This window comes from Elephas maximus, chromosome 18 (assembly GCF_024166365.1).
Source record: "Elephas maximus indicus isolate mEleMax1 chromosome 18, mEleMax1 primary haplotype, whole genome shotgun sequence".
Taxonomy (NCBI): domain Eukaryota; kingdom Metazoa; phylum Chordata; class Mammalia; order Proboscidea; family Elephantidae; genus Elephas; species Elephas maximus.
The window spans coordinates 72,869,511-72,941,599 of NC_064836.1; the positions used below are offsets into that span (position 1 = coordinate 72,869,511).

Consider the following 72,089-nt stretch of genomic DNA (forward strand, 5'->3'; position numbering starts at 1 on the left):
AAACCACCGAAGTTTAGGTTAGTAGTCGACTGCAAACCATTTATGCCACCCAGGGACCTATACTGATTAAACTGTGCTTGAGTTGGCCTGAAAGGGCATATGAGAAATGTATGTACCATAGCTTGCTTTCTTTTGGTTCTCCCTTTTGATTTCTGTCATGGCGTATCTCTGTGGTGAGTCTAGTCTCTTTGACTAAACTCTGCAAGAAGGGTACAGTGGCTCCTGGAAGGCATGCAGAAGTAGCAGACAAATGACAAAGAAAGTGTATTAAGTTGAATTCGCTCAGGGAGGTGATTTATGGCCCTGTGATAAAATGTACGGATGTTAATTGCTCTTCCTCTCTACCTGCCTCCACCCCTTCCTTGTATGTGGAGGCCAAGAGCACATGACGTTACAGATAGGAGGTGCAGAAAGGGTGTAGTGTGAGAACAAAAGAGCTAGGAGTGGGCGGGTGACAGCTTAGAAGAAGAGCAGGTGGCAAGCCTGGGCAGAAAAAAGGAGCGATGTTCAGGCTAGGAGGGCAGGCGACTAAGACACTGAGAGTATCACAAAGCCCCAAAAGCAAGGGTCTGAATTTGGTATGGGATTGTCTTCCACCTTCCACGTGAAGAAATCATTTTACCTATTATGAAGTCTCAAATATTCAACCTGAAAGAAAAAAGCCAGAATCCTCCCCTACTCTCTAACTTATTTGTTCATGGCAATTTCCATCATGAAGCAACATGTCAGAGTTGGCACAGGTTGAATGGATCACCTGTAGAGAGAGAACAGATGGAGAAGAATGCCTCCAATCTAGTCCTGAGACATCCAGAGAAGATGAGGAGCCTACAAGGAGAAAACGCAAGGAGATTGGAGAAAAACCAGGGAAGAGTAGTCTTCCCAAAGCCAAAAGAGGAAAATTTTAAGGAGTGAACTGTGGACAAATTGGGGAAATAGAATAACTTGTATAGAGAGATGGTCTATTACATTTGAAAGCATGGAGCATCTTCATTGGCATGATGGGGAAGGAAGTCAGATTAGAATGCCTTTGCTCATTAGTTATTTTATTCATACACCTCTTTTGAGTACCTAACAGCTAGTATGTACATGAAGATGGCGCAGGATTGGGCAGTGGTTCACTCTGTCATATGTAAGGTTGCCGTGAATCTGAGCCAACTCAATGGCAACCAACAACAAAAACATGCACCAGATATTATTCTCTGTGTTGGGAATTCATTGATGAACGGACAATCCCTATGTTCACTGAGCCTGGTTGGCACAATGTGTGGTATGATTAGTAGATTCTACACTCATGTGTTAAATCCTGCACCTCCCTTGCTGTGATTCTTTTGGTATGAAGCAATAGGAGGAATGCTGGGTCTAAGCATCAAATTCTCTCTAAGTCCTCAGATAATAATGCTGCCTGGGGCCCTGCAAATAGGAGAGACTAACCTTACCTGGAATATTTACAATAAAAAGAACAAAAAACAAAAGCCAGTTGTCATGGAGTTGATTCTGACTCAGGGTGACCCCATGTGTGTCAGAGTAGAACTGTGCTGCATAGGGTTTTCAATGGCTGATTTTTTGGAAGTAGATTGCCAGCCTCTCTTCTGAGGTACTTCTGAATGGTCTTGAACCATTCTGATAGAAACATGACAGATATTCCCTGGAGTTTCTGGGTAGCACAAGGAGTTAACATGTGAGATGAGAAGGCAGAGGGGGACAGGACCTGGTTGAATGGACGTATGGACATATGGAATACAGGGTAGAAAATAGGAGTATGCTATCTCATTAAAGGGAGAGCAGCTAGGAGTACATAGCAAGGTGTGTAGAAGTTTTTGTATGAGAGACTGACTTGATTTGTAAACTTTCACTTACCAAAAAAAACCAAGCCCATTGCCATTGAGTCGATTTCAACTCATAGCGACCCTATGGGACAAAGTAGAACTGCCCCATAGAGTTTTCAAGGAGCACCTGGTGGATTCGAACTGCCGACCTTTGGGTTAGCAGCCGTAGCACTTAACCACTACACCACCAGGGTTTCCGTTAAACTTTCACTTAAAGCACAATAAATGTAAAAACAAAACTTAGTGACTTAAAATTTTTTTTTATTTTGCTCATGATTTCTTGGTTCGGGGACTCAGGAAGGACTCAGCTGGGCAATATGCCTCTGATCTATATGGCATCAGCAGGAGTGTCTGTGCCTAGACAATTTACTTCCAAGGTGGCTTCTTCACTCAAATGTCTGGTGTCTTAATGTACTTTGGCCTCTTGCTCTCTCTGCATATCACATTCTTCGAAGTTTGTCTACATGTCTTGGTTTTCTAACCACAATGGAAGCTCAAGGTAGTCTGGCTTCTTATATGGCAGCTGATTTCTCTCAAGCAAGAGTCCCAAGAGAAAGCTTTCCTAGAGGCTCAGGTGGCATTTGCAAGTCTTCTTACAACCTAGCCTTGAAAGTTTCAGAATATCTATATTTCTATTGGTCAAACAAGTCACCAAGGCCCAGATGGAATTCAGGTGAAATGAAGAACAGGTGCTATGTCTTAATGAGGGAATGGCATGTACGTACAGGGAGGCAAGGAACTGATGGTGGCCAGATTGGCCTATTATGTATAGCACTTCTTCATCTTGATGGGACGTGCGAAATGCAATAAGCTGTCCTTTACTTTGAAGGGAAAGTCCTGATGTGCTGTAGACCACTAAACCCCTAAAAACTGACCTGTTGTGACAGGCCCCTGAATATTTGTAGGATTTGTCTCCTACCTGCTGATGTTTTGAGGAAAGCCCCCTTGGTCCAGGTAAATGTATGCTGTTGATATATAGTGTTGCCTATTCTAAATGAATGTAAATTGTTTCTGAGTCTCTTTTTTTGATAGGATTGGAAAATAATGCATTTGTTAGATCAATTGTTGCGACAACATTTATCAAGCATTCCATCATTATGTTACTTATTAAAAGTGTCCCTCATAGCAGTCTGATTGGGAATTTCTCTTCTGATCTGCTGATATATCTGCCTGTTTGGGGGCCAGGGTCACGGTTCTTTAATTTCTGTAGTGTTAAATTATGCTTTGATACCTGGTAAAGCATGTTTCTTCACACCGTTTGTTTTCTTTTCTTTTCTTTGGCAAATTTACACTTCCACAGACACTTTGAAGTTAGTTTGTGAAGTCCCTTTAAAAAAATGTGCAAGAACTCACCAGCTTGGTAATTTTTCTCTGACAGGAACAGTGTTCTTCATGAGCTATGGAGTACATCATTTGCCTATATATGTTTTTTTCATTCTGTAACTGATATTTCACAATTAAGATAGGAGACCCAGAAACAAAGTGTGTGGTGGACACTGTGATGAGTTGCTGAAATTCCCCTTCAAGAGGAGAGCTGTTAGGAGTTTCTGGGAGTGCTGCCAGCAAACAGCCTTAGCTGTCAGCCCACTCTGGGGATTGCCTCAGCTGAAGAGTCACCTCTTCCAGAACCTACTGCCTCCCCAGGGAAGCCCACATCCAAGTATGAAAACATATGACTACCCCAACTTGGGACATCCTAGCCTCAGAGCTCCCCATGGTTGGCTGAGACTTTCACTGAGACTTTACGGTAGTAAAACATACATACAGAAAATAGATAAATGACCTAACACACACACACACACACACACACACACACACACACACACACACACACACACACACACAAAACCCCCAAAACAAAAAACACTCTGGTAGCTTTACCAGTCGCTGTAAGCCCACCTCATGTCCTCTTTCCAATAATATTCCCTCCCTCTTCTTCAAAATTAACCACCACCCTGACTTCTAACACCAAGGATTTATATGAAGTATGATTTTCATACAGTGAAATGTACAGTTCTTAATTTGACAAATGCATACACCTATATAACCCACTATGTAGCAAGGCTCCAGGAATTGACAGAATAGCAGTTGAGATGTTTCAACAAACACATGCAACTCTGAAAGCACGCACTCATCTGTGCCAAGGAATTTGGAAGACAGCTACCTGGCCAACAGACTGGAAGAGTTCCATATTTGTGCTCATTCCTAAGATAGGTGATCCAATGGAATGAGGATATTATCAAACAATATCATTAATATCACATGCAAGTAAAATTTTGCTGGAGATAAATAAGAAACAGTTGCGGCAGTACATCCACAGGAGTCTTCATTATCTACTGCTGCTATAACAGAAACACCACAAGTAGACGACTTTAACAAACAGAAATTTATTCTTTCACAGTTTAGGAGTCTAGAAGTCCAAATTCAGGGTGCTGGCTCCAGGGGAAGGCTTTTTCTCTCTTGGCTCTGGGGAAAAGTCTTTGTGATCAATATTCCCCTGGTCTAGGAGCATCTCAGCTCAGGGACCTGGGATCCAAAGGATGCGCTCCACTCCCAGCTCTTCTTTCTTGGTGGTAGGAGGTCCTTCTCCTGTCTGCTTGGTTCTCTCTCTCTCTCTTTTTTTTATCTCAAACTATATGGGTCATAACAAATTATGGATAACATTGAGAAGAAAGGGAATTCCAGAACAGTTAATTGTGCTCATGTGGAACCTATACATAGACCAAGAGGCAATCATTCGAACAGAACAAGGGGATACTGTATAGTTTAAAATCAGGAAAGGTGTGCATCAGGGTTGTATCCTTTTGCCATACTTATTCAGTATGCATGCTGAGCAAATAATCTGAGAAGCTAGAATATATGAAGAAGAATGTGACATCAGGATTGGAGGAAGACTCATTAACAACCTGTAATATACAGATGACACAACCTTGCCTGCTGAGAGTGAAGAGGACTTGAAGCAGTTGCTGATGAAGGTCAAAGACTGCAGCCTTCGGTATGGATTACACCTCAACATAGAACAAAAATCCTCACAACTGGACCAATAAGCAACATCGTGATAAACAGAGAAAAGACTGAAGTTGTCAAGGATTTCATTTTACTTGAATCCACAATCAATGCCCATGGAAGCAGCAGTCAAGAAATCAAAAGACACATTGCATTGGGCAAATCTGCTGCAAAAGACCTCTTTAAAGTATTAAAAAGCAAAGATGTCACTTTAGAGACTAAGGTGTGCCTGAGCCATGGTGTTTTCAATTGCCTCATGTGCATGTGAAAGCTGGACAATGAATAAGGAAGACCAAAGAGGAGTTGATGCATTCCAATTATGATGTTGACGAAGAATATTGAATATACCATGGCCCGCCAAAAGAATGAAAAAATCTGTTTTGGAAGATGTGCAGTCGGAATGCTCCTTAGAAGCTAGGATGGCGAGACTTCGTCTTACATACTTTGGACATGTAATCAGGAGGGATCAGCCCCTGGACAAGGACAGCATGCTTGGTAAACTAGGGGGTCAACAAAAAAGAGGAAGACCCTCAACAAATGGATTGACGCAGTGGCTGCAACAATGGGCTCAAGCATAACGACTGTGAGGATGGCGCAGGGCTGGGCAGCGTTACGTTCTGCTATCAGTTGGAACCGACTCAACAACAGTGGGAACTGGAGATGCTGAAGGACCTGCTGCTGCTTCTCCATGCCTGTAAGAAGCACCAGCAGATCAGTGACAACGTGCATGAGCTGCTCTACATCGACTTTCAGGGTGTAATGACTGCTGCTTTACTTCTGTTATTTAAATCTTGCTCAAATTTCTCTTGTGGGTAACCCTAATTTGGAACCACACAGGAAAAGGAATTCTGGGAAACATTTCTTGCTTAGCTGAGTCAACATAGTACAAATCAACACAAGGTCTCAAAGTCTCCAATTATGATTGTAGATTTGTCTATTCTTTTAGTTCGGTCAAGTTTTGCTTCACATATTTGGCTGCTTTGTTATTAGGATGTGGACATATTTAACATCATTATGTCTTCTTAATGAATTGACCATTTTATTTTTATAAAATATTCTTCTTCACCTCTGGTACTACTCTTTATTTCGAAGTCTTCTTTGTCTGACGTTAATATTAGACACAAACACGCCAGCTTTGTTGTTTAGTGTTTGTATTTCTTTTCCATCCTTGTATTTTCAACCTGTCTCTTTATTTTTAAAGTTTGCTCTTTTAAACAGCTTATAGTTCTGTTTTATAATTTTGCCCATTCTGACATCCCTCCTTTTTAATTAGGGTTTTTAGTCTGTTTACTGTCAGAAGCACTATGGACATGTTGGCTTTAAGTTTACCATCTTGGTGTTTGTTTTCTATCTATTTTCCCTTCATGCTTTTTGTAGTGAACACAAAAAATCCCCTTTTCTGCCTCTTTTCTTAAATGTAATATTTTTAGCATTTCACTTTATTTCTGCTATTGACTTTTAAGCTATGTTTCATTATGTTAAATTTTTAGTGATTGTTCTAAAGATTACAATTTATATGTTTGACTTATTACAGCCTACTCTCAAAAAATGTTCTTCTACTTCACAAACATTGTAAAAACCTTACAAGAGTTAGTTGCCAACTCTTGACGTTTTTATCTTTTGTTGTTACATAATTTACTTCTACAAAGACTATAAACTCTATAATACCGTGTCATTATTTTAAGTGATTAACAGTCTCTTAAATACTCTTAAGGTATACATGTAGATGTTTTTTAAAAAAAGTCTTTTATATTTTACAACATATTTACCCTTTCTGGTATTTCTCATTTTTTCTTATAAAACTGGATTTCTATCTGGTATCATTTCTCTCAGCCTAAGAAACTGCTTTTAGCACTTCTTATAATTCAAGTCTGCTGGAGATTGTTTTCAGCTTTTGTCTGTCAGAAAATATTTCTATTTCACCTTTGTTTTTGATGGGTAGTTTTGCTGGTTATAAAATGCTAAGTTGACAGCTTTTTTTCTTTCTTAAAAAGAAAACAAAGTTCTGTGTCTCTTGGCTCTCATTATTTCTGATGCAAAGTTAGCCATAATTCTTATCACTAATCCCTTTCATGTGATGAGTCTTACCGATTTTCAGCTTTCAAGACTTTCTGCTTATCTTTGTTTTGCAGCTGTTTGACTGTGATGTGCTTAAGTGGTGTTATTTTATTTATTCTGCTTGAGTTCACTGAACTTCTTGAATCAGAGGGCTGATATCTTTTATCAGTTTTGAAAAATTCTCAGCTATATTCTCTTTAATACTTTTTTCTGTCTCCTTCTCTCCCTCTTCTCCACCTGAGACTGATTATTTTGATGTTTGAGTATTTGATATTGCCAACAATTCTGGAATGCTCTCTGCTATTTCTTCTCCCTTTTTTCTCTATGATTCAGTTCTGATAATTCCTTTGGCTTTAGTGATAATTTTTACCTTTCACATGTCCAATACAGTTATAGGCCCACTGAAAGATATCTTTATTTTTCTAATATTGTTTCTTATTTCCAGCATTTCCATTTGCCTCTTTTTATATAGTTTCCATCTCTGCTGAAATACGCCATCTATTCATGCATGTTGTTCACCTTTTTTATTCGATCTTTAATATATTCATGATATTTATTTTAAAACAACTGTCTAATAATTCTGACCTCTATCCCATCTCTGGGTCTGATTTTATTGACTGTTTCTTCTCCTAGAGATGGATTACATTTTCCTGCTTCTCTGTGCATCTCACGATTTTTGATCGAATGATGATACCACGTGTAAAAGAACAGAAGATCTTGAAGCAAGCAATACTTTTGTCCATAAAGGCACACTTCTTTTTTTAGGCCACTAGGGAACTAAGTCTTTTTTTTTTTTTTTTAGGGAACTAAGTCTTTCTAGTCTGTAGTAGAGCTGGGTTGGGTTTAGTGGCTGCTTTAGTTAAATTCAGTTACCACTGACTTCAAATTATTTGAAGGTGGGATCAGAACCCTCCCTTTAGGAGGCTTAGGTTTTGAAGGCCTGGACTGTTCTTTGCCCTTTGCATTCAGCAAGCCTCACATGCCTGGGCCTCTGGGAGCCTCTCTCAGTTATTCTGCTTTTCTCAATCACAGATGGCTGCTGCCTTGTATTCAGTGTAAGACCCAGAGTGCTCAGAGGAGTTCTTCCAGACTTTATCAGACCCCTCACACCTGCACCTCAGAGGAAGTCTCTCTCGGCTGTAAACTACTGCCCCTTTCTCAGTCATCCCTTGTCAGCTGTAGATTGCTATTGCTCTGCTTTCAGTGTAAGGTCTAGAGTGCCTGGAGGGTTTCTTTCAGTTCTCCTGTTCTGTCCTCAGACTTCAGCCTGCTCCACATGCTTGCACCTCATGAGGGTCCATCTCAGCTCTCTTGCCCCTTTTCCATGTACAACTGACCACTTCTTAACACTCAGTGAGGGTCCAGAGTATCTGCAAGATTTCTCTCAAATTTTCTGCTCTTCTCTCATACATCAATAGCTCCCATATGCTTAGACCTCGGGGTATTTACTTTCAGCTTTCCTGTTCTGTCTCTAATTTTTCTTGTGAGCATATGGGGAATGCTGTGGAAAAGTGGTAATAGGTGGGTGCAGACTCTCTTTGTGTCTGGGGATCCTAGAAATGGTAAACCACCATGCCAACCCACACATAACCTTAGAAGTTCATCAAAAGCTCAGCTGTTTTTTTCTTACCCATGTCAATGGCAGCTTCATTATTCTCCTGCTCCAGCAAGGATTTGAGCAGTCATGAATCTCTTCTTTCCTATGAATATGAGCAAAAATAAACGATCAGGATGTCAAATCAGACTCATATGAATCAGAGATCTTAGTCAACATCAAGCTTTACTAATAATTTCAAGAGTACAGGCAATGAAGGGGCTCAGACAAAGCAAGGAAAGATCTTGAGATGTGAAAGGTGGCTCTTCAATCCTTCTTTTCCACACCAGACATACTTGCTGTTCCACAGTAGACAAGATCTTTAAGTGAGATATTGGGGTATTATTATGTCACACAGTGGGGAATGTTTATTTTATGACACATGCCCAAACTCTGGTGTATGTGACATTTCCCAGGAAGCTGTTCTTCAGAAATCTGTAGATTCTGTTTATTTATATAACCAAGCCTTAACCAGGAACATACTGTGGAGAATATTCCACAGATAAGGACCCTCCTCCTACTAAATATCGTTAGATTATTTACTTGGAGTTTCAATTATCTTGTTGACAAAGAGGTTAGACTAGGTCAACTGCCTACTTTTATTTTTTCTGGAATCATTCCCCTGATAAAGAGGCGAATGAATCAGCTGCTTTAATTCTTTCCTCTCCAGAGGGACTCATCACTTTTATCTTTTTTTTTTTTCCATGCTCAGCTCTTTGATGGGTTTAAAAAAAACTATGACTTGTGGGTTATCCAGTTTCTTCTCATTGTTAGAATGAGAGTAACGTTCTCTTGGACTCTCTGCAGCCTAATCTGAAGTGGGTCCCTTGATATGGAATTACAATTTGAGGAAAGTTTCCTATATCATTTTTTTTTCACAATATCCTTTTTTCTCTTTCTATACCTTTTACTTTGATATTAAATTTCTTGAATTAATTCTGTAATTTTCTTACCTTTTCTCTTGTCCATCTCTTTTCCTTTTTGTTCTTTCAAGACACTTTTGACTTAGTTTTTTTAACTCTTCTATTGAATTTTTTGTCAGTTATAAATGTTTGATTTCAGACAGTTATTTGTTATTCTCTGACATCCTTTTTATAGAGTACTGTTTATATTTCATGGGTACAGTATCTATATATCTCTGAGTAATTAATATGCTTATTCTAAAATATTCATCTGCTCCCTGTACTATTTCCCACAAGTACTTTTCTTTTGTGTTTAGTTGTTTTAGTTTCTCTCTTTCATGATGAAGGTTTTCCTCAAGTGTCTGGTGATACTTGTCCATTCATAAAAAGTTGATTGGAAGTTCTTTCAGTGTACAATAGACTTGTCCTCTGGTGGCCATGTCGGAAGTATGATCAAATATGAACCAGCTTTTCTGTTTGGAGGTCCAAAGTTTTAATATCTATAGGCCCTTTTCCTGCACCTCTGAGTGCTTAGTTCCTCTAGAGAGGAATTATCAAATCTCGTGCCTGAGGAGTGAGATAAGCCTGGTTTCTGGCACTGGGAGCAGAAGTTGGAGTGTTTACTATGCAGGATTTTTATACATTAACTCCTAATATACCTGACTTCTTTACCTTAAGCCAAACCTCTCAGTGTTTTTTTTTTTTTTTATATTGCAAAAAACCTTTTTTCTGCGTGATGCAGGAGGGATAATTGCCTAGATTTTTTTTGTTTGATAAAAGAATATACAGACTTTAATCCCTTTGCTCAATCCTGAGCTTTACACTTCCCTTTTCTGGCATCTATTGCCTCCATGTCCCCAGACTTTAAGAGATTCCGTAGAGTAAGTAGGCCTGCTTCTCTATGCCCAACTCACTGTGGGTGTTTAGATTTCATCGTCCTGTGCTATGTATGCTAAGTCAGTTACTGCTCTTTTATTCACTTTCTGTTTCCTACATATTTGTTTATGTCAGGTGTTTACTGCTGCTACTTCTCTTGTTCTTTTTCTGTCCTTGTGGAATTATGGGATTTGTTTTCTATAAATTATTGGTCTTAGTTTTTTCTTGGGAACCCGATATAGGATGACTGTACTTTCTTCTTCAGAACCAATTAAACCACAAAAGAACCTTTCCCTGTTGTGGTTCATTTTGTCCAGAGACCACAATGTAATTTCAAGCTCTGGTAATGTGATAACTTGGAGGAAATTTAATATTGGCACTTCTGGGTTACCATAGCCATCCACGTCTCACTGAGCAGTGGACCTGTTATTAGTGGCTGAAAGACTATTCCTTGGAAACTCCAACACAGCAACCAGTAGTGCGGCATGGCCCATCTTGAGCACATGTACTATGATCTTCCCCAATCCTGAGGGTAGTCACTGTGGCCTCATACTGGGGAATAGGTAGGGTTTCCGGTTCTATGTAGAACCGTGCATTCTGAGAGTGTATGTCAAAGCCAAAGAAATGCCACCCCAGTACTTCTTGGCTTGCTGCTGGCTCTGTTTCTCAAAGAATCACTCTTGTTCCATCTGAACAACCTAGTAGGCTCTGGATAGGCATTTGCCAGCCCTCTGTATAATTCCCCTGTGAAATAGCTCTCTCTCAACAGTTGTTGAAATCAATGAAGTTGCTCTCTAGAAAAGGTCCTTAATTGTTGTTTTAGGGGGAAAGAGGATATTGACTAAGAAATTTGCCATTGCTTCTTTGTTGCTACATTTGATTTTCCGTTTGATAGCTACATCAGCTTTTTGGGCAGGCTCATCTGCCACCTTTTAAAAATATAACTATTGCATTAAAGATCATATTGACACTAATAGAAAATGTCTAAAGAGGAAATAATGAAGAGAGAGAGGAAGTTGATGGGCACCAAAAATGGTGTCAGCAGTTTCATGTGAGACTAATGCGAGACTGGTGCAATTAGTATCTTAATCTTCTGAGGTCACAAAGAATCCAAGAAAGAAAATCCCTCATCCATTGTTCTTCCTCTTCCCCAGCAGGGCAAAAAATAAAACTGGGAGCATTACTTCATAGTTTGTGGGTTATGTTAGGGGATGTGGGGGAATCTCAGTTATCATTTACTGTAACTGTATTCAGAAAAAATTCTAAACAGTGTTGCTGCTTCCAAAGCTCCTAAAATTTCTAGGTTAAACAAAGTTGAATAGTTCTAGCCACAAAATGAGGAGATACATTGTGGGTGAAACAATTCTGGTATTCTCCTTCATGAAGAGATGGTAGGTAAATATCTGAATCACAAAAGATGTTACTGTGTTCTATGTTTGATGTACTTCTGTTAAAGTCAAAATAAAAACAACTATCTCCCTTCCCTGTTATAAGAGAATACATATTAAGTGAAAAGCCCAATAAGCAACCAAAGCAAAACAAAATATAGATGAATATTAAAAAACATTTAACCTGTGAAACATTTCATAGAATGAAGGACTCTGGAAGGCATTATGCTGAGTGAAATTAGTCAGTTACAAAAGGACAAATACTGTATGAGACCAATATTATAAGAACTCGAGAAATAGTTTAAACAGAAGAAAATATTCTTTGATGGTTATGAGGTTGGGGAGGGAGGGAGGAAGGGAGGGAGAGGGGTACTCACTAATTAGATAGTAGACGAGAACTATTTTAGGTGAAGGGAAAGACAACACACAATACAGGAGAGGTCAGCACAACTGGACTAACCCAAAGCAAAGCAGTTTCCTAAGTAATCTGAATGGTTTGAAGGCCAGCGTAGCAGGGGCAGGGGCCTGGGGACCATGGTTTCAGGGGACATCTAGGTCAATTGGCGTAACAAAATCTATGAAGAAAACATTCTGCATCCCACTTTTGAGAGTGGCATCTGGGGTCTTAAACGCTAGCACACGGCCATCTAAGATGCACCAATTGGTCTCAACCCACCTGGAGCAAGGGCGATTGAAGAACACCAAAGATACAAGGTAATTATGGGCCCAAGAGACAGAAAGGGTCACATGAACCAGAGACTACACCAGCCTGAGGCCAGAAGAACTGGATGGTGCCCGGCTACAACCGATGACTGCCCTGACAGGGAACACAACAAAGAACCCCTGAGGGAGCAGGGGAGCAGTGGCATGCAGACCTCAAATTCTCATAAGAAGACCAGATTTAATGGCCTGACTGACACCAGAAGGACCCCAGAGGTCATGGTTCCCAGACCCTCTGTTAGCCCAAGACAGGAACCGTTCCCAAAGCCGACTCTTCAGACAGGGATTGGACTGCACTGTGGGATAGAAAATGATACTGGTGAGGAGTGAGCTTCTTAGATCAAGTAGACACATGAGACTCTGTGGACATCTCCTGTCTGGAGAGGAGATGAGAGGGCCGAGGGGGTCAGAGGCTGGCCAAATGGATGTGAACATAAAAAGTGGAGAGAAGGAGTATGCTGTCTCATTAGGGGGAGAGCAACTAGGAGTATATAGCAAGGTATGTATAAAGCTTTGTATGAGAGACTGACTTGATTTGTGAACTTTCACTTAAAGCACAGTAAAAATTAAAAAAAAAAAAGAAAAAATATTTAGATTGTACCCAAAATAAGACTCTGTCTCATATTCATAAAAAACCCAAAAGTTGCCATTTTATTGAAATGTGAGACCCTGGGGTAAGAATATGGCAATTCATCTTGGAATCCTCATTGTCTTGCACAATGTTTAGAATATAGTAGGTGCTTAATGAATGTTTGAACAAACAGACAAATAAACTGGAAACAAAGAAAACCTGGAGTTGACCATTGTAAGATAATGTGCTACCATACCAAACCAAAGCTGTTGCCATGGAGTCAATTCCAACTCATAGCAACCCTGTAGGACAGAGTAGAACTGCCCTACAGAGTTTCCAAGAAGCAGCTGGTAGATTTGAACTGTGCATCTTTTGGTTAGCGGCCAGGCTCTTAACCATGGTGCCACCAGGGCTCCGTGCTACCATAGGAATTGGAAAAACTTCCACAGTCACCATGGCCGGGTAAGTGACTGATCATTTTGATGTTGGCAAGGCCCAGTCCTCATTGTTCCCTAGCAGTTGCCACTACCCCCTCCCACCAGTGGGACAAAGGGCACATAATCTAACCTCAGCCTGTGCTTCCAGCTTTCTCTCAGGATCCCCACATGACCCCCCCCCGTCAAACTCTTCCCCTCATTGTTCTCTCAATATAGTTTATTCTGTCCTGACTCTGTGCCTTTGTTTACATTGAACTTAGAATGTATTCCTCTGCACCTCTGCTTCTGAGAGCCTACTTATTCTTTCCAGGCTGATGCAAACATCAAATACTTCAAGATGACTCTTTAATCATCCCACTCTAAGTAAGGCTGCCTTAGAGCACTGATTGGCTCTGCTACCACCCTGCTCTGATTACATACTCCCTCTTTTTTTTTTTTTTTTTCACATTGTAGTTCTTTTATATTTGTTTTGTTTCCCCTGTTAGAATGTCAGCTTTTAGAGACCAAGAACTCATTCTCATCTTGCATCAAAATTTGGTGAATTGACCGGTCGAATAATTCAGCATTGAGTACTTATTGATTACTTTTACAATGTGCCATGTAGGTACCATGAAGACTGCATAAATAATTTTAATATTAAGGAGTTTACAGTCTAGTAAGGGGGACAAGGCATACAAAAATAGCTGTGATACAAAATGAAAAGTAGAAAGAATATTAAAAAACAAAACAAAGCCCATTTCTGTGGAATCAGTTTCAACTCAGAGTGGCCCCACAGGACAGGGCGGAACTGCCCTGTGGGGTTTCCAAGGCTGTAATCTTTATGCAAGCAGACTGCCACATTTCTCCCATGGAGCTGCTGATGGGTTCCAGCCACCGACCTTTTGGTTAGCAGCTAAGTGCTTTAACCACTGTGCCACCAAGGCTCCTAAAAAAAATTATAGAATGACACAAATAAAGTATTATGGCATTAAAAATATTGATAACATACTTGGGGATAGCAGCTAAGCTTAATTAAGAAAGTGACATTTTAGCTGTTTTTGAAGGAAGGACAGGATTAAGGCATGGAGAAGGACATTCCAGTAGAAGGAAACAGTGTAAACCAACTGGGAATAGGAAGCATTGTTTTCTTTAGGAAAAGGAAAGTGGTTCAACTGGGTTTAGGTCTTGACAGTATGATAGAGTGTTTTAGGAAATAATCTGTCGTCATTGAGTTGATTCTGACTCATAATGGCCCTATAAGACAGAGTAGAACTGCCCCATAGGGTTTCCAAGGAGCAGCTAGTGGATTTGAACTGCTAACCTTTTGATTGGCAGCTGAACTCTTAACTACCAGGGCTCCTTTAGGAAATAAAGGCAGATTAAAAAAAAACAAAAACAGTTGCCGTCGAGCCGATTCTGACTCATGGCACCTCCGTGTGTCTCAGAGTAGAACTACGCATCGGGTTTTCAGTGACTGGGGCCTTTTGGAAATAGATCGCCCGGGCTTTGTTCTGAGGTGCCTATGGGTGGACTTCAGCTGCCAAACTTTTGTTTAGTACCCGAGTGCTTAACCATGTGCACCACCCACAGACTGTGATATATTATACACTAAGACGTTGAGACTTTATTTGGTAGTCAAAGTCATTTGAGCAGAGAATTATATTTGATGAGAACTATACTTCCAGATTAGTTTAGCATAAGTGGGAATATACTTTGGAGAAAGGGAGAGACTGAAGTAAGAGTGAGATTGCTTTAGTTTATATAAGTAATTAGGAGCCCTGGTAGGACAATGGTTTAGTGCTCGGCTGCTAACCAAAAGGTTGGCAGCTTGAACCCACCAAGTGGCTCTGTGGGAGAAAGACCTGGCTATCTGTGCCCATAAAGATTCCAGCCTAGAAAACCCTATGGGGCAGTTCTACTCTGTCACATGGGTTGCTATGAGTTGAAATAGTCTTGATGGCACCTAATAACAACAACACACGGAAGTCATTACAGCAGGGGAGTAGCAGTGGAAATTAAAAGAGGAGTTGTTAAAGAAAAGACCCAGGTCTGATCAGCTAAACTAGGTGTCTGATTGTGAGACAGCAACGGTAACATCAGGGTCAAAGAGAATCAGCCTTTAAGCCTGGGTGACGGAGCGGCTGATTATGTCATAAAATAAACCGAAGGATACAGAAGGGAATACATTTGGAAAGAAAGGTCTTAAATTCATCGATATAGTAAAATTTGAAGTGTGTAAGGAAACCTAGGTAGAGATATATCCTATGTTGTTGTTGTTAGGTGCTGTCGAGTCAGCTCTGACTTTTGAAGTAGTCTGCCAGGTCCTTCTTCCTAGTCTGTCATAGTCTGAAAGCTCTGCTGAAATCTGTCCACCATGAGTGACCCTCCTGATATTTGATGTATCAGTGGCATAGCTTCCAGCATCACAGCAACGTGCAAGCCACCACAGTACGACAAACTGACAGACATGTGGTGGTAAATGTCTCCCATAGCAATTGAAAATGCAGGACCTAAACTTAGCAAGGAGGTTGGGGCTGGAGACAGAGTTGGCAGCCATATTTCTAGAAGTGATAGCTGAAGCCATGACATTTGATAGGAATGTCTAGGGGTAAAGTACAAGCAGGTGTAGGGAAGAGATGCATTTCTCCGTGAAAGGCAGAACAAAGAGCCTGTGAAATAGGCAGAGAAGGGTAGTAGATGTAGGAGAAGCATCAAAACAGTGTTAAAGGCCAACAGGAGAGGAGACTTTCAGGACAGGGTGATCTGTCATAACAACTGCTGCAGAGCTATAAAGGTGAGAGGAAATTCGGTTTGTCACTACGTGATCAGAAGTTGACATTTGATAGCCTCATTTCCATAAATTAGTGAAGAGCAAAACCCAGATTACAAGGAATTTAGGAGTGAGTGGAGGGCATGGGAATGGAAGCTGCAAGTATTTGAAGAAGTGTTGAAGAAATTTTGTAGAAGTCTGAAGAAAAGAGAGACATAGGACATTTCAGAAGGAAGATTTCCTTCCCGTTTGTAGAACAGGAAAAGAGATACAGCAACTACACAAACAGAGCCCTCTATAATTTCAGCTACCGCACACACTGCTGGAGGCATCTTTGGGGATCAGTAACAATACAGGGCTGCGGTATCTGATAAACCAAAAAAACAAAAACAAAACAAAACAAAAAACATTGCTGTGGAGTTGATTCTGACTCACAGCGACATTATAGTATAGGGTAGATTTCCAAGGCTGTAATCTTTATGAAAGCAGACTGCCACATCTTTTTCCCAAGGAGCTTCTGGTGGGTTCAAACTGCCAACCTTTCCGTTAGCGGCCAAGCGCTTACCCACTGCACCACCAGGTATTCATACTGTGGTGGCTGGCATTTTGCCGTCATGCTGGAAACTATGCCACTGGTATTTCAAACACCAGCAGGGTCATCCATGGTGGACATGTTTCAGTGGAGCTTCCAGACTAAGATAGAATAGGAAGAAGGACCTGGCAGCCCACTTCTGAAAAAGTTGGAACAGACTCAATGACACCTAACAACAACAACAACACGGGAGACATTTCCACCTAGGTTTCTTTATAGCACTTCAAATTCACCATAAAATCAAAAACCAAACTTGTTACCATTGAGTTAATTCTGACTCATAGTGACCCAATAGGACAGAATAGAATTGCCCCATAGGGCTTCCAAGAGTAGCTGGTAGGTTCGAACTGCTGACCTTTTGGTTCGTAGCAGAGTTCTTAAGCACTGTGACACCGGGGCTCCAAATTCACTATAGAAATAAGAAAACTGTGGGATCTCATAGAATGAAAGTAGTAGAATTTTCAGATATTTGAACTCTGAATAGCTGCAGAGCTCAAGTATTTAGCAGAGTTCTGACCAGTGCTTGCATGTGAGGAAACTACCCAATGCTGGTAAAGAACCACTTGAAAGGATTAGATGTAACAGGATCCATCTAATCAAAAAAAAAAAAAAAGCACTCAAATAGGGTCAGGAAAAAGCATCTGTTCCCACTAGCCAGACTGGAAATGTCATATTTCACAGGATGCTGGGTGGAGTACTCAAAAGGATTTTGCTTCTATTAAAAACAAAACAAAATAAAACCAAACCCACTGCCATTGATTCCGACTCATAGCGACCCTGTAGGACAGAGTAGAACTGCACCATAGAGTTTCCAAGGAGAGCCTGGTGGATTCTATAGTGAGGAATAATTAAGAGTAAACACAGCTCTGGTCCTGTCTAACAAATTTTAAAAGCAAGACCAAAAGGATAAAACTGCTTCCAACTATCAAGAAAGTGAAAAGAAAATGTACAGTTTGGGAGAAAAATTTCAGGAGCCATATATATGATAAAGGCCTAATATCCAAAATATATTAAAAAGCTTCAACAATTTAACTGCAACAAACAAACAAACAAACAAACAAACAAACAAACAACCAATCAAAAAAGGGCAAAGGACTTGAACAGACTTAAGAGGATTTTCAGATGGCTAACAAACACATGAAAAGATGCTCAATGTCATTAGCAATTAGGAAGATGCAAATCAAAACCACAATGAGATACTACCTCACTCCCATTAGAATGGCAATGATTAAAGAAATGGAAAACAACTGGAGTTGGCAAGGTTGTGGAGAAACTGGAACCCTCATCCACTGCTGGTGGGAATGTAAAATGATACCACCACTGTAGAGAACAGTTGCGGGTTACTCAAAAAGTTGACTCCATGACATCTGTCATGGATTGAATTGTGTCCCCCCAAAATATCTGTCAATTTGGCTAGGCCATGATTCCCAGTGTTGTGTGATTGTTCAGCATTTTGTCATCTGACATGATTTTCCTATGTGTTGTAAATCTTACCTCTACGATGTTAATGAGGCAGGATTAGAGGCAGTTATGTTAATGAAGCAGGACTCAATCTACAAGATTAGGTTGTGTTTTAAGGCAATCTCTTTTGACATATAAAAGAGAGAAGCTAGCAGAGAGATAGGGGGAACCTCATACCACCAAGAAACAAGAGCCAGGAGAATATCACATCCTTTGGACCTGGAGTCCCTGCACCGAAAAACTTCTCAGCCTGGGAAGATTGATGACAAGGACCTTCCCCCAGAACTGGCAGAGACAGAGAAAGGCTTCCAAGTGCCCTTGGATCTGGCACTCTGAATTCGGACTTCTAGCCTCCTAGTCTGTGAGAGAATAAATGTGTTTGTTAAAGCCATCCATTTGTGGTATTTCTGTTATAGCAGCACCAGATAGCTAAGACAGCATCTAAGACCAACAATAAAAAACAAAAACAAAAAAACCTACCATATAATCCAGCAATCCCAATCCTAGGTGTACACCCAGAAGAAGTGAAAGCAAGAACGCAAACAGAAAACATGTATACCAATGCTGATTGCGACACTTTTCACAATAGCCAAAAAAGTGGAAACAACCAAAATGTCTATCGACAGATGAATGGATTGACAAAATTTGGTATATATGTACAATCGAATGTTACACAGCCATAAAGAGAAATGAAGTACTGATGAAACATACATGAGCCTTGAAAACATGTTGAGTGAAATATGTCAGTTGCAAAAAGACAAATACTGTATGATCTTACTTATATAAAATAACCAAATATAAAGAAAGAAAAAATTATAAGTGGTTACCAGCAGTGGGAGGGAGGGGTTTTTGCTTAGGCAGCATTGACTTTATGTTAATGGTGGTGGAATAATTTGAAAAAGAGTCGTGATAATGGCTGGACGACATGAAGAATGTAATCAATGTCACCAAAGCATACATGTAGAAATTGTTGAATTGGCGAATGTTCTGCTGTGTATATTTTTATAACAACAATAATAAAACTTCTTCTAAGTAATTTAACTGCATCCAGGAACAAGGCTCAAGAATATTTTTGGGAATACAAGAATATGCGGCATTCAAAAAGATAAAATCTACAATTTCTGGCCCCCATCAAAAGTTACCAGGCATGCAAAGAAGCAGGGAAATAGGACACAAAATAGGACAAAAATCAATTAACCAAAACCAACCAAGAGGTAGCACAGATGTTAGAATTAGCAGGCAACGTGTTTAAACAGTTATTATAACTGTATTCTGTATGCTTGATGACAGAGAGACATGGAAGTTACAAAAAAGACCCAAATCAATTCTAGAGATGAATTTGCATGTCTGATATGGCAGTTACGCTGGATGGGATTTATGGAAGATGAGACAGTTCAGAAAAAAATTAGTGAACTTGATGACAAAGCAATAGAAACAAAAACGAAACAGAGAAAAATGAAGGTAGCATCAGTGAGCATAATATAGTTATAATAGGAATTCTTAAAGAAGTACAGAAAAGTATTTGAAGAAATAATTGTTGAGATTTTTTTCAAATTTAGTGAAAATTGTAAGCCCACAGACCCAAGAAGTGCAATGAAACCCAAACACAAGCAACCTGAAGAAAATGTCACTGTGACAGATCATTATCAAATTGTTAAAAAAAGTTGATAAAGAGAAAATCCTATAAGCAACAACAGAAAGAAGACATATTGCATACAGAAGAACAGAGATGAAGATACCAACAGAAACAATACAAGCAAGAAGGCAGTGAAGGAATATCTTAAAGTAGTAAAGAAAAAAAAGTCACCAAGAATTCTGTCCCAGGTGAAAATATCTTCCCAAAACAAATATGCAATAAAGACATTTTTAGACATACAAAAGCTTGAAGAGTTCATCACTAGCAGAGCCACACTATAAGAAAGGTTAAATTCACTCAATCAGATGGAAACTCCAGTTGGAAATATCGATCTACACAAAGGAACGAAAAATACTAGAAATGCAAAATATTTAAGATACTGATCTTATTTAAATATTTGAAAAGATAATTAAATATTAAGCAAAAATAATGTCAATGTAGTGTGGGGCTTATAAGATATTGTGCTGGGCAGTATTCTGAAAATAGCCCCCAAGACTCCATGCCTTAATTCCAAGATATCGCTCCTATGATCTTGTTATGTTCTGTGGCAGAGTTGACTTTAAGATATGGGGATAATCCAGGTGGTCTAATTAATCATATGAACCCTTTTCAGAACAGTGAGTTTTCTCTAGTTGGTAGCAGAAGGGGAAAGCATGAAAAAGGACGTTACAGATTGATTAATTTAAGGGTCTTGAGATGGGGATATTATCCTGCATTATCTGAGTGGGATCAATGTAATCACAATGGTCCTTATAAGATGGAGGGGGAGGATCAGAGTCAGCAGGAGGAGATGTGACCACGGAAGTAAGAGGTTGGAGTGATACAAGGAAGAGGCCACAAGCCAAGGAATGCAGGTGACCTCTGGAAGTGGAAAAGACAAGCAAATGGATTCTTCCCTGATTCCAGAAGGATCGGAGTGCTGCTGCCACCTTGATACCTCGACACCTCGACTCAAAATTAACCAAGAGTATAAATGCAAGTACTTCTTTACATCTTCAGGTTTTAGACTTCTGACCTCCAGAGCTAAAAGAGAACAAATCTGTGTTCTTTTAAGCCACTCAGGTTGTGGTAATTTGTTAAAGCAGCAACGGGAAACTAATACAGTTTGACAGATTCTTAAAATATTAAACATATATCTGCCTGCATATATCCAAGAGAAATAAATGCATATTGTCATACAAAGATTTGTATATGAATGTTTTAGCAGCTTTATTTGTAAGAGCCAAGACCTGGAAATGAAACCAATGCTATGAGTGAATGGACAAACAAGTTGTGATGTATCTATAAATGGACTTCTGTTAAGTAATAAAAAAATGAACTACTGATACAACAATATGGATGATTCTTAAAATAATTATTATGGTAATTGAAAAAAGCCAGAAAAAAAAGTATGTACTGTATGATTCCATTTATATTAAAGTTCTAGAAAATGCAAACTAATCTGTAGTGACAGATTAGCATTTGGTTGGGGATGAAGAGGAAGGAGATGGCGGTGCAGGAGGGAAGGTTTACAAAAGTTACGAAGAAACTTCTGGGGGTGATGGATGTGTTCATTATCTTAACTGTGGTGACATCTTTGTTTTTAACACTTTAAAGAGGTCTCTTACAGGTTTGCCCAATGCAATATGGCATTTGATTTCTTGACTGCTGCTCCCATGGTGTTGATTGTGAATCCCAGTAAAATGAAATTCTTGACAACTTCAATCTTTTCTCTGTTTATTATGTTGCTTATTGGTCCAGTTGTGAGAATTGTTTTCTTTATGTTGAGATGTAATCCATACTGAAGGTTGTAGTCCCTGATCTTTATCAGCGCTTCAAGTCCTCTTCATTTCAGCAAGTAAAGTTGTGTCATCTGCATATTGCAGGTTGTTAATGAGTCTATCTCCAATCCTGCTGTTGCATTCTTCCTCATGTAGTCCAGCTTCTCAGCTTATTTGCTTAGCAGATTCATAATGACACTATAGGACAGAGTAGAACTGCCACATATGGCTTCCAAGGTCCAGCTGGTGGATTCGAACTGCTGACCTTTTGGTTAGCATCTGGTCTCTTAACCACTGCACCACCAGGGCTACTACAGATTGAATAAGTGTGGCGAAAGGATACAACCCTGATGCACACCTTTTCTGATTTTAAACCACCCAGTATCCCCTTGTTCTGTTTGAACGACTGCCTCTTTGTCGATGTACAGGTTCCTCATGAGCACAATTAAGTGTTCTGGAATTCCCATTCTTCACAATGTTATCCATAATTTGTTGTGATCCGCCCAGTCAAATGCCTTTGCATAGCCAATAAAATACAGGTAAACATCTTTCTGGTATTCTCTGCTTTCAGCCAAGATTTATCTGACATCAGCAACAATATCCCTTGTTCCATTTTCTCTTGTGAATCCGGCTTGAATTTCTGGCAGTTCCCTGTTGATGCACTGCTGCAACCAGCCTTGAAATATCTTCAGCAAAATTTTACTTGTGTGTGACATTAATGATATTGTTTTATAATTTCCACATTCTGTTGGATCACTTTTCTTTGGAATGGGCATGAATATGGATCTCTTTCAGTTGCTTGGATGGGTAGCTGTCTTCCAAATTTCTTGACATAGGTGAGTGAGCGCCTCCAGTGCTGCATCCCTTTGTTGAAACATCTCAGTTGGTGTTTTGTCAATTCCTGGAGCCTTCTTTGTCTCCAGTTCCTTCAGTGAAGCTTGGACTTCTTCCTTCAATGCCACAGAATCACATGCTACCTCCTAGTATGGTTGAATGTCAGCCAGTTCCTTTCAGTACAGTGACTCTGTGTATTCCTTCATCTTCTTTTGATGCTTTCTGCTTCACTCAATATTTTGCCCATAGAATCCTCCTGTATTGCAACTTGAGTCTTGAATTTTTTCATTTCTTTCAGCTTGAGAACTGGCAAGCATGTTCTTCCTCTTTGGTTTTCTGACTCCAGGTCTTTGCACATTTCATTACAATACTTTACTTTGTCTCCTTGAACTACCCTTTGAAATCTTCGGTTCATCCCTTCTACTTCACCATTTCTTCCATTCACTTTAGCTACTCTACATTCAAGAGCAATTTTCAGAGTACCTTCTGACACCCATTTTGGCCTTTTTTCCCCTGTGTTTTTAATGACCTTTTCCTTCTTCAAGTATGATGTCCTTGATGTCATTGCATAACTTGTCTGGTCTTCGGTCACTAGCGTTCAATGCATCAAATCTATTCTTGAGGTGGTCTCCAAATTCAGGTGGGATATTCAAGGTCCCATTCTGGTTCTTGTGGATGATTTAATTTTCTTCAGCTTTAACTTGAACTTGCATAAAGCAATTGATGTCATGTTCTGCAGTCGTCCCCTGGCCTTGTTCTGATTGATGGTATTGAGCTTTTCCATCATCTTTTTCTACAGAAATAGTCAATTTGATTCCTGTGTTTTCCATCTGGTGAGGTCCATGTGTACAGTCACTGTCTATGTTGTTGAAAAAAGGTATTTGCAATGAATAAGCCATTGGTCTTGCAAAATTATATCATACAGTCTCTGGTGTCCTTTCTATCACCAAGGCCATATTTTCAACTATCCTTCTTTGTTTCCAAGTTTTACATTCCAATCACCAGTAATTATCAATGCATCTTGATTGCATGTTTGATCAATTTCAAACTGCAGAAGTTGGTAAAAATCTTCAGTTTCCTCCTCTTTGGTATTAGTGATTGAATAATACTCATATTAACTGGTGTTTCTTGTAGGCATGTGTATATTATCCTATCTCTGATGGTGTTGTGCTTCAGAATAGACCTTGAAATGTTCTTTTTGACAATGAATGGGATACCATTCCTCTTTGATCTGTCATTCCTGGCATAGTAGGCCATATGGTTGTCTGATTCAGAATGGACAATATCAGTCCATTTCAGCTCACCAATGCCAAGGATAGCGATGTTTGTGCTTTCCATTTCATTTTGGATGACTTCCAATTTTCCTAGATTCATACTTTGTACATTCCACACTCAGATTATTAATGTATTTTTGCAGCTGTTTCTTCTTATATTGAGTTATGCCACATCAGCAAGTGAAGGTCCTGAAAGCTTTATTCCATCCATGTCATTAAGGTCAACTCTACTTTGAGGAGGCAGCTCTTTCCTAGTCATACTATGAGTTACTTCCAACCTGAGGGGCTCATCTTCCAGCAGTATAACAGACAATGTTCTGCTGCTATTTATAAAATTTTCACTCGGCAGTTTTTTCAGAAGTAGACCACCAGGTCCTTTTTCCTAGTCCATTTTAGTCTGAAAGCTCCTCTGAAACATGCTGCTGTTTGAAATGCTGGTGGCATAGCATCTAGCATCACAGTAACACACAAGCCACTACAGTATGACAAACTGACAGATGCGTGATGTGTTAAATGTGATACTACGCATATGGTATTTGCTATAGTTTCTGACACAGAGTAAGCACTCAAGAAATTCTCGCTATTTTTTAGTTCAAGAGGAGTGGTAGAGCAATAATTAACTGAGAAATACCAAGGGTCTTTCAAAAGAAATGTCAAATCCAATTTTCTCACAGTAGATATTGGGGAAGAAAATGGGGAACAGACTTATTAAATATAGCATGTTATTAAATACACTTCACAAAAATATGATGCAATCAGGGTGTGGCTGGGTACTGCTCTTTCAATTTAGCGTAAGAGCTGTGAAATTCCTGTTCTCGATATATAAGGTTTGCTCACTAAGTGACAAGGGTTCTATCATATTCTTCTTGTAACAGTATCTGCTTAATGAATGTGTGTCAGACTGAATTAATCATCTTTGTCTCTCTAATCCAGGGACATGAAATTTATGGCCAAGTGTACATGCTAAATTAATTAAGCTCAATTTAATTTTGGAGATTCCCTGCCTCAAGACACGTAGTCTTCCCTGATGCAAAATATTTAGGTAATGATAGACAGGAAGCAGCAACTTATGAGGAAGACAGGCCTGGGGAACTCCAGAAAGTGTACGGGAAGTGTCTAGGAGAGGTGATGTTAGGTTGGGCTAGGGAGTCAGGGCACTTCCATTTCCTATGGTTTCCACATGTCCTTTCTGGAGATGGAGTAGACTCATTGCCAAACAATAGATATTTGTGTTTTCTTCCCTAGTTCTTGTTCTTGCTAGAGGTAGGAGTTGGGTACTGCTGGGTGGGATGAGAATTTTTGTTTCTACTCTGTACCTATTCCTGAAGTTAATCTGTCTCTAAACATGCCACCAAGTTATTCCATGCTGGTTGCATGATAGGTCAGAGTAAAGTTTAACAGCCACAGTGGGTTCCATATAGACCTAGTTTTATAGAACATCATTGCTTGAAAGAGGATTGCTTAATCAATCAAATACTAAAGTATAATTGAGTAAAGCTGGTTAAGTTTGTTATCTCACTGAGGATAGGATTGTAAATATTTAGTGTTCTTCAGAGTTGAAAGAAAAACAATATATTGGTAACACCTTGCGGTGATATAGATTTTTATTTAAAATACATTTTTCTGATTATAAATGCAATACTAGAAGAGGATGCTTTTCATATATAAACAACTTATGAAAGAAGTTTGTTCTCATTAATAATCAGGGAAATGAAAATCAAAATCATAATGAGATATCAGGAGATTGACAAAATTTCAATATGACAGTATTAAGTGTGGGTGAGGATATGAGGCAACAAGAACGTTCATACACTACGGGTGGGAGCATAAGCTGATACAACCACTTTGAAAACAGTTTGGTATCAAAAACAAACAAAACCAAACCCAGTGCTGTCGAGTCGATTCCGACTCATAGCAACCCTACAGGACAGAGTAGAACTGCCCCATAGGGTTTCCAAGGAGTGCCTGGCGGATTCGAACTGCCGACCCTTTGGTTAGCAGCCATAGCGCTTAACCACTACACAACCACGGTTTCCCAGTTTAGTATAAAATAGTCTAGTAAAATTGAATTTGTATGTGCTCCATGACACAGCAATTTTACTCCTAGTTTCATGTCCCAGAGAAAATCTTGCATATGTGCACTCAGATATAACAACAAATAACCAAACCTGAAAACCACCCAAATAGTTATCTTGAGTAGGATGGATAAATAAGGTATGTTCATATAGTGGAATACTGTGCAGCAGTGAAAATAAATACACAAACATGAGTAAATCTCCAAAATATAGAGTTGAGGGAAAGAAGGTCATGGAAGAATACATAAGTAGAAGCCAACTTCCTTTTCAGACATTTGAAGTGTGAAGTGTGTCCTGAACATTCTTGTGGAAATATCCAGATTATGGGTGGAAAAACAGATCTGAAGCTCAGGATTTAGATAACAGATTTGTGTGGCATTTGAAGAAGTGAGAGACAAAGGAATGGGTGAGAATGACAAAGGAGAGAGAGGTAAGGTGGGCGATGGTACCAACTATAATGAACTTCTGAAATTACAGTGGAATGATGTAATAGAAAAGGAGAATTTAGAGAGGTAGGAAAAAGGAAATGTAGTATCAGAGAAGCCAAGAGAAGGGTCAGGACCAGGTATATAATTTTCAGGGCCCAGTGCAAAGTGAAAATGTGAAAGCCCTGTGTTAAAAAATAATTAAGAATTTCAAGATGGGGACAGAAGATCATTAAACTAAATACAGCCTTTCGAAGCATGGGCGCCTATGCAACTAGCTGCATAGGTTGCGTGGCTATGAAGTCGGTCTTGGGAACTCATGGTTAATAGGGTCAAATACATCAGGGGAATTGAGAAAGAGAAATGAAGAAAAAATTTAAATCCTTTCCACCTATGATTATTAAAGTAATATCTACTCTTAAAGAATATTTGGTAAACACAATAATGTATAAAAGTAATATCCATAATTTGATTCTCTTAGCCAATAGCCCTTAATCTGATAACCCTTAATATTTTGTTGATTTTTTTCCCCACTCACTTTCTACACACACACACACACACACACACACTAACACATGTACCAACACCTTAAAAAAAAAATTGGGATTATAGTCTATTTATAATTTCATTACCTTTAAAAATTTAGTATTTTGTCAGAATTTCTCCAGGTCCTTAAATATTCTTCAAGAAAATGATTATTAATAAAAAATGATTTGATGGCTAGTTGTTCATTGGTGAACATAGAGAGGAAATTTGCTGGTCAGGCTCCACATAAGTGAGGAATAAATGAAAGCTGAAATGGAGGCATCAAGTATAGACACTTTTTCAAGATGTTTGATCGTCACAAAAGGGGACAGGAAGGGTGGTGTCTCATGGAGGTAGAATGGTTGAGGGAACATTGTGTGGGTGTGGGAGACATAAATATAGCTGTAGGCTGTGGAAGCATGCCATGGAAAGAAAGAGATGGGTGTGGGGATCGATGGCATGCATTTTTGGAGGAGTTAGAAAGAGAAGGGATTGAACATATGTAGTCGGAAGGACCAAAGTGAAAAAAAAAAAAAGAAGAGTAAAGGAGGAGAGAATGGATTGTACATGCTGAAATGCTGATGCACAGAGAAGGACAGGTGATTAAGTTCACATCATACAGAACACTCTTAAGAAAATAGAAACTGATTGGAAAGGCATGCTTTGAGGTTAGTGATAACAGTTTGAAAGAGTCGCTATGGAAAAAGCGACAGAATGTTGAGAGATAAATTTCAGACTTGTGAACAGCAGTGAGGACCCACGTGAGGCCTGTGGTGTGATTTTGGAATGGAAACAAGTGAACTTGTTCAAGTTTTTTGATAATATTCAGCATCCTGGTACATGAGTAGAGAAAGTGAGTGTTAGAGTTTGCCTGGAGCTGACTCTCGCTAAGGCCAAGTGTCATGGAAGAAGGGAGGCCCAAAGTACTCTGGGGTAGTAATGGGAAAAATATTAAAATTGTTCACTATCAGAGCCAATAGTGGGTGAGGAGGCAAATAAAGGAGGAAATGAAGTGATGGAGAAAATAGAGGAATGAAGAGGCTGTGATGAGGGTAACTGACCAGCAAGTGAAGTAGATGCGAAATGGGAGGAAGGACTGGAGGTTGTGGTCAAAGAAGAAAAATTCAGAGTTAAAGGGAGAAGTTTTGTGAAATAACAGATGCGCGGGCAAATGTAACCGTGGTGATGAATTTGGGTAGAGTGGCAGGTCCTGCTGGCAGAAGAGGTAAAAGAACTTTGAGGCCAGAGTGTGGAAAGGGTCATCTATGTGGAAGTTGAGAATAACAAGATGTTGGTATGAAATGGGCTGAGAGAAGACTGTAGCGAAGTGTTGAACTATTAAGACAGATACTCAAGAGTCCAGAAGTCTGGCAGAAAACACCAACAAGGAGGGAGCTGAGAGCCAGGGAAGGTTGTTTCAAAAGGCCAGGTGGTAGAATGGTGACATAGTAGTGGTTGAGACGAGGTAAGAGTGTGTTATCTCCTGTGTTATGATTCTGAGGAGCAACAGGAATAGATATTGCTGGGGAGGTTTGACCTACTGTCTGGTCAAGGTCAAGGGAAGAACAATACAAGGACTGGATGTATGGGGGTTTGTTCACAATAAACCAGGAATTCCACAGGGGACAGTGTTGAGTGCTGGTCCACATATCTGGGTGTCCACTGGGTGTTTATGCACCCATGTCCACCTCAACATCTGTCTCTACATCACCTTCCTGTATCATCAGTAAATACCCTTTTCATTTAATATTCTCCAAGTCTTTAAACTCTTCCAGATTATCACTTTGCTTCTGTGAGCCTGATGAGTGTGAAGAAAGGTTCTATGAGAATCTGCCAGATGGGTTAAATGAGTTGGCCAGAAGAACAGAGTAAGTCAGTGTTGAATCTGGGAAAGGAAAAAACCGTAACAAGGGACAACAGCAATAACAATAAGGAACACAAAGCAAATGTCAGGTTGGTGAAGAGCATAGGTGAGTCTAGAACTCTCACTCTGTGTTTATTTCTCTCTGTAAAGTATCTACGCGGCATTGGCAAAGAGTCACATGAAAACGAAGTTTCTCAAACACTTTCCAGCATCTGTCTACAGTCTTTGATGTTCATGGGAAATCAGAACCTTTAATTACAGCCATTGAAAGCCAGAAATAACAAAGTAAGGAAAATAATTTTTTTGAACAGTTATTAATTTTGACCTTGGCTTTACTGTCAATATTTGAATTGTAGGCGATATCCTTCTTCATATATTTACTTACATCCTTTGTTCTCTTACTCCAGGGCACTTTTGAGCACGTGGTTATAAAAATTTCTCCAGCAATTCTTTGCAGCCTAGCACAAGGATGGAGAAATGCAATGTGGGACTTTAAGCAAGGTTGGGGTTAGCAAAGGTACTACCACTTTCTATTGAAAAGAAGTTCAGATTACTGGTTTGAATGAATTATAAAATAGGAACATTTTAAACTCCATTTTTTTTTTTAGGTTATAAAGCCTACTGTATGTCATCAGGCACGTTTCGAAAAGAACATCTGGCATATGAAGCCTAATAAACTGTGGAACTCACAAGTACCTGAGTTTTGGCACACCAAAGCCCATTGCCATCAAGTTGATTCTGACTCATAGTGACTCTATAAAACAGAGTAGAAATGTCCCATAGGGTTTTGAAGGCTGTAAATCTTTACTGAAGCAGACCGCCACATCAGTCTCCTGTGGAGAGACTGGTGGGTTCAACCCATCAAACTTTCAGTTAGAAGAGCACTTTAACCACTGCGCCACCAAGGGCTCCTCCCTGTTTTGGCATGGGACTCTCAACTATACGGATGCTGGAACAAGATAAAGCTATTGGGTAGCTTTTCCAATAAGTCGTGGGGCTTCAATATATACTAAATAAAATCAAACTGATCTATGTCATATATATATATAATGTATATAACATTGCTGACAAATAATATCCACATAACTAGGTCAGTACAAGATTTTGTTAGTTGGTAAGTCATAGCCAGTCATCAGTGTTTCCTGATAGATTATTATGCAATGGACGCTGAGCTAGAACAAGACCTACTCCTCTCTATTCCCAAAGGAATTTACATTCTGGTTAGAGGGACAGCATACACAGCCTCGCACAAATCAAACACTGGCGTGAGAGGAAAAGGACTCCTTAGAGACCACCAAAATATCAGTCATCGGGCTCTGGGAAATTGGAGCAATTAAAAATTTCAGAGATATTTGTTATATTTTGATTGTATATATGAGGTCTAGCCTTACTGAATTTATTATTCTTTTGATATTTATTATTAGTTTTTGTTAATTGAAAACATTTTGCATTCATATCTGACACTAGGCATGGCACAGGAATCATGGAGCCACAGATTCTCAGAGCTACAAGAGACCCTGGAGCCCACAGCCCCTCTGAGGGCTGATTCTCTTTAAAATAAAACTCTTCCAAATTCTTAAGGTGGCTCTGTGTTTACCATGGCAAGGAGATGCTTGGAGGGAGGCTGCTGGTGCTAGAGGAGATATGGTGGAAAGCAAGGACTAATTTTTAGTGAGATTCATTAATTAACTAACAAATATTTTACTAAGAGCCTGCCAGGTGCCAGGCACTATTATAGATGCTCAAGATATAGCAGTGAACAAAAGAGACCAAATGCCCCACCTTCATGGGGCTTATATTTAGATCACTTGATTAGTTAATTTGTAGAGGAAAAATGCAATGCAGGGCGAAATAATCTACAAAAACTAGGGGGCAGCTGGCCAAAAAAGTGTTAATACTATAGTCAGGTAGAGACAAACAGGAAATGGAATGTGGGCGGCAGAAGTGCTGGTGGAGATGGGTGATCCAGCAAAGACGACTTGAATCAGGAGCTAGGCGCTCGGCTCCAAGTAAAGGCTGAGGAGAGGTTTCTGACGCAGAGACTGGAACAGTAGTGGCCAAGCCAGCGTAAAAGTAAAGCCTTAAAATGGCAGAGCTGGGGTCCAGGCAGGAAGAACATGCTTCTCCAAATATCTAAGGAAAGGGAAAAGAGCATCCAGATTCTATCTGGGAGGAAATAGAGAGAATGGCGATCTCCCTAGGGGATGGGCCCTCACCAAACAATTGAGTAACTCATGGCTGTGTGGCAGATAGGATACAGAGTACTTCTAGGGATTGAGCATCATGTGTCTCCAGCTAGGCCATTACCTGCAGGTGGATTTTTCTTGCTGCCCAGCAGTGCACAATGAGGGGATAGTGATGCCCTCACATGGTCATGGTAAGGAAGTTTGCTTTCCTTCTTCTGGACCCAGATGCTGTGGCACTTACCTACCTCCAACTGGAACTACATTGGACTCCAGTGAAGGCCCACATGGTTTTTAACTGTAGAGTTCAGGTAATTTTCTCAAGTTGGATGAGCTTGTAGGTGTGGAGAGGGGATCTGGCACTGTGTCTGTGGTATAGCTCCATAACTCCATTCCTCTCTTGCTCCCATTACCAGGCCTCACTGCTTAGGCCTTGGGGAGAAGGTGGCGTGTCCCACAGGGATAATGCCTTTCTCTATAAAAAAAAAAAAAAAAATTTTTTTTTTTTTTTTTTACCTCTCTGTTATTTCTAGCAGTTTTCTTCCTTTGGAGTCCCTGGGTGGTACGAACGGCTAACATACTCAGCTGCGAAACCTAAGGTTGGAAGTTTGATTCTACTGAAAGGCACCTGGGAAGGAAGGCCTGATGATCTACTTCAAAAAAAAAATCATCCATTGAAAACCCTGTGGAGCACAGCTCTACTCTGACACACATAGGGAGTTGCCATGAGTCAGAATCAACTCCACAGCAGCTGGTTTTCTCTTCCTATAATTCCTTCCTGGTTGATAATTGTTGTCCACTCCCATCCCTCTTTTTCCTGGAAACCTCTCTACGATAATCAAATTCCTAGTCCCTCGGTCCTTTTTGTGAATTGCAAATTTTGAAACATCAGGCATTGCTGATTGTCAGTGCTTATCTTAATATTCTAGGCTTATTTCCTCTTGAAGGAATAATGCTTGTTACTGCTGCCAACAAATTATTTACTGGTCCTATAGCCCTGAGTTACATTACAATGGGGTCTCACCCTGACTCATGATAAATGATGTCTGGTTCCAGTCACTCCCTTCTAACCTTCAGGTTCATTCTGATCCTGAGGAACAGGGAGAAGGTGAGGGGTGGTTCAGATTGCTACAGTAGCGTCCTAATCTGAACATGCTCTGTACATCCAGTGTTTTGTTGCGCATGTGAACCAGCTGTGTCTGCCAGACTTCAGGAGAAAGGATGGGTGGAAGGGCCATCAGTGGAAAAGATTATGTGGAATGAAAGTTTTGGGCCAGTAATTATTCCCTTAAATCTTTGGGTGGTTTCCACAGAAGTTGACTTTAGGCAAAGATGTAGGGTGGTGTAGGGAGGTGGATGGGAAACCTGTGTGGCCACTAACCCCAGTGAAAATCCTGTTTTGGCTCAGTCCCATGCTGAAGATGCTGAATGGCCTTCTCTTCACATATGCTATAAGACCCTTTCTGGAAAGAGGCAGTTTGGAACCATCTTTTCTTGAATATCTGCTTTGTACCAAAAACCGAACCCATTGCCATCGAGTCAATTCCAACTCACAGCGACCCTATAGGACAGAGTAGAACTGCCCCATAGGGTTTCCAAAGAGCAGCTGGTAGATTTGAACTGCTGACCTTTTGGTTAGCAGCTGAGCTCTTAACCACTGTGCCACCAGGGCTCATGCCATCAACATGTCATTTAATTTATCTCATGAGATTTGGTGACATGGTCATTATTATATTGCATCAGTTTATTTTGAGGGAATAAATGCTTAGGACCACACCCATGGTCACAGAGCCAGAATGTGGCAGAACCAGGATCCAAATCAGTTCTGACCAATGCTGATGACAGTGGTCCTGTCTCTCTGGGTGTGTTCTGAAGGTGAGATAACACCTGGCCAGGACTAGCCATTCCTCTGGCTTCCAGCTTGCTTTAAAAGTAAAGTTTTTAAGCTCGAGAACAATTAGCAGAGAAAAGGAAGATAGTTTCCTTTGCTAAGCTTTTCTTTGTCTTAAAATTTTTATTGTGCTTTAAGTGAAAGTTTACAAATCAAGTTAGTCTCTCACACAAAAACTTATATACACCGTGCTACATATTCCCAATTGCTCTGCCCCTAATGAGACAGCCCGCTTCCTCCCTCCACTCTCTGTTTTCATGTCCCTTTTGCCAGCTTCTAACCCCCTTTATCCTCTCATCTCCCCTCCAAGGAGGAGAAGCCAACATAGTTTCAAGTGTCCACCTGATCCAAGAAGCTCACTCCTCATCAGCATCCCTCTCCACCCCATCGTCCAGTCCAATCCCTGTCTGAAGAGCTGGCTTCAGGAATGGTTCCTGTCCTGGGCCGACTGTAGGTCTGGGAGCCATGTCCGCTGGGGTCCTTCTAGTTTTGGTCAGACCATTAAGTCTGGTCTTTTTATGAGAATTTGGGGTCTGCATCCCACTGCTCTCCTGCACCCTCAGGGGTTCTCTGTTGTGTTCCCTGTCAGGGCAGTCATCGGTTGTAGCTGGGCACCATCTAGTTCTTCTGGTCTCAGGCTGGTGTAGTCTCTGGTTTATGTGGCCCTTTCTGTCTCTTGGGCTCATAATTACCTTGTGTCCTTGGTGTTCTTCATTCTTCTTTGGTCTAGGTGGGTTGAGACCAATCGATGCATCTTAGATGGCCACTTGCTAGCCTTTAAGACCCCAGATGCCACTCTTCAAAGTGGGATGCAGGATGTTTTCTTAATAGATTTTATTATGCCTGTTGACTTAGATGTCCCCTAAAACCATGGTCCCCAAACCCCCACCCCTGATACACTGGCCTTCGAAGCATTCAGTTTATTCAGGAAACTTCTGTGCTTTTGGTTTAGTTCAGTTGTGCTGACCTCGCCTACATTGTGTGTTGTCTTTCCAGTCACCTAAAGTAGTTCTTATCTACTATCTAATTAGTGAGTACCCCCTCCCACCCTCCCTCCCGCTCCCCTCTCGTAACCATCAAAGACTATTTATTTCCTTCTCTGTTTAAACTATTTCTCGAGTTCTTATAATAGTGGTCTTATGCAGTATTTGTCCTTCTGCTACTGACTAATTTCACTCAGCATAATGCCTTCCAAGTTCCTCCATGTTATGAAATGTTTCACAGATTCATCATCCTTTGCTGATCTTGACACAGAGGATAGAATTTCATAGAATTATATTGTAAATTTCTATCACCATTTCTATGTTTCCACCACCCTCTTTCCTCTATTTTGAAATTAAACTTCTAAAATACTTTTAGCAAGATAATTAATAGACAGACCCTAGGAGAAGCAAGAACCTAATAGATGATAACGAGAACATGACAAATCAAAGGGGAAGAGGTAGGTTAGTCAATAAATGTTTGGGGGACTTGGTTATTTAAAGGAAAAACATATTTGGACCCTCACTTCATACCATACACAAACATAAATTCTAAATATCTTAAAACATTAAATGTAAACTTTTAAACATAAAAAAGTACAAACATCAGTGAATTTTTACCTGTGTTTTAGTCGAGAATGTTCAATCTAAATATAAAAGCATTGAACTAATTGGAAAGGAAACATATTTGGATTTTGTTATACATAAAAGTTTAACATATCTATATAAAAACAATGGGAAAGGTAATTAAAGACTGAACAACACATTGGGAAAATATAAGAGACAAGTATGATAGGTGAAGGATAAGAAGTCTAGATACGCCTCACCCTTTATGATAGAAATAATAAATCCCTACTGGGCGAAGGAAATTTTAGACATTTAACTCACAGAAGAGGAAATGTGGGTAAAACTTGTAGCCCTTTTCCTTTTCTAAATTTCCATTTTTCCTCCCTATAAATTTGCTTGAATTGTAAGGGTGTAAAGTTATATAGCTAATGATAATGATTCTGGTCGAGTTAAAGAAAAAAAGAGAACTTTGTGGTGGATCATGCTAACTTCCTCCTGAAATTTCTGATTTAATTATTACATGTAAATCTCTCTGGAATGGTGCACCCTGGGAAGGCTGGTCACAAAGTTTCAAGGTATGGGATGAGTGAAGGAGTTGAGCATGAGCACCTAGAAACAAAGGGAATCAGGGATTAATGGAATTCAGTTGACCTGAGTTGTCTTGATTCAATCAACTTGCAGGGCTCAGACATTACTGGCTCTATCGTTGTTTGTGGAGAACACATGGAATGGTTTCTTTGAGTGTTTAGTATATGCCAACATTACCGAAGGGGTATAGTGACTAAAATTGGGAAGGGAATGGGAAGGACAGATAGCCATTTTATCAAACTATGCTTCCATCCAACCATTTGTTCCTATCCTAAGGAGCTCCAAAATTTGAAGATGCTTTCTCGTCTTTGCTGGGAGATGCAGGTCTAAGATCTGTCATCTTCCCTATACTTCTGTGAGGGAGTAAAGACATACAGACCTGAAAATGTCACTCTTACCAGGTTGCTGAATTGGGCACCAAAGAAAGTATATGAAAGTACATGGAAGAGGCATGAATACTTAAAGTAGGAAAAAATATTATTAACATCTTGAAAGGGCCTTGTGCACCTTTTAAACTGAGGCAGTTTAGGCCCTGCTTCAGTCTTACAGCAAGCTGGGGGAGGAACTCAGATTTCAGACCTTTGGTGCAGTGTCTTTTTCCATAAAATTATAGAATTTTAGAGTTGGACTTGGCCTCGAGGTCATCTATTCTAGCCTCTTTTCTGCTGTATGAATCCCTTTGTCAACATCTGTCAGGTAGTCCTGTAGCCTTTTGTGGAAATCGGGACCCAACTACTTCCTCAGACTGTCGCTCTGTTTTTAGATATATCTTGTTGTTAAGACCTTTTCCTGTAATACTGAGCTGAAGTGTGACTCTTCTCAACTTGCTTTCAGTTCTACTTTCTAGTGTTTCACTTATTAGGTCCATTTGATGGCCATTCAGATATTTGAAGACACTTTCATTGGCTAAGGAGCCCTAGTGGCCCTGGCTAGTGCTCATATAGCCTGATATCAAGACAGCACTCTAATCTATTTCTACAAACTGGATGAACAAACTCAGAGTACTGGTTCCCCCCTGTAGTGCGATGCTGTGTATGAATCTACCTTTGTGGGGTGAAATGGACCTATCCCTTCTCTTGTTCCAGGCCCAATATTTTATCTGTGGATTCAAATGCAGCCTTAATTGACTCTTTTGGATAATGACATATGAAGCTATCTCATATTGAGTTTGTAGTCAACTAAAATCCCTAAGGTCTTCATCGAGCCCCCATGTTTACCGCTCTTAAAGCATACGCGTATCCACCTGCGTTGGAGCAGTTGCGCTTTTGGTACCTTATTGAGGGGCTTTATCTTGACTTCTGATATGATCGTGTTTTAAGATGTGCCTCATATTTATGTTTCCTGAGGACATTTTGGTGTCAATTATCAGTCACCCTTATAATTTTAAGTTGGGCAATTTGATTTCCATGATTTCTAGGTCTCCATTGAAGTCCTTTGTAAAAGTCTCCAAGCAGCACAGAGCTGAGAATGAGCCCTACGTTAAGTCATTTAGAGACCTAACTCAGGAGAGCATGGATCCTGAGCCTGGGGAATTTAGCCATTCGACTTTAAATTCAGTCATCCACCGGCACTAGCCCACACTTCTTACACTGTATCCATGGAGGTTATGAAAGACAGCTTACTCTATGAAATCCAGGTACATACTAATTATGGGGTTCTCCTGCTCTTTCCCTTAGTTGAATTCTCAAAAATGGGAATGAGCTCAGTATCAGATAACTTGTTTTTAGCACATCTTTGGTTTCAGGGTGGTGTCTTCTAGCGATCCATCATTTCTCCTTAAGTGTTCACAAGCCATCTGTTCATTAATCCCTTTGATAATATCTACATTATTCATCTAGAGTTTGCGGAATCTAACTTCATTCCACTTTTAAAAACGGGAACAGTAACATACTTTTCTTTAGCTCTCTGCCACAGCTTCCCTTTTCTGCATTTCTTTAAGGATTCTTGAAATTCTTTCCTATTACATTCTCTCAAAATAAAGAAAATGGGAATCATAGGTGAATTACCATGAAATCCAAAGAACGTTTTATTTAAGTTTGGATATTTCCAATGGGAATTACCATTTCTAAGGAGTTTGCAGTTGGTGTGTATGTGCCTGTGTGTGTATTATGGAAGGGGTTGGGGGAAGAAGACAAGGGAACAGAGGGGACCCTTGGCTTACTTTTATTCTTCTATGGATGTCTTGGGACTAGAAAAGTGTTAGGAATACAAAGCTATGTGAATGGAACATATGGAGTTAAAACTTTACTATGGTGAGCTTACTCTTTACTTTTTCTACCTTTAATTATTACTAGGCAGAATAAATGTTTTTAATTGTGGAGACTTATACAAAGAAAAAAATCAAGGACCTACTGCCTTTATAGAACTCCTTTCTGCACTTTTTGTCCTTGAGGATGCTGACTTCAAAACCAATTCAAACAAAACAAAACTAAACTAAACAAATGGACAAAAAAATAAAACAGATTACCAATGGTCACTTCAGAATATAGGGAGGATAAATAAAAGCTTGAATGCTTAAAACCTTTATTTTTGACAAAAATCATTACAATCAGGATGCCTCTGCTAAAAATTCAGGGTGCCATAAGACTGGATAACTAACAAATGGCTTTTTCTCCAGTTAAAGCTTTCATCTTTAAGTGGTCTATGAATATAAATGACTACGTAGTTTATATTTAAAAACAAAACTCCACCATATTCATTTTTAAAAATGCAGCTAAATACTATTTGGTAAACTTGACATTGTAAGAGTTCTTCTAAATTAAGCTCTGGGGTTTACTCTTTCAGTCTTCCTGTTCAGCAAGCCCTATGCCTTGTGACATTACTTCTGCTGTGTTTACCAATAGGGTGAGCCTGGGCTTGTGGTTGTGGCAAAGTCAGCCCCACAGAAACTGAAAGAACTTAATCTCCTCTGACTTGAGGGAAGGACCAATGGGCTGGATGGGGAGCCTGGAATATCCAGTGGTCTTGAGATATACCATTTCTGCCTGATAACTCCTGTCCTTGTGAAGTTTAGAAACTACAGGCTGGATTGTCCCGGGTTTCAGCCTGAAAAATTTCTTATTCATGAAGTATTTCTTTTTTGGAACAGCTTCCATACAAATCATCATTACTTGACAGGTTAGCTTTAGTATTAACTAGTTAACTGCTTTTTCTGCCTACAGTCTTTAACCAATTTGGCATAATGCCATCAGATTCATTTTCCCAAATCATGGTTCTGATTGTCAAGATGGTGACCACTTTCAACCCCTATCCAGGATTATATTTCCTTCCTAGCTGGAAAGGTGATGAAAAAAAAAAATCATATATCTGCTTTATAATCCCTGGACATTTTATTGATGGAAAAAGGGTATTATTTCTTGGTAGATAAAGCAGTTGCCTTTATAATAAGGCTGGCGGTATGGGATACCTGAACAAATATACAATTCACAAGGTAATTTCAAATTTTATTCTTTGATTTGACATTTGCTGAAACTATTTCACTCTTGTATACTGATTCATGGCTTTAATTTGGCTTAGGAAGGATTTTCAGTATAATCTACAAGATGTAGATTTACAAACAAAGCAAGAAGATATGTACAATCAATGCTAAGTAAACTTTGTGTTTTCTTTAACATTCCCTAAAATTATCCTGAAATAAAGGACTATTCCCTAAAAAGATTAAAATTATTATACAATTTATTCCGTTGTGACTTTAGACAACTAGTGCTCGCCAAATATTCTGTGTGTTTCCCTTCATTGCCCAGTGTTCTTTGCAATTAATTTGAGACCTGTGACTAGTTATGGCTGGCGGATAATAAGTAAAAGAGACATGTGTCTCTTTTGGGTCAAGGCAAATTGAGAGGCCACACATTCCAGATGGTGGAACCTCGTCAGCCAGGGGTCCTGGGAGACTGTGTTCAGGAGAACATTCCATGGACCAACGCTGGACATGGGGCCTTAGCCAGAAATAAACTGAGATTTGAGAGTTCATTTGATCTACATAACCTAGCCTCTGCTAACTAATATAGTAGTAAAACAATATGTACCTGCAATGGAATATTACTCTGCCATAAAGAGAAATGAAGTCCTGGTACATGGCACAACATGGATGAACTTTGAAAACATTATGTTGAGTGAAATAAGTCAGTCACAAAAGGACAACTATTATAAAAAAAAAAATATGATCTCACTAATATGAACTACCTAGAATAGGCAAATGTATAGAGATCAGAGATTGATAGTAGTTACCAGGGGCAGGAAGGAAGGGAAAGGGGGAAGTCATTGTTTAGGAAGCAGTGAGTTTCTGTTTATGGCGATGGCAAACTTGGCAATGGATACTGGTGAAGGTTGCACAACATGATTGATATGATTGGCCTCACTGAGTTGTACGGGTGAAAAAATGTTGAAATGGCAAATGTGTTATCTATATTTTTACAACAATAGAAAACCCAATTGTTGTTGTTGCTGTTGTTAGGTGCTGTCGAGTATGCTCCGACTCAGCACAGCAGAACAAAACACTGCCCAGTCCTGCGCCTTACAATCATTGTGATGTTTGAGCTCATTTTTGCAGCCACTGTGTCAATCCACCTCGTTGAGGGTCTTCCTCTTTTCCGCTGACCCTGTACTTTGCCAAGCATGATGGCCTTCTCCAGGGACTGATCCCACCTGACAACATGTCCAAAGTGTGTAAGATGCAGTCTCGCCATCCTTGCTTCTAAGGAGCGTTCTGGTTGTACTTCTTCCAAGACAGATTTGTTCGTTCTTTTGGCAGTCCATTGTATATTCAATATTCTTCGCCAACACCACAATTCAAAGGCGTCAATTCTTCTTCGTCTTCCTTATTCATTGTCCAGCTTTCACATGCATATGATGCAATTGAGAATATCATGGCTTGGGTCAGGTGCACCTTAGTCTTCAGGGTGACATCTTTGCTCTTCAACACTTTGAAGAGGTCCTTTGCAGCAAATTTACCCAATGCAATGCGTCTCTTGATTTCTTGACTGCTGCTTCCATGGCCATTGATTGTGGATCCAAGGAAAATGAAATCCTTGACAACTTCAATCTTTTCTCCCTTTATCGTGATGTTGCTCATTGGTCCTGTTGTGAGGATTTTTGTTTTCTTTATGTTGAGGTGCAATCCATACTGAAGGCTGTGGTCTTTGATCTTCATTAGTAAGTGCTTCAAGTCCTTTTAACTTTCAGCAAGCAAGGTTGTGTCATCTGCATAATGCAGGTTGTTAACGAGTCTTCCTCTAATCCTGATGCCCCATTCCTCTTCACGTAGGCCAGGTTCTTGGATTATTTTCTAAGCATACAGATTGAATAGGTATGGTGAAAGAATACAACCCTGATGCACACCTTTCCTGACTTTAAACCAATCAGTATCCCCTTGTTCTTTTGAACAACTGCCTCTTGATCTATGCAAAGGTTCCTCATGAGCACAATTATGTGTTCTGGAATTCCCATTCTTCTCAATGTTATCCATAATTTGTTATGATCCACACAGTCGAAAGCTTTCACATAGTCAATAAAGCACAGGTAAACATCCTTCTGGTATTCTCTGCTCTCAGCCAGGATAGATCTGATATCAGCAATGATACCCCTGGTTCCATGTCCTCTTCTCAAACTGCCTGAATTTCTGGCAGTTCCCTGTCGATATACTGCTGCAGCCATTTTTGAGTAATCTTTAGCAAAACTTTGCTCATGTGTGATATCAGTGATACTGTTCTATAATTTCCACATTCGGTTGGATCACCTTTCTTGGGAATAGGCATAACTATGGATCTCTTCCAGTCAGTTGGCTAGGGAGCTGTCTCCCATATTTCTTGGCATAGACCAATGAGCGCCTCCAGTGCTGCATCTGTTTGTTGAAACATCTCAGTTGATATGCCATCAATTCCTGGAGCCTTGTTTTTTGCCAATGCCTTTAGAGTAGCTCAGACTTCTTCATTCAGTACCATCAGTTCCTGATCATGTGTCACCTCTTGAAATGGTTGAACATCGACAAATTCTTTTTTTAGTATAATGACTCTGTATTCTTTCATTTTTGTTTTGATGCTTCCTGCATTGTTTAATATTTTCCCCATAGAATCCTTCACTATTACAACTCAAGGCTTGAATTTTTTCTTCAGTTCTTTCAGCTTGAGAAATGCTGAGCGTGTTCTTCCCTTTTGGTTTCCCATCTCCAGCTCTTTGCACATGTCTTTATAATACTTTACTTTGTCTTCTCGAGCTGCCCTTTGAAATTTTCTATTCAGTTCTTTTACTTCATCGATTTTTCCTTTTGCTTTAGCTGCTCGATGTTTGAGAGCAAGTTTCAGAGTCTCCTCTAACATCCATCTTGGTCTTTTCTTTCTTTCCTGTCTTTTCAATGATCTCTTGCTTTCTTCATGTATGATGTCATTCCACAACTCGTCTGGTCTGTGGTCACTAGTGTTCAATGCATCAAATCTATTCTTGAGATGGTCTCTAAATTCAGGTGGGATATACTGAAGGTCATATTTTGGCTCTCATGGACTTGCTCTGATTTTCTTCAGTTTCAGCTTGAACTTGCATATGAGCAATTGATGGTCTGTTCCACAGTTGGCCCCTGGCCTTGTTCTGACTGATGATATTGAGCTTTTCCATTGTCTCTTTCCACGGATGTAGTCAATTTGATTTCTGTGTGTTCCATCTGGCGAGGTCCGTGTGTATAGTCGCCATTTACGTTGGTGAAAGAAGGTATTTGCAATGAAGAAGTCGTTGGTCTTGCAAAATTCTATCATTCGATTTCCGGCATTGTTTCTATCACCAAGGCCATATTTTCCAACTACTGATCCTTCTTCTTTGTTTCCAACTTTCGCATGCCAATCACCAGTAATTACCAATGCATCTTGATTTCATGTTCAATCAATTTCAGACTGCAACAGCTGATAAAAATCTTCTGTTTCTTCATCTTTGGCCCTAGTGGTTGGTGTGTAAATTTGAATAATAGTCGTATTAACGGGTTTTCCTTGTAGGCATATGGATATTATCCTATCATTGACAGCATTGTACTTCAGGATAGATCTTGAAACGTTCTTTTGGACGATGAACGCAACACCATTCCTCTTCAAGTTGTCATTCCAAGCGTAGTAGACTATATGATTGTCAGATTCAAAATGGCCAATACCAGTCCATTTCCGCTCACTAATGCTTTGAATATCTATGTTTATGCCTTCCATTTCATTGTTGATGATTTCCAATTTTCCTAGATTCATACTTCATACATTCCAGGTTTCAATTATTAATGGATGTTTGCAGCTGTTTCTTCTCATTTTGAGTCGTGCCACATTAGCAAATGAAGGTCCCAAAAGCTTTACTCCATCCACATTATTAAGGTTGACTCTGCTTGATGTGACAGCTCTTCCCCAGTCATCTTTTGAGTGCCTTTCAATCTGGGGGTGCTCATCCTCCAGCACTATATCAGACAATGTTCCGCTGCTATTCATAAGGTTTTCACTGGCTAATGCTTTTCAGAAGTAGACTGCTGGGTCCTTCTTCCTAGTCTGTCTTAGTCTGGAAGCTCAGCTGAAACCTGTCCTCCATGGGAGACCCTGCTGGTATCTGAATACCGGTGGCATAGCTTCCAGCACCACAGCAACATGCAAGCCCCCACAGTACGACAAACTGACAGACATGTGGGGGTAATCCTAGTTAGTGTGTGTATATTCATATTTTGTGTGATTGCGATGTGCTATCCTAGATGTGTGGGGGTCATCACGTAATATGCAGTATTACCTGTCTGAAATCTGAAACATTCTGAGTTCAGGAACCTGTCTGCCCCAAGGGTTTGGTAGTGAGAGTATGGCCCTGCATTGTCCTTATGGAGAAACCACCGTTTAGCTCTGTTTTCAAATCCTATGATCTATTTGAATGTGTTTAATGAAACTAACTTAGCATGGATTGAGATTTTGATAATGACAAGATTCTTTATGAATGTTTTAGGAACAAATTTTCACAAATCATAAACTCAGTTGTACAAAACTATGCTTCCTTTATTTCCTACCACTGAACTTAGTTTTTACCTCAAACCCCCATCACCACCCGATAGCAGAAAACTTCGGGTAAATTTAGTTAAATTAGTGATTACTCAGTCACTTAAGTTAGTGGCTCAGTCAATTCAAGAAAACGAGCCTGCAAATATTGTCCTTTGCCCTTTCTCTTCCTGAAACAGGAAACTTTCAGAAGCTTCCCTCTCTGCCTACACTGTTTAACTCTTTCCTGCTGCCAGACCATGCTGATGTGGGGTAAGTGGATCAAATTCTGCACCCAGGCTAATCGCCTCTGTTATCTTTGCCTTAGAAGTTAGACCCAGCTTTCAGAGTTCCCCAGACCCAATGGAACTTTCAGCATTCTTCCCTCCCCACTCCCAAAGGGTAGGAATGGGCCCAAGGGGTTGGAATGCCCATGTTTTTCTGATTGCAGAAAGATTTACTAACCAACCAACTAATAACTAACTTTTATTCTCTCCTCCAAGTGATGGGGCAGGTATTCTTCTAAACTTATTGTTTAAGATGGTGACTTAGTTTCTGATATTTAAACAGCAACATCTCTCAAAGCTATTTTATCTGACATAGATTTACAAAACTCTACATTGAGGGTCAAAATATGTGTAACAAAAAACATATATGACTGTCATTCTTTATGTTCTGGCTGTGGTTGTTCTATTCCTGGCCCTGAGGAATTAATATTATCTTACTCAATGGGTAAAAGCTGGAAAACAATGGGCGGGATGAGGGATGGGGTGGAATACCTGGTTAAAATCAGAGAAGTCTATTCTACTACAGTTGTGTAGGTCCATTTGGTATCATTCAAAACCCAAGCTGCCAAAGCTGCCTCCTGTGCAAAGACAGGAGTTTTACTTATCCTTGCTTAAGGGGTTTTCAAACTGGCTTCAAGAAAAAGCGAGGAGGAAGCTGGTTGAGTGGGGAGTCCTTTCCTTCTTATGGATCTCCACCATCCCAGCCTCAAAGACATCACACCTGTGTTCAGTCAAAACAGCTTTTCATGTCTTTTATACATTGTAGGTCTATATATGAGAATTTAAATAGAGTGCTGCTAATAAAAATATTTTAAAAATCCTTGTATCTTAAATACTCATCTGTTAACTGAAAAATGAAAGGTCGGTGGTTCGAACTCACTGCTCTGCAGGAGAAAGATGTGGCAGTCTGCCTCCGCAAAGATTACAGCTAGGAAACCCTATGAGGCAGTTCTACCCTGTCCTATAAGGTTGCTATGAGCCGGAATTGACTCAATGGCAATGGGTTTGTTTTTTTGTTGTAGCTAACTAGGCTTGCAAAAAAGAAAGATTTTTCAAATACCTAGGTCCATTTGGGAATCAAATTCACCTGTTACCAATCACTCCTTAATGGGAATCAGCTGCTGTTTTAGCTGTATGTGACGAATTCATCCAGAATCCCCGAACATAGTGATGGTATCTGCCAAGATCTCATTTATGGTGTCTGTATGTTTCAGGCCCCGGGAATTTTCATATTAAAAGGCCTTGCAGGATGTGGCCGTGGCTTCACTGGCCTCCCTCTGTTGGCCATTTTTAGCTTTCAGAATCTGTTGACTGGAACCTTGCTGCTTATATGCACCTGTGCTTATATCTGACCCTTGACACCCAGCATTCTGGACAGAAATAAAAGTGGACTGTTGGGTATATTTTGGAAGTGCACCAGAACTGGTGAACGGCAGAGTCCTGATGTTGCATCATGCTGCAGAGTGATGGCCTTCAGCATCCTGGTCATATAGGAGCTTAGAAAATGCCATCAGATTTCAATATGAAAAAGGACTTATCTGAAGAAAATAGTGGAAAGAATGGTTAATCCTTTTATCTTTGAACATCGAGTGAGATACATTTCCAGCTGCTGTTCTCCATTTTTATGTCATTAGACCAATGTTCTATATAAATAATTCAGATATAACCATTTCATACTCAAACAGTTCAATATGTCTGTAACAATCAAACAGCAATATGACATTGTTGTATCAGATACCAACGTTTACTGTGGTATCTCTAGGGTATACGGTAGAAAACAAAACTGGTACGTTACTCGAGTTCCTTTCACTGTGATTTGGAAATAATAAATCTTCATAGAATGAGGCCTTTTTTGGACTAGCTTTTTTATTTGGAAAAAAAAAAAAGGTTCAATGTGTGTTGGTAAGGATTGCGTTCAATAATGTTTGCTTTTCTTCTGGCCACACCATTTTGAAAGCATGCTAAACAGAGTTCCTCTCAACTCTAGTTTGTTATAAGTCTTTTTTTTTAGCTAGTTAAAATAAGACGACACAGTTCTTAAATGAGATGTGACTTTAGGGTATTTGTGGGAAAACGTTCGTACGTAACCTAAGACGTTTAGGCTAGCCAACTAGTGTAGTAGCCTCTGAAGCCTCTGGTCGAGTATAGATAAACGTCTTCAGTATAAACCTAACCAGCTAGCTATCTGTCTCTGAAAAAGACTCCATTCTTAGAATGAAAAGAATAGGGCAATTAGAGGATAATGATCCTATATCTATTTTTCATTCTTTTTAGTGTCAGGTCTTCGAAAATCAAACAATTATTTTAATTTCCCCTAAATATTTTGTTTTTTAAACACGACACTTTAAATCTAAGAAAAAAAAAAAAAGAAAGGCCTTGCAGACAGCTTCTTTTCAGTCCTTGCTGTCTGCATAGCATTATAAAATTTTGGTTGTTTGTTTCTGTTGCCTCGGTAGAAAATCTTTGTTCACATTTTTACTGCTGTCTCTTGGGAGACGGAGAATATAAAACAAGCCCTTTCCATGCTCACTTGGACATTTCATTCCTGCTGACCGAGGAAAGGCAGGGACAACTTGGATGCTTTCGCTAATTACAGAATTATTCCCAGTGCCTTGGCTCACCCCCTCCTCCCTCGTCATCTAGAAACTTGTACTGGCCTCCAAGCTCCCCTCCCCTCCCTCATTGCTCCCCGATCTGTCCATTTCTAACATGTCACCTGAGCGTTTGCTTTCTAAAAAAGTACATCTGATGATGTCACTCTTAAAACCCTTTAATGATTTTTGAAAACCCTTTAATGTCTTTGCATTTTTGACAGTATATAATTCAATTTCTTTACCTTGGATCACAAGATCTTTCATGACTTCCAGCATAATACTGGTAATTAACTATTATTGTGTGTCTCTTAGGTGTCTCTTACTAGCGTCGATACAAAGAAAAAAAAAACAAAAACCCAAAAAACCCATTGCCATTGGGTCAATTCTGACTCATAGCGACCCTATAGAACAGAGTAAAACTGCTCCATAGGGTATCCAAGGAGTGGCTGGTGGATTTGAACTGTCAACCTTCTGCATAACAACTGAGCTCTTAACCATTGTACTTCCAGGGCTCCAGCATTAATATAATAGGACCCTCCAGTTAACCTCATTTAACCTTCATAACAACCCTGTGAGGTTAGTAGTTCTAGCTCCATTTTTTAAAATGAGAAAGCTGAGTTTAGAAAGATTAAGTAATTTCCCCGAAGATAATGAATAGCATATTTCATCTACCCCTGGTCCATCCTATGCACCCTCGTGTCCCTGAAGCACCAAAGGCTTCACTGATGAAATTCACAGCATGATCTTTCATGCCTCTCTGACCCTCCTCATGCAGGGTCCTCTGCCTGGAAGGAGAAGAAACCTTAGTTACTGGTCAATCCGTAATCAAGGATCAAGATCCAGATCACATGTTCCTTCTTCTATTTAATCATGTTTTTCCCCCTTAGAGGCATAGTTAAATGTACCCTCTTTTGTGAACTAGTAACCCTTTGTGAAAGAGTCCTGCTGACACAACGGTTAAGCGCTCGGCTGCTAACTGAAAAGTTGTTGGTCGAACCCACCCTGCAGCTCCACGGCAGAAAGACTTGGTGATCTGCTTCCATAAAGATTTACAGCCTAGAAAACTCTATGGGATGGTTCTGCTCGGTCACATGGGTTTGATATGAGTTGGAATTTACTCAACGGCACAAAACAACAACAACAACCCTTTGTGGACCTGTCACATGACTAGATGGTGGATCCAGGGCATGAGGAGCGTCCTCCGACCTCACTCTTCACCCAGGGACTGTCGATTCCATTAGAAGGCAATTATTTCAGGAAGCCGAGGTTGAGGAGTGTGTAGAGTAACTCCAGGCTATGGTGCATTCCCACTGTGGATAGTCTAATATCTGCTGATTTTCCCTTCTTTAAAACTTTTTTTTTTTTTTTTTTGCCGTATTGAGACTGACTATGCTAGCATAAAAAGGAGTAGGTGTCCATGCACTCAACAGAGAGATTTCTCTTACTTTCTAGGTGTGGTTTTGAATCGAGATTAAAAAAAAAAAAAAAAAAACCCCAAAAGATCAGTTAGGTTCTTTGTACTATGGGCCTCTCTGACCCAAGATTGGCAGTTACCATCCTCTGCTATTTTAATACAAACATCAACATGTACAGAAAATACACAATGGATTAGAACAAAATTAAGCTAATTTCTTTATTCAGGACAGCAATGCCTATGTGAAACCAGGCAGTTCAGCCACAACCATAGCCCATAAACTGCGCTCCTCCAAGAGGAACTAAATAGCTTCTAGAGCATTTGCCTTAGAAGTAGGACTTTATAAAGTAATGACAATTGTCACTCTCCCCAAGTAAACTAAGAGTTTCTGGAGGAAACTTGTTTCCTGTAAAGTTTTTCCCTCCATAGTGCCTGGCCAGTGCAGGGCAGTAGCACATTCAGTAACTATATGCGTGGTGCCTGCCGTTGCCGGCCCCTCATCTTGGGAGTCACCGGGGATATGGCAGTGAACAAAATAGACAAAAAAATCTCTGTCCTCATGGATCTTAAATTATAGTGGGGAGACTTACTATAAGAACACAAGTAATTGATGAGGAATGCTATAGGAGACAATAATAAAGCAGGAAAGGAGAAGAGTGAGTGCTGTTGGCAACTTTAAACTGGGCTTGGGGAAGGCTGGCTGAGAAGTATGGCCAAAGACTTAAAGGAAGCGAGGGAGTGAGCCATACCAATGACTTTCTAGGGGAAGAGGGCTCTGGATAGACAGACCAGCAAGTGCAAAAAGCCAGAGATGGGAATGCAGTTGGTGTGATGAAGAAGGCCAGTGTGTTGGCAGCAGAATCGGCAGGGGTGGGAGGGTAAGAGGTGGGGTGAGAGGGTAGGAGAAGGAGGATTCAGAGAGGTAACGGCACCAGATTAATTAGGGCCCTGTAGCCATTAAAAGACCTTCAGTTTGGGGAGCCTTAGGGGAGGGGTGAGAGTGGGTTCTAAGCAGAAGAGAGACAGACTTTGATCTACATTTTACAAGGATCACTCTGGCTACTGTGTTGAGAATAGACTGTAGGGGTGAGAGTGGAAGTAAACTCGCAAAAGATATTTGTTGGTTGACGGGAGTGGAATTCATGGTGTTTGGACTTGGTTGTTTTATGAAGGGTGAGCAGTGGTGACAGCCTTCACAAACTGTTGTTGTTGTTAGGTGTTGTCAGGTCTGACTCCTGGCGACCCCTTTGTACAACAGAACAAAACACTTCCTGGTCCTGCACCATCCTCATGGTTGATGTTATGCTTGAGCCCACTGTTGTAGCCACTGTGTCAGTCGATCTCATTGAGGGTTTTCCTCTTTTTCACTGACCGTCTACTTTACCAAGCAAGATGTCCTTCTCCAGGGACTGCTCTCCTGGTAACATGTCCAAAATACATGAGACAAAGTCTCCCCATCCTTGCTTCCAAGGAGCGTTTTGGCTATGCTTCTTCCAAGAGAGATTTGTTTGTTCTTCTGGCAGTCCAGAATGGTGTATTTTTATTCTTTGCCAACACACCACAATTCAAAGGCATCAATTCTTTTTTGGTCTTCCTTATTCATTGTTCAGCTTTCGCATGCACATAAGACGATCAAAAATACCATGGCTTGGGTCAGGTACACATTAGTCCTTAAAGTGACATCTTTGCTTTTTAACACTTTAAAGAGGACTTTTGCAGCAGATTTGTCCAATGCAATGAGTCTTTTGATTTCTTGACTGCTGCTTCCATGGGCATTGATTGTGGATTCAGGAAAAATGAAGTCCTTTACAACTTTAATCTTTTCTCCTGTTATCATGATGTTGCTAATTGATCTAGTTGTGAGGATTTTTGTTTTCTTTATGTTGAGGTGTACTGAACACTGAAGGCTGTGGTCTTTGATCTTCCTGAATAAGTGCTTCAAGCCCTCTTCACTTTCAGCAAGCAAGGTTGTATCATCTGCATAACGCAGGTTGTTAATGAGTCTTCCTCCAATTCTGATGCTGCATTCTTCTTGTAGTCCAGCTTCTCAGATTATTTGCTCAATATACAGATTGGATAAATATGGTGAAAGATCCGGGTCCCTGGGCAAGTTGCTTTTGGATAACCCTGGCAAGGATGCCATGCTCCGGATAAACAATTTCAAGTCTGGTGTGTATGAGCCTGCACCAGCAGATGCTGGCTGTCTGCACGGGGGTAAGGCCCTGTGAGCCGAGCAATGTCATGAGTTTGAAAAAAGGGACAGTCCCCCACAGAGAAGCTCTTTCTCTTGAGTGAATGGATCAGACTCACCTTTGAGAACTTCCTGCAGGGCCTAGGCCTGAGGGCATTGGTGCAAAGTTTCAGTTGGTTTTCAGGCAGTGACCACGGGTGGTGGATCACAGCTGGGTGGTTCCCACCAGAGAAGTTCTACTTGATTAGTTCATTATTACTGATGAAACTCACTATGTTGAAAGGAACTCACATGATGAGACCACAGCTGTTTCACCGAAAGTGCTACTAACTCAAGTGTAAAGCTGTTCATGACCTTTAACCTTGGGCCTATGCTTCAAGGAAATAGACCCACGGGAAACAACCAAAAAAGTGATATGTGCAAATATGTTTTGCATTTTAAAGGGCATATGACTGAGAACAACCTGGTGTCCAAGAAGAAGGTAATAGCTAAACAAACATGCTCTTAAGAAGATGGATTGCTACAAAGCCAGAATAAAGTAAAATAAAAATAATAATTTTATAATTATATTTTATAATAATAATAAAAGTTCTGAAAATTCTTTTGGTGCACAGAAAGCTAGATAAGAGATTATTCAGGTTAATAATATTTAACACAAAATAGGATGTTTGTGCAATTTGACCTATTAGGTTGTGTGTACTCACAGACTAATGGTCTAGAGAAATGGAAATAGAGTTTAAGCTTATTGGGTTCTTTTCTGTAACCCCATTACCTGTTGCGGTCGAGTTGATTCCAAGTCATAACGAGTGAACTGCCTATAGGACAGAGTAGAACTGCCTGAAAAGGTTTCCAAGGAGTGGCTGGTGGATTCTAACTGCTGACCTTTTGGTTACAGCCAAGCTCTTAACCAGTGATTAGAAACGGAAATATAAACAATAAAGTCCCCAAGGAAGATGGGGGTGGGTGGGCTTTGAAGGTGCAGAATAAGGCTGGTGACTTTTTGTCCACATATGCCATTTAGACCTTCATTCAGAGATGTTACTAAGGTATGGCAGGTAGGGCGTGTGCCCTGGGCACCGCTTGTGGAGGGGCGCTACGGGCAGTCTCTATTGGCCATTGCAGTTTCCATCAGCAGCTGTGAGAGATCATTCAGCAATTTTAAACTTATTGCCATGGACACAATTTCCTGCATATAGGCCCCTGCCTTTATTACTATTCAGTACCTATGGCTCATCTTCCTCCCTAATATGGCCCACTTACTATGTGCTGAGAAGACTGAGGAAGAAGGAGATGAGAGCTCTCATCTCTTATCTCATCTCTTATTAGTTTTGGGAGCCCACCTGAGAAGGGGGAGGGGAGGAATTCCCTCATTGTCTGCGTGCTTTGTCACTGGTGGACCACATATGGCTCGAAGGCCATATGCAAGTTGGCTAACCCTAAGACACCACCCTTCCACTTGCTTTCAGGATGAACGATTAGAAAGCTGCCTTTGTGTGGCTACTTTGTAAGCAAGCCCAGATATTTCCATTGTGGTGGTTAAAAGTAGTATCAAATTTTGTCAGTATAATTTCTCTGTTTAATAAAGGCAGTTATATTGTTGTTAGCTGCTGGTGAGTGGTCCCCGGACTTACGGCAAGTCCATGCACAAGAGCATCGGACCACTGTGATTCATAGGGTTTTCATTAGCTGAGTTTTGGAAGTAGATTGCCAGGCTTTTCTTCCTAGTTTATCTTAGTCTTGAAACTCCACTGAAACTTGTTCAGCATCATAGCAACATGCAGACCTCCACTGATAGACGAGCAGTGGCTGTGCTTGAGGTACATTGGCTGGGAATCGAACACAGGTTCCTCTTTTTGTGGTTGTTGTTGTTAGGTGCCGTCGAGTTGGTTCCGACTCATAGCGACCCTATGCACAGCAGAACGAAACACTGCCCGGTCCTGCGCCGTCCTTACAATTATCGTTATGCTTGAGCTCATTGTTGTAGCCACTGTGTCAATCCCCCTCGTTGAGGGTCACCCTCTTTTCCGCTGACCCTGTACTCTGCCAAGCATAATGTCCTTCTCCAGGGACTCATCCTTCCTGACAACATGTCCAAAGTATGTAAGAGGCAGTCTCACTATCCTTGCCTCTAAGGAGCATTCTGGCCGCACTTTTCCAAGACAGATTTGTTCGTTCTTTTGGCAGACCGTGGTATATTCGATATTCTTCACCAACACCACAATTCAAAGGCGTCAATTCTTCTTCAGTCTTTTTATTCATTGTCCAGCTTTCACATGCATATGATGCGATTGAAAATACCACGGCTTGGGTCAGGCGCACCTTAGTCTTCAGGGTGACATCTTTGCTCTTCAACACTTTGAAGACGCCCTTTGCAGCAGATTTGCCCAATGCAATGTGTCTTTTGATTTCTTGACTGCTGCTTCCAAGGCTGTGGATTGTGGATCCAAGTAAAACGAAATCCTTGACAACTTCAATCTTTTCTCTGTTTATCATGATGTTGCTCATTGGTCCAGTTGTGACGATTTTTGAAGCACTTACTAATGAAGATCAAAGACCACAGCCTTCAGTATGGATTGCACCTGAACATAAAGGAAACAAAAAGGTTCCTCTTAGAAGGTAAGAATTCTACCCCTGAACCAACACTGTCCTCAAAGACGGTGAAATATTTTTTAAATGTACATTTTTTTTCTCCAATGGACTCGATGAACTCATCAAGGAAATGTTTTTGTCGTTTTTAAAATATGACCACCTTGGATGGTATGATTTATGGTTGATTTTATCTTCTCCGTTAAATGTTCCTGTATGGTTTGAATTAAAATAATGAGTATATCTTTTTCATAACAAAAATAAAGGTGTTCTATTTGAAAGGAAATGCACCTGGTCAATATTTTTATATTCCCCAAATTGGCCCTTATAAAGATTAATAGATCAGACTACATAAAATTAAAAATCTCTGTGGGGCCACCCTCCCTAGCCCAATTACAAACACTGTTTAAAGATAGGTGGTAAACCATAAGACTTTCAGTTAGTACTTCTAATACACAAAAATATTATATGAGTAAGAACATGATAAAGAAAGGTCTGGAAATATAAATAGGCAATTTACTGTAGAAATGGCCATGAACATGAAAAAAGGGCTAACCTTTTTGGAGCCCTGATGGCACAGGGCTAAGCATTCAGCTGCTAACCAAAAGGTAGGCAGTTTGAATCCACCAGCCGCTCCTTGGAAACCCTATGGGGCAGTTCTACTCTGTCCAGTAGGGTCACTATGGGTCAGAATTAACTTGATGGCAACGGGTTTTTATTTGTGGTTAAATAAGTAGTGGATGTCAGGAGACCTTGAGGAAACACTCCAAGCCCAAAGGGTGCTGCTTCTCCAGCTCAGTGGATTGGTGCCCTTCAGAACTGTGGAGTCAGTGTTGCCAGATCTTGCCATTTTTCAGGATAAGGCCCAAATTTTGGTTTTTATATAGCATTTCCATATTTTAAAATGTAAGCTGCCTTGTCAAAACTTTTAACACTCCATATATATGTAACTAAATTCTAGACTTGGGTCAACCTTTTTCAACCTTTGATATATATCTATTTATATATTTTCTAAAGTTTATGAAAAGTATGTATGGAAGGGTGAAAATAACATATATGTAGTGTTTAAATAATAATAGTAATAAAAACACTTTGAGAAATAGAACATTAACAAAACCTGTGTGTCCTATTCCAGTCATAGTCGACTTCCTTCCCTTCAAATAACTTCTTTGAATTTTGTGTTAATCCCTCACTTTTCTTTAAGTTTTTAGCACCTACATCTCTAAAGACTATATTGCTTAGTTTTTATTGATTTTGAACTTTGAAAAAGGAATCATATAGCTATGTATTCTTCTGAGACTTTCTGAGATTCATCCACGTTTTAAGATTCAGCAGAGTTTACAAGTGTAGCTGTACAATATTTTCAGGAAGCCCTGGCGGCCCAGTGGTTTTGCTAACAAAAAGGATGGTGATTTGAACCTACCAGGCGCTCCTCAAGAGAAAGGTGTGGCAGTCTGTTTCCATAAAGATTTACAGCCTTGTAAACACTATGAGGCAGTTCTGCTCTGTCCTATAGGCTTGCTATGAGTCAGAATCAACTCAATGGCAGTTGGGTTCGATTTTTTTTTTTTAATGTGGTTTTCCATTGTATAAATATACAACAAGTTGTTTATTCATACAAAGACCTAAGTCTTCTGACATGAAAACATGAAAAGTGAAAAAACCAGATAGCAAAGCAACAGATATAGAATATTCCACTCTGGTAAAAAGTGGATGTATATGTAGCCACGTGCTGCAGATGTCTGTTCAGGCAACATCCAACCGCAGGTATGTCAGTGGGCCTGGGCGGCCTTCTGGGGATGTCCAAGGCCCAGCTGGGCAGCAAGCCTCCCCTGCTACCCTCTACCCACAGGAACAGGCATCCCTGCTGCTGGGAGGAGTGGGCACGTGATCCTGCTCCCCAGTGCCCAAGGTTGGCTGGTACCCAAAGCAGGTCTCAAAACTGTCCCCTGCTGGCCCAACCTGGCCCAGAGCCTCCCTATTGTGACCTTCATGGGGCTGTGGGCTGCGTGCAGGGCAGGACCAGTGCAGCGCTCACTTGAGGTGTCTACAGCAGGGTTGGGCTAAGCCTTACCGCAGTCCCAGGCTGGTGGACCCAGGTGTTCCCACAATATCCCAATCACGTAATGTCTTATTTCACAGAATGTATCACGGACATTAAGTGATGCATGACTGTACATGGTTATTTTATACACATACACATATACACCTCGCATGCCTGTTTTGGAAGACTGTGACGTTACAGCTCCTCTGTCCCTCAATAATATGATTAAACCTAACCTGAAATCCAATCTTTTGGGCTTAAAAGTGTCAGAGCATTTCTCAGAATATCTTGCTCCTTCTTGGGGGTATTTCCTTTGTTTCTCCCTGCCTTTGCATTCCTACCTCCTGATGTGCTATTTCACTCAGGCTCTATATAATGAAATTAGAAATTTTCCTCAGCTCCTACAAACATTCCTTTGTATCCCAACATTTCATGAGCTTGGTAATTTTATTATGGTGACTCAAGAGAGTCATGGGGGAAAGGTCACACTGCAGAGCACACCCCCTGCCTTGTCACTGCCTCACACTTACCCTGTCCTTCACATTCTTCTCTGGTTACTCTGAGGCAGTGGAAAATTCCTTCACCTCGTCTCCCGAGAATGGGTCTGCTTGATTTAGGGCCTCTCAGGATTTTGTCTTCTATCTTGAGACCCATCAAGTATTTTATTCCCCCATGTACAATCTTTAAGAGAAATCCTGATGAATAAAAATGTTTACCCTTTTTTACACAACAATATATGTGGTGGGATTACCCCAAACCAAACTCACTGCCATTGAGTCGATTCCAACTCATGGTGATCCCATAGGGTTTCCAAGGCTGTAAGAGCCCTGCGGAAGCAGACTGCCGCATCTTTCTTCCACGGAGCTGCTAGTAGCTTTGAACCACTGACCTTTTGTTTAACAGTCAATCGCTTTAACCATTGAGCCACCAGGACGTCTTGGTGGGATTATAGGTGATTTAAATAATCTTCTATGCATTTCTGAAATGGAACAATTTTGACAAGTGTGTTTTGTATTGATAATAAGAAAAAATAACAAATTTACATTTTAAAAAAGGGAATGAAGGTTCTTTGAAGGTAAACCCAGAGTTTGATGGCAGTGGCTGTCAGGCTGTTTTTGAACACCACTCACAGTGAGAAATACATACATAGCCAGTAGTAAACCCAACTGAAACAATACTCATTCTGTGTGAGAGTGACTTGTTAAATTGATTTCATAAACCACTAATGGATCTTTACCTGCATTTTGAAAACACTGATCTACTGGTTTCTCCAAATATGTCATTTTGATCTTGAAAATTACAAAAAAGTTAATCAAATATCCCCTGAAATTTTCTTAAAACAATAGTTTAGCTTAACTAGTAAACTATGTATGCCTTGAGCATTATGCTCTTTTAAGAACTTTTCTATGTGGGGTCAAACTGATAACAACAACTCAAAAGATTCAATAGGAAACTTAGGGGGCAGTGAATTCATGTTAATGGGGAAGGAACAACTCAGAAAAGGAGGGTGAGGGTGATTGCACAACTTGAAGAATGTGATCAGTGTCAACAAATCGTACATGAAGAAACTGTCAAATTAGTGTATGTTCTGCTGTGTATATCCTCAACATAACAACAATAAAATAAATTTCAAAAAAATGAATGAATCAGTTATTTATTTCTCATTATTCATACAAGAAAACAGATTGAATGCATTGCTTATTTTTTTATGGTCTTAAAGAGACCCAACCTCATGAAGAACTCAGTCTAAGTATCCCCCTGTGTTAACAAGGGATATTTTTTGAGATTGTTCTGATTTTGCCTGTGTGAAGTCATAAGCTCAAGTGTCATTTAAGTGTTTTTAATTTATAAGAGAAATTTTTGTGTTAGGAAGAACTCTTTGTGGTTACCTGGGACTTAAATTAGTATTCGATTTATTAAAGTTGTAAATTTAAAAACTTTTCTTAAACTTTTAAGTTTAACCTTCAAATCTATATTCTATTTATAAACTGAATAATTGTTCTACAAAAAAAATGTTTTCTTTGTTCTTTGATTACAGATTCAATTCCTAGAACACTTAACCCCATTAAAAGTTTAGTAAATTGAATTCCCTTAGGCATTAAAAAATACCTATAACACTTTAGTATCCTGATTTTCTCAAATACTTCAAATACCTTTCTTTCTAAGCCCTAAACAACTATTATATATCTAATAAAGCAATTTATAATCCCTGTAAATCAGGTTCTCAACTTTCAAATGCTTTTTATAAATAAATCAAAGCATTTTATTTTTGGATTCAAATATCAAATCAACTATCAGTTATAAATTTCAGATTGAGATGGCTCAGATTATATATCAGATTGTTTCAAATATTTTAAATAATAAATGCTCCCAGGTTATCCTGATGATTAAAAAACCCAGTGCACATAAAACTATGGGTAATATATCATAATTGCCTTAGTTATTTTCATACCTTCATAGGATTGGACATTTACTTACCCAACTGAGGACAAGGTCTACCATTTCAGATGTGCAAAGGTTATTGGGTTTAAGGTTTCTTACCAGATCACAGATAAGCAGACTGAGCTGAGGGAGGCGTTCTCTGCTCTATCAGCAGGGACCCGCAGCCCTAAGTCTTCCAACTGGCATTTGGTTTTGCAATCAGGTGCATATGTATGGCCTGAGTTTCCTTCAAAATTTTCATTGTAAACTCTTTCAATATTTTAACCTCTTCTTGGAAAACTGTAAGCATATACAAAAGTGGTATCAGAATAGCGTAATAATATCCAACATATTCATCAACTAGATTTGACAATTGTAAATTCATGACCACTCTTTCATTTAAATTCCCACCCATTCCCTTCTACCCTGTTTATTATTTAGAAGCATATTCCAGACATCATGCCATTTCACAATCCACTTGAGTCATAATCTACATTCATATGTCTCTAAAAAACCCGTAGAAGATAAGAAATGTAAAAAAAACTACAGTATCATCAGCTTGCCTACAAATTAATGATCTCTTAATGTCATCAAATATGCAAGCCGTGTTCAAATGTCACATTGTCATCTATGTATGTATCTATATCTATGTATGTATCTGCCCACCTACTTCTCTCTCTGTCTCTGTATCTATCTACCTGGGTGGTGAAAACGGTTAAGCACTTGACCACCAGCCACAAGATTGGCAGTTTGAACCACCCAGAGGCATCCTGGAAGACAGGGCTGCTGATCGCGTTCTGGAAGGTCACAGCCTTGAAAGCCCTATAGAGCAGTTAGTTCTACTCTGCACACATGGGGTCACCACGAGTCGGAGTCAACATGGAGCAACTAAAGGCAACAACACACACACACACACACACACACACACACACACACGTTTAGTTTGTTTGAATCTGTATCCAACTAAGGTTTACTGGAATTGGTTCATATTATTTTGAGTCTCTTTTAACCTATAAGCTTCTCCATTTTTTTCTCTCTTGACATTCATTTGTTCCGTAGAGTTTCCCAGTTTGGACTTTGCTGAATTCATTCCCATGATGTTATTTAATATGTTCCCCTATCTCTGTTTTCCCTATAAATTAACTTTTTGATATAGAGGTATATTCAACTGTGATATTATTATGTTTTTTGCAGAAGAGGGTGTGTGAAATTATTTCCTTAGGTAATGGAGTATCCCTTCAGGAGGCATACAATGTCTGGTTGTCTCTTTTGCCTTTTAAAAAATCACTTGACTTTGGTAAATTGAGTTGGGCACCCCCTATCCCAACTGGCCTGGAGGTGCAGTGGTTAAGAGCTCAGCTGCTAACCAAAAGGTCAGCGGTTTGAATCCACCAGCTGCTCCTTGGAAACCCTATGGGGCAGTTCTACTCTGTCCTATAGGGTCTCTGTGAGTTGGAATTGGCTCAATGGCAACAGGTTGGTTTGTTTTTTTAATCCAGATTGCAGCTGGTTTCTTGGCCAGTCGATTGGAGTTTTTTGAGTTCAGCTCTCCTCTTTCCAGTTTGTAACATTCTTTTTTGTGAGAGTAGCGTTGGTTGAAGGTGCCGTGGTGGTGCAATGGTTAAACACTAAGATGCTAAGCAAAGGTTGGTGGTTCGAACTCACCCAGTGGCTTTACAGGAGAAAGACCTGGTGATCTGCTTCCATAAAGATTACAGCCAAGAAAACCCTGTGGGGGCAGTTCTACTGAGTCACATGGGGTCACTACGAGACAGAATCAATTCGATGTGACCCAACAACAACAGCAGCAGCATAATTTGAATTCCTCAGCCTCTCTTTTGTCATTTACTTTGTTGTGTGTCTCACGGGCCACAATTTTATAGTCATTATATTAATGGAAAGCTGCCAAGTAAGCTGAGCTTCATTCCCTGTCAGTAGAGACAGACTGGACACGTGGTTCATCTGACCCCGAGTAGTGATTTTACAGGTCGCGTATCTGAAGCAGGTGGAGCAAACCCTCTGGAACACAGGTAAATTTTAATCTTACCTGTAGAAAAAGTGGAATCACTTCTAGGAAAACCTAGCCCTCCAAAGTATCGCTCCTTGGCTTAAAACTCCAAAAAAAGGATTTCTTCATTTCTTTGACAGGCTTGGGTCTCCTTTAAGATAATATTAATTTACTAGTACTTTACTATATCTCAATGTGCATACCTAAAAAAAAAAAATTTCCTGAGATCTGAATTTGAAAGGAGAAATTATGGATTTCTGGTCCTCATGGAGGAAGCCTAATAGGGGAAGTCTCGTATGTGCTTATGGCATATACTCAGGAGTCACATGTGTGTAGATGAAGTCAACTCTAAAAAAAAAAAAAAAGTCAACTCTAGGGCGGGCCAAAATAGAAAGAAAGAGGGAGTCAATTATATATGATACTTTGAATTTACCTGGATCCTGATTGAAAATCTTGCATTATTTTTGAACCCACCCTATCTTGAATAATCATTTTCTTGGACTATCAGCTTTTTTTTTTTATCAGCAAAGTGCTCTAATCCATTAGCAGTTATAAAAAAAAATCCACCTGTCACAGGCAAATTTATATCTCTATTATTGTGGAAAAACTACTAAATGCCAAATGAAATTCTTCAACGCTCATTTTGGTTGGCAACCCGTAGAGTAACAATAGCTGAGAAGCGTAATTCAGAGATCAGTAGCAGACTATATACAGCCTTCATAATCGTGGCCACTGCAATTGAATTCAAAAATGTAATTATTGAAAGTAATTTTTTTCTGCTTATATGACAGAACCTATTTCTACAGAACAAATAGCTATCAACGTAAATACTTCCATGGCTGTTATTTGTGAAGGAAACTATCGTTAAAAGCAGTTCTTTTTTTTAGCATACAGATGTGTGAAACCCAGTTTATTAGAGTTTCTGATGGGTTTGGTAATAAAATACATCACCAGGGTTTTTATGTCTCCGTTACGATCCTTGCAGGCAAATTTGCAGGAAGCAAGTATATTAGTTACTGTTTTATGGGCCATTTAAATTATTTCCGTTGAAGGCAACTTCAATAACAAAAAGATTTGACCCGTGCCTCCTTACACATCTTTTAGCATGAGTCCTTTTTAAAAAAAATTGGTAGAGATGAATCTAAAGTTAACACCACAGGCACACTGGCTGCACAAGCTTGATGGGAAGTCCACTGAAAAAGAAATGCAAGCTTTGAAAGCTGGAAATGGGCAAGAGAGAGTGATTGGCATAAAACGATAGCAGGTGGTTCTCAAATTTTTAAACAAAAAATACAATTTCTTATTAATAAAAGCTACCATCCTATACCTTCTCCAATCTATAAATCCTTTCCCCTTCATTTCTCCATAATTTTCTTCGAATCTCTTTCCTCCTTTCTTCTCTCCCTCTTTTCCTTTCTCCCGTCTCTTCTTGATTATATACACGCTGCATTCAATAAAATACACTGAGTTTCTTTTGTGTGTCAGGTACTGAGGTAGACAGCCATACGCGGTACCAGCACTTCTGGAGGGTATTGTCCAGAGGTGGTAATCGTCATGCAAGCCAGCTATCAGGTAAGTGGTGAGAGTGTACAGTGATAAGAGCTGTGATGGAGTAATTACAGGGAGCTACGGAGTTCCTGAATGGAGCGAATGTTTAACACACTCAGCTGCTAACCAAAAGTTCAGAGGTTCTAGTCCACCCAGAGGCACCTCAGAAGAAAGGCCTGATGATCTACTTCTGAAAAATCAGCCACTGAAAACCTTATGGAGCCCAGTTCTACTCTGACACACACAGGATTGCCATGAGTTGGAATTGGCTCAACAGCAACTGGTTTTTATGGCTATATTCAGAAGGGACACCTAATCTGATTTTTATTAAGAGGAACTTCCTGGAGGAATTGAGCTCTAGGCTTGTTGACACCTAAAAGACAAAAGCAAAGGAGCAGGGGAAAGTGTTCCCTGCAGAGGGAAGAGCAGGGCAGAGTTCTAGAGGCAAAGTTCTAACAAAAAAGCATATAATCATCTCAATAGACACAGAAAAAGCATTTGATATAATCCAACGCCCTTTCATGATAAAAACATTCAACAAACTAGGAATAAAAGAGAACTTCCTTAATCTGATAACAAGCATCCATGAAAAACCCACAGCTAACACCATACTTAATGGTGAAAATGAATGCTTGCCCCCTAAGATCAGGAACAAGACAAGGATGTCCATTCTTACCACTTCTACTCAACATTGTACTGGAGGTTCTGGACAGGGAAATTAGTTAAGAAAATAAAATAAAAGACATCCATATGGGAAAGAAAGAAATAAAACTGTCTCTATTTGCAGATGACTTGATCTTATATATAGAAAATCCAAAGGGATACACAAAAAGAACTATTACAACTAATAAATGAGTTCAGTAAGATTGCAAGATAGAAGATAAATATACAGGTATCAATTATATTTTTATACACTTGTAATGAACAATCTAAAATAAAATTAAGAAAAAATTCCGTTTATAATAGCATCAAAAAGAAAAAATATGAACCACGAAACTATTGCCCTGAGTTAATCTTTAAATCTTAAACTAAAAATTCCCTGAAGTTGAAGTCTCCTTAAAATCCAACAGTAATTTAGCTTAACTAGTAAAAAGTCAGTAAACTCTTTTAAGAACTATCAATGGGGGATAAAATTGACAATAGCAACTTGAAAGATTAGTTGGAAACTTAGGGGGCAGTGAATTTATGCTAATGGTTGAGGAACACCTCAGAAAAGGGGGTGAGAATGGTTGCAAAATTTGAAGAATGTGATCAGTGTCACTGAACTGTAGAAACTGTTGAATTGCTGTATGTTTTGCTGTGTATATTCTCAACAACAACAACAAAATAAATAAAATTTGAAAAGAATAAAATATTTAGGAATATATTTAACAAAAGCAGTACAAAACTTATATTCTGAAAATCAAAAAAAGATTATTGAAAAAATTTGTAGAAGATCTAAATAAATGGAAAAACATCCCATGCTCATGGATTAGAAGACCATGTTAAAATGGCAAGAGAGCCCAGACTGACCTACATATTCAACACAATCCCTATCAGAAGCCCAACTGACTTCTCTGTAGAAATTGACAAACTCATTCTAAATACTCATGCTCTTACAAGTGGAAAAAAAGAACAAATTTCAAAACTCACACTTTCTGATTTCAAAATTTACTGCAAAGCAATGGTAATCAAGACAGTACGGAACTAGGACAAACATAGACATATAGATCAATGGGATAGAACTGAGAATCCAGAAATAAACCCACATATTTATGGTAAGCTGATTTTTGGCAAGGGTGCCAAAATCATTTAGAGGAGAGAGAATGATCTTTTCAACAAACAGTGCTAGGAAAACTATATAGCTACATGCAAAAAAATGACGTTGGACCCTTACTTCTCACCATATAAAAAATTTAACTCAAAATGGATCAAAGACCTAAATGTAGGAGCTCCAACTATATGACTCAGAAGAAACATAAGGGGTAAACCTTCATGACCTTGGGCGAGATATGGCCTTAGATATGACACCAAAATCATATGCAACAACAACAGCAAGAATACTAAATTGAACTTGATCAAATTAAAAACTTTCGTGCTTCAAAGGGCACCATCAGGCAAATAAAAAGAAAATATTTGCAAATCATTTATTTGATAAGACACGTGGGTGACTTTTACAAGACATTCAAAGAAAAAAATGTAACAAAGTAAACTAGATTAATACAACACAATGAAGGAAAGGAGAAAGAACAGAAATGAAGATAAGGTATAGTGAGGGGAAAAACAATATAATTTGGTAGAAACAAGCACATATATAATAGTAATCACAATAAATGTGGACACGTTAACTGGCCTTGTGAGAACAGGGAGCTCATCTTTCCTGTTCATCCCTAAATCCTTGCCATTAAACCTTACACGTGGCAGAAAATTATTGAACGAATAAAAGACGTGTCCCTCAGATTGGATTTAAAAAAATCCAGCTATATGCTTTTAAAGAGACTCACTTAAAACAATCCCTGAGAAAAAGATTCGTCCAGAAGACTAATGGACCACATCTACCATGGCCTCCACCAGACTGAGTCCGGTACAGCTAGATGGAGCCTGGCTACCACCACTGACTACTCTGACAGGGTTCACGATAGAGGGTCGTGGACAGAGCTGGACAAAACGTAGACCAAAATTCTAACTCACAAAAAAAGACCAGATTTACTGGCCTGACAGAAACTGGAGAAACCCTGAGGGTACGGCCCCTGGACACCCTTTTAGCTCAGTAATAAAGCTACCCCCGAGGTTCACCCTTCAGCCAAAGATCAGACAGGCCCATAAAACAAAATGAGACTAAAGGGGCACACCAGCCCAGGGGCAAGAACTTGAAGGGAGGAAGGGACAGGAAAGCTGGTAATAGGGAATCCAAGGTTGAGAAGGGAGAGAGTTGCCATGGGGTCGTTATCCAATGTCATAAAACAATATGTGTACTAACTGTTTAATGAGAAACTAGTTTGTTCTGTAAACCTTTATCTAAAGTAAAACAATAATAAAAAAAGATCCCTGAGAGGCTGAAAATTGAGGGATGGAAAAGATATACCAAGCAATTACTGACAGGAAATATCTAATGTAGCATTATTAGAATTAGAAATAACTGAGGGCAAAAGCATTACAAGGGACAGGCTGGCATTTCATATTGTTAAAAGGAACAATCTACTAAAAAGTCATGTCAGACCTTAACTTGTATGTGCCTTAAACATAGCCTTAAATGAAAACCAAACAGAACGAAACAAAACAAAACAAAACAGAAAAGATGGAAATATAGGGGAAAATCACAAACCATAGTGGGAGACAAAAATGAGACAACGCTGGATGTACTTTGGAGAGCAGTGTGCTGGAGCGAACACAGAAGGGTGTTCCTACCACTGGAAAATTTATCCATAAATTAGGGAAGAGATAATAGTGATTTTACTACAGGTAGTGTAAGTGGGGTTGAAGTGAAAGGGTGAGGTTGAGAAATAAGTAGAAGATAGAAACAAAAGGACTATCTAGTGTTCTATAGAAACAATTCAGTGATTGACTAGATGTGAATGGAAAGGGAAAGAGACACCATTTTTTTTCTTTTTCAACATTTTTTAGATTTATTGTGCTTTAGGTGAAAGTTTACAAATCAAGTTAATCTCTCATACAAAAACTCACACACATTGCTATGTACTCCTAGCTGCTCTCCCCCTAATGAGACAGGACACTTGTCCTCCCCACCCTGTATTCCCTCCTGTCCCCCTCTGCCTTCTCATCTCACCTCCAGGCAGGAGCTGCCCACATAGTCTTATGTGCCTACTTGAGCCAGGAAGCTCACTCCTCACCAGTATCATTTTCTGTCTTATATTCCAGTCCAATCCCTGCCTGAAGAGTTGGCTTTAGGAATGGTTCCAGTCTTGGGCTAACAGAAGTTCTGGGGACCATGACCTCTAGGGTCCCTCTAGTCTTAGTCAGTCTAGTCTCAGTCAGTCTTGCCTTTTTATGAAACTTTGAGGTCACATTCCACTGTTCTGCTATTCTCCTGCTCCCTCAGGGATTCTCTGTTGTGTTTCCTGTCAGGGCAGTCATCAGTTGTAGCCGGGCACCATCTGGTTCTTCCAGGCTCAGGCTGATGTAGTCTCTGGTTTATGTGGCCCTTTCTGTCTCTTGGGCTCATATTTACTTTATGTCTTTGGTGTTCTTCATTCTCCTTTGCTCCAGGTAGTTTGAGACCATTTAATTCATCTTAGATGGCTGCTTGCTAGTGATTAAGATGCCAGATACCACTCCCTAAGGTGGGATGCAGAATGTTTTCTCAATGCATTTTGTTATGCCAGTTGACCGAGGTGAGAGACACCATTCTTGATGCTTTGTTTCAGTCTTGGACAACTGGTGTGGAACCCTTTACTGAGACAGGATGCCCAGGAGAAGGAGATAGACTGAGGGATGGGGCAAGAGGGCGAGTTTACTTTGACTAAGTTCGAGAGGTCTGTGAAAAACCTAAGGGACCACCATCTCTTTCAAGTGTTTCACCCTCTCTTCTTCTACCATTAAACACACGTTTGGTTAACTTTCTATGCACACTTTACACCAAGAAACAAAGTTGTATTCATTTCAGGAGTGTTATTGTTATCACCACAGCATAGAGTTTAGAGGTGGATCCTGGTGTTACTCAAATATGTGTTTGTCTCCAACAGGATTTATTTCCCTAAACTCAAAGAAGGCAAATGCAGTTGAACAGATTGTGTTTCCAATGGACACAGAATCCCAGATGTGAAACACTGACAAGAAGCTTGCATAGGCACAAGGCCAAGTTCATTTCATTCTCATTCAATATAATGCACCCCTTCTAGAGAGTCACCGATGGTGGAAATAAGAAGATTCACAGCTGTCACTGTGACCTGCCAACTGTTCATTTATGCTCTGTTGTCCTTCCTGCAGATAAAATGTTTCTGTAAAAACAACATAATGGGTTTCTAAGTTTGGTTTGTTTATATTTAGGAACGAGTTGTAATGTTAACAGAGCATAATCAGGACACAGCACTTAATGTAGGATGGTGGCTTATCAATCATGTTTTGATATTATCCATCTGGTAACCATTTTTTTCTTGGTAAGATATTTCCCCTAAATAAGCGCAATTATCATGCGTAAAGCATGGGTCCTGGATTCAGGTAGACTAGATGTAACCCTGACCACCTGTATGATCCCAGGCAGATAATTTAAGCACCTTGAACTTCTGTTTTTTCCCCTTTCACTAAAAGGGGAATAAAAGCACCTAATTTTCGGAGACGTAAAGATAAAATGAGATATATGTACATGTCCTTATCGCAGTACCTAACATACGCTGTTGCTAGTTGCCATACAGTTGGCCAAAACTCACCGCGACCCCGTGTAGAACAGAACAACACATTGCTCAGTCTCGCACCGTCTTCACTGTCATTGGCAAGTCTGAGTCCATTGTTGTGGCCATTGTGTATTTCCAGTGTCTGCCAACCTAGGGGCTCAGGTTTATCTCGCAGCACTATATCAGACAACGTTCTGTCGTGATCCATAAGGCTTTCACTAGCTGATTTTCAGAAGTAGATTACCAGGTCTTTCTTTCTAGTCTCTCTTGGTCTAGAAGCACTACTGTCCAGCTGGTATTTGAGATATCAGTGGCATAGTTTCCAGCACCATAGCAACCTGCAAGCTACCACAATATGACAAACTGACAGATGGGCGATGTATCTAACATATAGTAGGCATTGAACAAATATTAATTTCTATCCCCTGGTAAACTGTTTTGTGATTAAATACCATATTTCCTCAGGCCACCCTAGGCTGGAGGTAAAAAGAGGACCGCGAGAACACTGTAAATGTCCCCACCATGTTATGCGGGGTCTTGCAAATTCAAAGAAAATCTTTCAAAGAAATCCTCCCAGTCCTCAGGACTGTCTCACACATGTTTATGAGCACAGCTGTCTTGGCCCCCGCATGGAGTTTGCTCTGTTCTTTTCTGCTTTAGCCGTGCATGGCCATTTGCTTCGGGGACTGACAGTCCCTGTGAAGTAGCTATAAAAGTGTCAAGAGCCTCCTGGTGACCTTGGGAAGATATTGGGACATGCTCTCCTACCACTGCCAGCAGCCACTTCCTGTCGTTGCAGCTCCAGGTATTGTGCAGTGCCATCACCACCCCCTTGCCAAAGTCACTAATACTGCTTGCATAGAGCACTAAGCTACTTCTGCCCTGATGTGGAGAGAATGTCTTTTTTGCCTTCATATTAAACTCTATTCTTTTCATTTATATTTTTAGCCCTTTTCTCCATGATTTCATGGGGCCTGGGCCAGGGGAAAATTTGACTAACTTGTATTGAGCTGAAAATATGCCCTCCTTTCTAACACTGAAGCTTTATTATTAGGCCAGGTTTTTTTTTTTTTTTTTTTTTTTTTTATGTGAGTGCCTGCCTTCTTTGAGGATAAGTTCTTTTCCAAGAGTTATTTTCAATCTCTTATGCAAGTCAGTCTTCCTCCTCCCGCTGCCTTTAGGGCCACTTCACAGTCTTCCAGGTACTCTAAGGTGAATACTCCCTAGGCTCCAGTTGAGAATCCTGTTACAGTTTTACCTGCAGGTAGGAAGGTTTTAGGCTTTCCACCTAACAAGGAGGAGGGAAATTGGAAGGAAGAAGAAAGAGCGTTACAATATGACTGTATTAAGTTCAGATGTGAGCGGGTGGGGGCCTGAATTTGGGTGGTGGCCTTGGAAAGAAAGAGGCAGATGCAAGAAACTTGATGAAAGAAGAATGGAAAGAAGTGCTCAATAGCAGATGAGTAGAAAGAGGCCCCGGGGGTTGTTACAGGTGATTCTGAGTTTTCAGGGAACCTGTGCCCCCAGGGTTGTTTAGTCTGCACAGTAAAAGGGGATATTCGAGATCGTTAATGGATCAAAATCCTACTAGCCCCCTAAAAAACCACAAAAAACCTCCTTACATCCCTCAGTGTCTACACTGGGGGCCCTCCTTCATTTGCTGTTCTTTAAGCACCAGGTTCGTGGGTGGTATGGTTTCCTGTAACTTGTCTGCTTCACCTCATGAGTGCTATTGACATAGAGTACTGTGTCAGACTGCCAGGGTGATCTGTCAGTTTTGGCGGTATTGCCTAATCCCAGCAAGAGACAGAAGGAAGACCCCTGGGATGCCTTTGGGACTGAAGATAGACATAGTGCTCAGCGTTCAAACTCACTTTGAATGAGCATTCTTCACTTGCCCGTGGTCTGGAACAATATATGGAGAAATGGGAGCCAAAAAGCTGATAGAATTTTCCCCAGTCTCTTCATAGTCTATATTTAGACTCTAAACCCAAACCAAACCAAACCCATTGCTGCTGAGTTGATTCCGAATAGTAGTGATCCTATAGGACAGAGTAGGACTGCCCCACAGGGTTTCTGGGGAGTGACTGGTGGCTTCAAACTGCTGAACTTTTGGTTAGCAGCCATGTTCTTAACCACTGCATTTAGAATGTAGCTTATTAAAATATTTTAAGGGGACAGTTTGGCACATTTCCAAAATATTTATTTGAACATGTAAGCAAATGAACAAGAGCAGAGACAGCTTTGGGAAATGCTGTGACTGGCCTCCAGCACTCCTTTGACTGGCCCTTTCTTATTCTACATCACTGTCCTCACACTGGCCCCTGGCTTCTTGGAGCCCTTCACAGAGAAATTCACCAGGACTGGCCTTCAAATTCCCTTTGGCTAAGCCTTTCCTTTCCCAGATCCAATATCAGATAGTCATGTCCCTGGAGGGCTGAAGATAATAGCTGGTTTGGTAGTGACAACAACCACAACGATAATGACAAACAATAGTAATGCTGTTGTTGTTAGGTGCCATCAAGTCAGTTCCGACTCATAGTGACCCTGTGTACAACAGAACGGAACACTGCCTGGTCCTGTGCCATTCTCACAGTCGTTGTTACGCTTGAGCCCATTGTTGCAGTCACTGTGTCAATCCATCTCGTTGAGGGCCTTCCTCTTTTCTGCTGACCCTCCACTTTGCCAAATATGATGTCCTTCTCCAGGGACTGATCCCTCCTGATAACATGTCCAAAGTATGTGAGCCGTAGTCTCGCCATCCTTGCATCTAAGGAGCATTCTTGTACTTCTTCTGAGACACTACAGCTTGAATCAGGTACACCTTAGTCTACAAGGTGACATCTTTGCTTTTCAACACTTTAAACAGGTCCTTTGCAGCAGATTTGTCCAATGCAATGTGTTTTTTGATTTCTTGACTGCTGCTGCCATGGGTGTTGATCGTGGATCCAAGTAAAATGAAATCCTTGACAACTTCAATTGTTTTGTACATTTATCATGATGTTTCTTATTGGTCCAGCTGTGAGGATTTTTGTTTTCTTTATTTTGAGGCATAATCCTTACTGAAGGCTGTGGTCTTTGATATTCATCAGTAAGTGCTTCAAGTCCTCTTCACTTTCAGCAAGCAAGTTCGTGTCATCTGCATAACACAGGTTTTTAACGAGCCTACCTCCAATCTTGATGCCCCATTCTTCTTCATAGAGTCCAGCTTCTTGAATTATTTGCTCAGCATACAGATCGAAATAGACATGGTGAAAGGATACAACCCTGACTCATACCTTTCCTGACTTCAAACCACTCAGTATTCTCTTGTTCTGTTCAAACTACTGCCTCTTGATCTATATGCAGATTCCTCATGAGTACAATTAAGTGCTCTGCCATTCCCACTCTTCAAAATGTTATCCATAATTTGTTATGATCCACACAGTTGAATGCCTTTGAATAGTAAATGAAATGCAGGTAAACACCCTTCTGGTATTCTCTGCTTTCAGCCAGGATCCATCTGACATCAGCAATGATATCGCTAGTTTCGCATCCTCTTCTGAATCCGGCTTGAATTTCTGTCAGTTCCCTGTTGATATATTGCTGCAGCCACTTTCGTACGATCTTCAGCAAAATTTTACTTGTCTGTGATATTAATGATATTGCTCGATTATTTCCAAATTCGGTTGGATCACCTTTCTTGAGAATAGGCATAAACATATATCTCTTCCAGCTGGTTGGCCAGGTAGCTGTCATCCAAATTTCTTGGCACAGATGAATGTGTTCTTCCAGTGCTGCACTGGTTTGTTGAAACATGTTAATTGGTATTCCGTCAATTCCCGGAGCCTTGGTATTTGCAAAGAAGTCGTTGGTCTTGCAAAATTCTATTATGGGATCTCTGGCATTGTTTCTATTACCAAGGCCATATTTTCCAACTACCAATCCTTCTTCTTGGTCTCCAACTTTTGCATTCCAATCACCACTAATTATCAGTGCACCCTGATTGCATGTTTGATCAACTTCAGACTGCAGAAATTGGTAAGAATCTTCAGTTTCTTCATCTTTGGCCTTAGTGGTTGGTACATAAATTTGAATAATAGTCATATCAACTGGTCTTCCTTGTAGATGTATGGATATTTTCATATCACTGACGGAGTTGTACGTCAGGATGGATCTCGAAATGTTTTTATTGACAATGAATATGATGCCATTCCTCTTCAAGTTGTCATTCCCAGCATAGTAGACCATGTGATTTTCCAATTCAACATGGCAAGTACCAGTCCATTTCAGCTCACTAATGCCTAGGATATTGATATTTATGTGGTCCATTACGTTTTTGGTGACTTCCATTTTTCTTATATTCATAGTTTGTACATTCCCTATTCCGATTATTAATGGATGTTTGCAGTTGTTTCATCTCATTTTGAGTCATGCTACATCAGTACATGAAGGTCCTGAAACCTTGAGTCTATCCATGTCATTAAGATCAACTCTACTTTGAGGAGGCACCTCTTCCCCAGTAGTATTTTGAGTGCCTTCCAACCTGGGGAACTCATCTTCTAGCACTATATCAGACAGTGTTCCACTGCTATTCCTAAGGTTTTCACTGGCTAATTCTTTCCAGAAGTAGACTGCTAGGTACTTCTTCCTACTCTGTCTCGGTCTGGGAGCTCAGCTGAAACTTGTCCACCAGGGTGACCCTGCAGGTATTTGAATTCCAGTGGCATAGCTTCCAGTATCACAGGAACACAGAAACTTCCACGATACGACAAACTGACAGATGCGTCAGGGAAACAATAATAGCTATGGTTTATGGAATTTCTGGCATTGTACTTTTCATGTTTGTTACTTTATTAGTTGCCATCAAGTTGACTCTGACTCATAGAGACTTTATGTACAACAGAACAAAACATTTTCCAGTCCTGTGTCATCGTCACAATTGTTAGCACGTTAGAGTCCATTGTTGTGGCTATTGTGTGTTGCCTTCCAACGTAGGGAGCTCATCTTGCAGCACTGTATCAGACGATATTCTATTGTGATCCATAGGGTTCTCACTGGCTAATTTTTGGAAGCAGATCACCAGACCTTTCTTCCTAGCCTGTCTTAGTCTGAAAGCTCTGCTGAAACTTGTCCACCATGGATGACCCTGTTGGTATTTGAAACACTGATGGTATAGCTTCCAGCATTATAACAATACACAGGCTACCACAATATGACAAGCTGACAGATGGGTGGTGGAATTTTTAATCCATACAGCAACCATAGGAGACAAGTATTATCGTCCCTGTTTACAAATGAGGAGACTGAAACCCAAGAGTACAAGTAAATAGCCAAAAGTCTTGCAGCTTGTAAGTGCCAGATAAGAATAGGAGACTTTCTTGTAATGTATATGTATGTTAACAATGCTTCCAGTCTTTTAATTCAAAGGAATGATTTCTGATGGAGATTTCAGGAACCAAGGCAAGCTCGCAGAGGCTCTATCTTTGATGAAGGCTTTATTTCAGTGGGACCTCATTCTCTTTAACTTGCTTTTCAATGAAGTAAGTTCTTTGCAAAGCTCTGTTTAAAGTAAATGTAATTTTTAATTTTAGGGTACTGGCATTTTCAACTGTATCTTTGGAGCCCTGGAGGCACAGTGGTTAAGTGATATGGCTGCTAACCAAAAGATTGGCAGTTCGTATATATTTGTCTGTTGTTGTCGTTAGGTGCTGTGGGGTTGGTTTTGACTCATAGCAACCCCATGTACAACATAAAGAAACGCTGCCCTGTCCTGCGCCATCCTCGCAATATTTGTGGTTAAAGAAATTTCAGGCTAAAGAACCTTGGTGAAGGAATGGCTGCCAGAGCAAGGATCTGGATAGGATGAGTGCACCGTCTCTCCTGTTTTCCCCCAAGCAGACAGGCTTCACGAGAAAAGACTGGAAGACAGCCATTCCTTTTACTGATTTTTTCCCCCTTGGTAGATTTTGGCAGCTTTGCTCTGTCAGATGATACTTGAGCCCTGTTTTTCACTCCGTGTGACAGGCAAAGAATGAGAGTTAAAGGAAGTAGAGCTGTCCATTGCTCTGGGTTTGTTGATCTGGGCATGGTCTTTACCACCTAGAGCCCTCAAGGGGTGGAGGAAAATTTCCTGCCACAGTTCTGTTAAGGGTTTGGAGAATGAGTCAAAATTTACGAAGCACTTTAATTGACTAGTCCAGTGGGAACGTTCTTAAAAACACAAAATATTATTAAAACTGAGTGCAGATTACGTGGAGTAGCCTTGATTTGAAATAGTCTCTTAAAAATGGAATTATCTTTCTTTTTGCTGTTATTATAAAAATACTTAACTGCAATGCAGGATGAGCTCTTCGTTCCATTTCCCCCTACTGCCATTACACAGGGGTAGCAGAGAATAGTGCCAAAGTGGCAGTGGTACCCATACGATGGCTTGTCTGGGGTACCACCAAAAGCTTGCAGTATGATGCTGCCCACCTTACTGCTGGTGCATCAGGAAGTTTGCTCTTGTACGCTTGTCTGGTCAAGCCCCACTACCTCAAACCATTGGGCTGGACTATAAGTTTTACGCTTGTAGATTCCCATCTTTTTGGACCATGCAAAAGAGCAATCCCACACCTTTGTTGTTGGAATTTTCTTAAGGTTCATTGGGTTCATTGAGACCTGAGGACCCCTTCATACAAGGGACTATCAAGAGCAAGTCCACTATCTTAGTTTCTTAGTGCTGCTATAACAGAAATACCACAAGTGGGTGGCTTTAATGAATAGAAATGTATTTTCTCACAGTTTAAGAGGCTAGAAGTCTGAAATAAGGGCACCAGCTCTAGGGGAAAGCTCTGTCTCTATTGGCCCTGGGGGAAAATCCTTGTCTCAGCTTTTCCAGCTGGTTATCTTGAAGTTCCTGGGCTTGTAGACTGGTCTGCCTGTGTCGT

The 72,089-nt window shown here is 40.1% G+C and overlaps 1 pseudogene; it reads left to right on the plus strand.

Moving 5' to 3' along the window:
- The first annotated feature begins 5,492 nt into the window (after window positions 1–5,492).
- LOC126061381 (protein kish-A-like) lies at window positions 5,493–44,535 on the plus strand (annotated as a pseudogene).
- The last annotated feature ends 27,554 nt before the right edge of the window (window positions 44,536–72,089 follow it).